This window comes from Stenella coeruleoalba (assembly GCF_951394435.1).
Source record: "Stenella coeruleoalba genome assembly, chromosome: 5".
In the NCBI taxonomy this organism is placed as follows: Eukaryota; Metazoa; Chordata; class Mammalia; order Artiodactyla; family Delphinidae; genus Stenella; species Stenella coeruleoalba.
Window position 1 is genome coordinate 98740862 of NC_137150.1, and position 72089 is coordinate 98812950.

Genomic DNA, 72089 nt, shown 5'->3' on the forward strand with positions numbered 1-72089 from the left:
TTCAAATTCCACTTGTTCATTACTGTTATACAGAAAAGCAATACCTTAAAATATACTTTTGTGTAACCTTTGTACTAACCTTGTATCCTGCAACTTGGCTATAATTGCTTATTAGTTCCAAGAGTTTTTTGTTGATTCTTTCAGATTTTCTACATAGCCAGTCATGTCATCTGTGAACAAAGACAGTTTTATTTCTTTCTTCTCAACAAGTATCCTTTTATTTCCTTTTCCTGTTTCATTGCATTAGTTAGCACTTCCAGCACAATGTTGAAAAGCTGTGGTGCTTTTGCTTGCTTTGTTTCTGATCTTAGTGGGAAAGCTTCAAGTTTCTTACCATTAAGTTTGATATTAACTGTAGGTTTTATGTAGATATTATTTATCCAGTTGAGGAAGTTTTTCCCCATTTCTAGCTTACTGAGAGCTTCTATCATGAGTGAATGTTGAATTTTGTTGGATGTTGAATTTTGTCACATGCTCTTTATGTATCTGTTAAGGTGATCATGTAATTTTTCTTCTTTAGCCAGTTGATGTAAAAGATTACATTAATTCTTTTTTGAATATTGAACCAGGCTTGCATACCTGGGATAAATTCCACTTGGTCATGGTGCACAGGCTTTTTATACATTGTTAGATTCACTTTGCTAATATTTTGTTGAGAATTTTTGCATCTATGTTTATGAGAGATATTTATCTGTAGTTTTCTTGTATTGTCTTTGTCTGGTTTGGTTTTAGAGTAATGCTGGCTTTATAGAATGAGTTAGAAAGTATTCCCTTTGCCCCTATCTTCAGAAAAACATTGTAGGGAATTGGTATAATTTCTTCCTTAAATGTTTTGTAGAATTTATCAATTGAACTTATCTGGGCCTGGTACTTTTTGTTTTGGAAGGTTATTAATCATTGATTCAATTTCTTTAATAGGTATAATCTTTTTAGCTTGTCTATTTCTTTTTGTATGAGTTTTGGCAGATTGTGTTTTTCAAGGAATTGGTCCATTTCATCCAGATTATCAAATTTATGGGCATAGAGTTGTTCATAACATTCCCTTATTATCCTTTTAATGTCCAAAATATGTTTGATTTTTAAGAGTTTGTATAGTTAACCACTAAATATTTCCTTAAGAAATATTTTAAAACATATTGTCTGTGTCATTATAGAGTCATAAAGAAAACTGTTACATATATTTTTTAAAATTTCTTTAATTTTTAAAAATTTTATTTTATATTGGAGTATAGTTGATTATGCTATATTTTAAAAAATTATCTTTAAAATTCAGTTTTCTGAAGTTTTGAAAATTGTTTATCCATTAACTATAAGATCCATGGAATATTAGTAAATTTTTGCTGAAACAAGTACAGTGTAAATATTTGTAGCAAAATGTAACCTTTTCTACTTGTGACTTGTGAGCTATAGAAGATGGAACTAAGTTATGACTGTATCTATTAAGTATTTATACATGAAATATTTTGTTATTATTATTTTTTATTTATTGATTTTTGGCGGTACGCGGGCCTCTCACTGCCGTGGCCTCTCCCGTTGCGGAGCACAGGCTCTGGATGAGCAGGCTCAGCGGCCATGCCTCACGGGCCCAGCCGCTCCGCGGCATGTGGGATCTTCCCGGACCGGAGCACGAACCCGTGTCCCCTGCATCGGCAGGCGGACTCTCAACCACTGCGCCACCAGGGAAGCCCCATGAAATATTTTGAATAAATATAGTCACTATGCTATGTTATATTGTATATTTATGTTGTTTTGTATAACAGCATTCTTCCTCTCCTACTTCATATATCCAGTGTTGATGCTACAGACATCTTAATAAACATTTTTTCAAGTAACGAATGAACCCAATCCCATTAACAAGTTTACCGTCTTTGAAAAAAATCATATCTATATTTAGTCAAAAATTTATTTTAGTAAAAAATTAATGAAAACTTCAAATTAATAGAAATAATTTATGATACCAATTTTAAATTTCTGAAAGGCATACAAGACTCAGGCATGTCCAAGGTTACCATGAAACTATTAGTTTCAAGTTTATACACTCAAACATCTCTCCAATTCTCCCACACCCCTGCCCCTAGTAACCACGATTTTACCCTACTTTTATGAGTTTGGCTTTTTTATTTTATTATTTTTTTTGTGGTACGTGGGCCTCTCACTGTTGTGGCCTCTCCCGTTGCGGAGCACAGGTTCCGGACGCGCAGGCTCAGCAGCCATGGCTCATGGGCCCAGCCGCTCCGCGGCTTGTGGGATCTTCCCGGACCGGGGCACGAACACGTGTCCCCTGCATTGGCAGGCGGCCTCTCAACTACTGCGCCACCAGGGAAGCCCTACATTCCATCTTTAATTATGCAACTCCATAGGAAATTAAACTTAGAAATGTAATATTCACTTTTATTTCACACCTTTGTTTCCTAACTGCCTCTATTCTAACTACAATGTCCCTCAAAATGCTATTAAAAGTAATTCCTCAAAATTCACTTGCCTCAGCTTTGTCACTCATGGTTGTAAGTGATTTCATTGGTTGAAGGTTCATATACCCTTAAACCCTTTTAGCATAACTGGAGTGCTCATGCTCCAAACTATTAATGTGGGCTGGCTATTAATGCTTAATTAGGATTTTCCTTTATATTTGAAATTGCTAATTTTGTTGGTTTGCTTCCTTTTCTTTTCCTCAGTCTGACAATTTAAAAACTTTTTTCAGTTTTATTGAGATATAATTGTTTTTCTTTTGGGTGCTGATATCCCCCGATGCTGACACAATCCATGACCTTGGCAGCATACTGTATTTTTCTTGAATTATTTCAAAATTTGTTTTTGATTTTTTTTAATTTGAATTAAGATTTAGTATAATTTTCTCCTTCTTGTATATTTTCTCCCTTATATACTGCTACTTAAATTGAATGCATTATGATATGTTTTAATATTTTACATACAATTTGTGCATTTTCTCTGTGTAATTTCCCTTATATACTGCTACTTAAATTGAATGCATTATGATATGTTTTAATATTTTACATACAATTTGTGCATTTTCTCTGTGTAATTTCACTTTTAATATTTTACATACAATTTGTGCATTTTCTCTGTGTAATGATTAAGGTACATTAAGGTACAGTAGACCCCACTTGTTTCAAATTTTTTTCTTCAGAATTTTCCTCAAAACAGTTATTACTTCCTTATTTCTTAGGCTACAAATAAAAGGGTTTAGTAAAGGAACTACTTCTGTAAACACAATAGCAGCTGGTATATCTTTATCCCATTCTTCAAGCAAATTTGGACTAATGTACATGAAAAAAGAGATCCATAAAATAATGAAACTGACAAAAAGTGGGATGCACAGCTAGAAAAGGCTTTGACCCTTCCCTCTTTGGATTTCATTTTGAAAATAGTAAAGAGAATGTAGAGATAAGATATTAAGACACTACCTATTGTGAAGACTTGAATTGAGCCTGAAAAGATAAACAGTACCAGTTCATTGACATAAGGGTCAACACAGGAGAGCCTATATAAAGGAAGAATATCACAATAAAAGTGTTTGATGTGATTTGATCCACAGAAAACTAACCTGAATAGAAGCCCTATATGAGTCATAGAATGCAGGTTTCCAGCTATGTAGGCCCCTGTGGTCATCTGAATGCAGAGTTCCTTTGACATCCTGGTATGGTACTGCAGAGGGCTGCATATGGCCACATAGTGATCATAGGCCATTACCACCAGAAGAAAGCAGTCTGCAGTTTCAACAGTGCAAAGAAAATAAAACTGTGCCATGCATTCATAGAGGGAAACCGTTCTGTTTTCAGAAAAGAAGTTCCTTAACATCTTAGGAGTAATGGCACAGGCACAGCAAGAATCCACGAGAGTGGGGTTGCCCAGAAAGATGTACATTGGTGTGCAAAGATGATGCTCTTTTGAAATCAGTATAACCAGGCCAAGAATCCCCACCATGGTGATCAGATACATGGCAAAGAACACCACAAACAGAAGGGTCTTCAGCTCTGGGTAATCTGTAAATCCTGTGAGGATAAACTCATGTTTTACAGTATGATTTTCTTTAGCCATTCCTGACTCTGCTGTTGAGAAAAAATTGTGGAGAAATGAGTACTAATTTATAATATGCCCAATTCAACTCTTGAGCTCTCTCTGGCCCAGAAGAACGAGGAACATCTTCCATAATGCCTTCACAAGTCACGTGGATTTTGGTGTATGCCCATTTCTCTGGGCGTATCAATCTCCAGGAGCTCTTAACTTTTAAGCTAGTTATTTAACATTTTCCCAGCATATTTTCAAGAGAAAACATCAGATTAGATGCACAAAGATGGCTTTTGAGGTCTTGAGAGGAATATTCAGTGCAAAAAACTTCTCTATATGGATTAGCTAAAGCTGATTCATAATTTAGGTGTCAGCAGTTGGTATCAATGTTCCCAAACAATTTCAGTGACAGTATCTGTGCAGATTAACAGTGTTGTTTGAAAGACTATTTTTGTACACCCATGTTCATAGAAACATTATTCAGGATAGTCATAGGTAGAAACAACCCAACTCTCCACTGCTGGATGAATGAATGAACAAAATGTGGTATAGACAAAAAGTGGAATATTATTCAGCCTTAGAAAGGAATGACATTCTGACACATGTTAAAACACGGATGAAATTTGATGACTTTATGCTAAGTGAAATAAGCTAGGCATAAAAGGACAAATATTGTGTGATTCCACTTACATGAATTAAAGGTTGTCTGGGGAGGGAAGGAATGGGGAATATTGTTTAATGGGTACAGAGTTTCAGTTTGGGAAGATGAAAAATTTCTGTAGTTGGATGGTGATGATAGTTGCACAACAATATAAACGTAACACCACTGAACTGTAAATACTTAAATATAGTTAAAATGATAAATTTTATGTTATATATTTTTTCTACTATAAAACATTTAAAAAAACTATTTTCATGGTCTTTATGGTATTTATGATGTCATTTAGGCACGCAATATAAAATTGCTCCTGTGTGCATGTGCATATTAAAATCTAAAGAAATTTAAATGCTATCAAAAGAAATTGAAGCATCCTTAAGGGTTAAAAATTGATAAATTCAGGGCTTCCCTGGTGGCGCAGTGGTTGAGAGTCTGCTTGCATTTTGGAGAGAAGATCTCTTTCCTTTGGCTTCCTGCAACTGTTTACTAACTTTTAAACTCAGACTATTTGTGACTGATACATTTAGAAACAATATTAGAAATGAACATTTGAAAGCTATATAATTTGAATTATTATTTTTTCATTAAATTCCTTACTCTTGATAACCTGAAGTCTAAAAAAAATGAACATTTTAAATCTAGGTAATTTGAATAAGTTTTTTCATTAAATGCCTTACACTTGCTGACTTGAAGTCACATAACATAGTTTTCCTTCATTTTCTCTAGTTGATGCTAATTAATCAGACAGAAATAAGTTTTACATTGATATTTTATTTTTCTAAAAATCAAAAGATAAACTAAAAATCTCCTTAAAATTACATCAGGGGTTTAAAAGAATGGTTTAAAAATATATTCCTTCCTCATATAATTTATTTAATACATAGGGAATGTCTGACACAAAAATTTTAAACATTTCATTGTAGAGGCTGTTAAGCTGTAAGTTATATGGCAAACCACATTTTTAAAAGAAGTTCACAAAACTTTGATAAGGTTTTCTGTAATTACTATAAACGTATGCTTTTACTTATCTATTTTTGGGTAAATTTAGGCTTCTCTTAAATTCAGAAGTGATGCAAATAAATGATAGTCATTTGTCCAGTTCTTACACAATGGACCTTAGGGTAGAGGAAAGACTTTAAGGAACTTAAAAAATTTAAAAATAAGAATTGCAAGGCAAAAACCTTAAAGAACTTAAATAAATGTTTCTGGAGGTTAATATTTCTACCAAAAAATTTTTAAAATTCTTTCCCACCTGGATTTCTCCAATAAGAGTTTAATAAAGGCTAGATGGTTGCCTGATGATGGTTATTAAAGTAGATCCAGAAATAAAACTCTATCATCTTGATTGTTTAGAAGAATATTTCTACCAACAAGTCAATGATAATATTTATATCATTGCTAGAGAATGGTTCAAATATTTTAAATAATTCTAAAGAGATTTAATTGGCATTGACATCAGAGTACTTCCTGAGAGACCTAATCTCCTAAACATTACAAAGCTACTAAGTTGGAATAATTAAATGTATCATTTGAAACCTAAAGAGTAAGGCAAATGCCCATTTCTAAGCCAATTTTAAGGGACATGTTTTGATTTTAATTTATATAAGTTTATACTATTTATCTTTATTACCACTCTGAATATAAAATTCTAGGTGGGAAAAAAAATTCCCACTGGATTGGTCAGCAAAAGCCTCATAGAGGAAGTGGGAACTGAACTAGGACTTACTGACTCAGAGGAGAGGTTGTGTGAGCAGAGGTCTTAAAGTAGCACCTTTCTCACCTCTTTTTAAAGTCAATATATAATTTCTAGAATATTCCTTTGAACTTACATTCATAATATCTTTAATCTTATACCTTAGTTACTAGAAGTAACCTTTACATTTTTTAATAATAATAATTTAAAAAATAACCATTAAAATTGCCTTGAAAATCCAGAAGCACCTTCTGGAGATATTTCTTTCCTCAAAATATTCCCTTATTAGGACTTTCTCATCATTTATAGTGCAATGAATCCCTATTGCCCATCAATCAGTAGTCACAATTTGTTTGGTTAATTACATATCTTGATTTTCCTAATCTACATCATTTGAATTCACTTTATCTTCTTATACTTTGCACTACCCTTTACCATCCCTAAGCCAAGCCCGTCTCTTCATGGCTTTCTGAATAAGTCACTGTCATTCTTCATGTGGTGCATTTTACCTTATCTATATTATCCTCACCATTTTCCTCCATCTATCCAAATCCTACCCCTTCCTTAATGGTCAATCCAAGGTCTACCCCGGACAAGCTCATCTGTCCTCTTCCCTCCTCCCAGGCTCTTATTACCCATGTAACACCTTCTCAAGTCTCAATATTTGCCTTGTGTGGTCCTCTGGCATTTATGGGTGTAAGTCTTATTCCCCCAGTTCGATTACAACCTCACTTATATCAGGATTATGCATATTTCTGAGATGTACCCTGAAGATACACCAAAAAACAAAGCAGAAATAAATCCCTTCCCTCAGAATTCAATTCTAGAGCAATATGATTATTTCAGGTGAGGGCTACATCACTATGACGATGCAGGACCAAGTCTGTGCTGAAGTACACTGTAGGGAAACTTTCTCCTATAATGAGAGTTTGTTAAGATTTCCTGGGACGAGGCTCTACCAAAGCAACTGTGGAAGAATGATGAACGTTGCTTCTAGTTCACCTCCTACCCATGAAACAATGTGAGCTCAGCCAGATATTCATGGAGTCAGTGAAAAGGATCATGTAGCTCATTTCTTGTTATTTTAATTTTCTTACAAATATATAACAATTTTTAGGCTTACTTAAACATTTCGAAAAGTCCTCATGTTCAGTACCACAAAACAGCTGCCGTTTCTTGCATCATTTCTTTGCACATTCATGCGATAAGTACTTTATAGTGCCTACTATTGTCAGAGGAGTCAGCCAGAGGACGTGACCACTGGTTGACCTGAAACCTGGACCTGGACAGTTGGGTAATTGCCCCCTCCCCGTCCTTAGAATGTACTTCTTGCCCACTGTTCCCACTGTGGAAGCTGTTCCGAGGATGCAGCCTTGAGAAAGCAAGGTGCTGTTGAGACCATCCAGATGGTATGAGATCTACTTGTCTTGCAACCAACTGCCCAAGACAAACCTCATATATAAGTTCTCTTGCTTATTAAAACTACCACCTACTAATCTAGAGTTGTTTGCCTCTTTCTTTGGTCTCTCCTTGCCCTCTGTGTATAGGGGCCAGTTTGCAAACCAACAACTCTGTATCATCACAGTTATAGATTCTGTTCTCATGGAGCTTACATTCTAATAGAGGAGACTGGGGAAGCAAACATAAATAAATACATAAATAAGAAAAATAGCAAAAATTAGTAAGTGCTGTGCTGTGGGTAAAATGGAGTGGTGTGATAAAGAATAACTGGGAGTTACTTTAGATCAGATGATTGGAAAAGGTCTATAGGAAAGGTGAACAGTCAAGCTGAGACATGAGTAGCAGGAAACCAGCTGTGGCAGTTTAGGGATGAGCATGTTAGGTACAGAGGCTATCGTGAAAATTCCTTAAGGCAGCTATAAGTTTTGCATGTTTGAGGAACCCATAAAAGGCAGAGGAAAGTGGATGATGATGGGATTGAAGAGTTGATCTTGCCGAGTTTGTAATGCAGAGTATGGAGTTTGCGTTTTATTTTCAGCTCAATGAGAATCCTTGGGAAGGTGTATTGAGTTCCTATTGTTGCTCTAACAAATTGCCACAAACTCAGTAGCTTGAAACAACACATATTTTTATTCTTTCACAATTCTGGAGGTTAGAAATCAGAAATGATTCTCAATGGGCTAAAATTAAGGTGTCGACATCCTTCCTGGAAGCTGTAGGGGAGAATCCGTTTCCTTGCGTTTTTCAGCTTCTAGGGTCTGTCTGCATTCCTTCGCTCATGGCTCCCTTCAATCTTCAAAGCCTGAAAGGGCCGGTTTAATCTTTCTCACATTGTACTACTCTGATTCTAACTCCTCTGCTTCTGTTCCCACCATTTAAAAAATTATACTGGGCCCACCTGGATGATCCAGGAGTATGTAATTCACCCTTGTCGTGTAACATAACATACTGACAATTTCTGATTACTGTAGGTGGACAACTTTGGGGGGACCATCATTATGCCTACCAAACCAGAGTTTTTTAAAGCAGAGAAATGGCATTACCGTATTCACGTTTTCAGAAAACGGATCATTACGGGTAAGGATGAAAGTGGGGAGACCAGTTAAAAGGACACTGTAGTAGTTCAGAATTAGGCTGGTAGCAGTGGACATGGAGAAATGTAGATGGATTTGGGTTGTGTTTGGGAGGATGAGTCAGCAGGATTTGCTAATGATTTCTATTTGAGAGGGTGGTAAAAAGAGCAAGTGGGGAAAATGCCTGGATTTTTTGCCTTGAGCATCTGAGGAGAACATAGTAGCATTTATTGAGTTGAAGGAGACTTCAGGAGAAATATTCTAGGGGGGATAATGGAGCTAGACATACGAGTTTTATTTTATCCATGTTATGTTTGAAATGCTTATCAGTTATCTGATTGGAGATGTCAAACAGGTAATCGAATATAAAAGACAAGGCTGGAGATTAGGAGTCATCAGCATATATATTTAAAGCCTTGGTACTGAGTGAGATCATTTAGGGAGAGTGGGAAGACAGAATAGAGAAGGGTGACTGAGAGAGAACCCTCTGGTACTCTCTGGTTTAGATTAGACCAGATTATCTACCATACAAAATGCCTGGTGGGTATAGAATTCAGTGGTGTAGAAATTACAGGAGGTATCCTAAAAAAGATGAGGTCAGAATGCCAAATCAAGGAGCTTGAATTCTATTTAGTAGGACCTGAATAAATTTGTCAAGGGACTGACTCTGTCAAATCTGAGTTTCAGAAAAACAATTCTGTGTGTGACTCATTGCTTTATTCTCTATGCTATATTTTGCATGTTGACATGGGATAAATGATAAATTAATAAACAAGTGTTTGGGTGCCCCTCATGTATCATGTTAAGATTAAAGCTGTGGAATAAAGATGACTTTAAGATTGTTATTAAAAAATCCTAAGACAACAAAAAAGACCCCAAATTTAATGATGAATTTTTGGTTTGCTCTTCTGATAAGGTCTGACCCCTTGTTGAAGAGTTGACAGTGTGGGAATTCCCTGGTAGTCCAGTGGTTAAGACTCGGTGCTTTCACTACTGAGGACCTGGGTTCGGTCCCTGGTCGGGGAACAGGATCCGTGCGGCGAAGCTAAAAAGAAAAAAAAAAGAGTTGCCAGTGCTTATTACAATGCCAAGCACAGTGCTAATAAGCAACAGTAATTCAAAGCTGTGTAAGTCTCAATCCCTGTTTACAGTAACTTCCCAATGCGCTAGGGAGGCAGTCATGTAAACAAATAATTAGAGTGCAAGGTGATAGAATCTATAGTATAATCATACGTTTGGAACTATGGGAGAAGAGATGGGAATGACTTAATTTGTCTGGGGGTGTTAAAAATGCTTTCTGGAACAAAACTGTCTTTTTCATAATAAAATAACATTCTAGTTTGGCAGTAGAGCAAATCTCCATGTGGGAGGGGCAAAACACATCCTTGAAACCTTTTCCCAGATTCTCATATTCCCCCTGGGGAAGTAGTCACCACTACTGCCAAAACCATGGCATTGGCTGCCAAAAAGGCATTGCTCTCCCAATCACTCTGGCCCAAGTGATTTCCTGTAGCAAAGAGAAGATTAACAGGGCTCATTCGTACATGCCCTGACTAGACTTAGAGATAACCACCGGAAACAAAATGTAGTAATATGCAACTAGAGGAGTAGTACTCAGACCTTTCTCTCCACCGAGAAAGCAAGTTGGCAAATGATGTTGACTGCGTGATACATTCCTGTGGGCTTTGTCAGGTAATGAATAATTGCTCATTGGCTAGCTATGATACCCCTGCATTTCTCCCATTCAAGGTAGTATATTATAATGTAAAGGAATGAGGAAGGTATTATTGAGATAATATGGAATCCATCCTAGTTTATGTGTGTGTGTGTGTATATATATATATATATATATAAAATCATATTAAACTATGGTAGTTTATTATTAGAAATGGATTGTGATGCATCTCATAACTGATTGTGACACATCAAGGCGTTGAAATCGTCTGAATGCTGCTGATCTTGATAATCTGGTTTATATAAGTGGGTCAGTCATCCTGTCTTTAGGGTTCCCTATAGCAAGGCCTCCTTACCTATCCCTAAGTCTATCTCTGACAGGCAGATTTTGTCTTTTCCCAGTTGCCTGGAAATTTAGGCGTGGCTAAACCCCACCAGATCTATTGCTAAGAATGTGAGAGGCAGGAGCCCCCCTTCTGTTATTTTGTCTGAGGACTTAGTTCTTCCCCTTGAGATTGACATTAGGAATGCCCAACCCTTAAGGGAAGCTTCCAACCTTAACCACAAGAATAGAGCCACATCTTTAACAGAGAAATCATATTAAAATATCCTACGATTAGGCTCACTATCTCTATAAGAAATACACACACAAACACACAAAAAAAACAGTTGGGGGTATTTTATTATGGATTACTCAGGAGAGGACATTTGACCCTGGCCTTGAAAGATATGTAGACATTTTCTCAGCAGAGAAGGTTGGAAAGGGAATGCTAAGTTAAGTATCAGAGGCATGAAAGCTCATGAAGTGTTGGAGGAATGGAAAGCAGTCCCCAGACTGGCTGGAGTGTAGGGTGTATTAGCAAACTTCATTCTCATAATTATGTTATAGGTGGATGACTCAGTGCTTGATCTGGTTTTGACATCTTCTGCCTGAAATACATATTGAATGACTCAGCTATTCATAATCAAGTAATTACTCGGGAGAAGTTCTAAAGTCATTTAGTACATACCAGACAGCATTTCTGAATTTGTTCTTATAGTCAGAAGACTTCCTAAGACAAATGTAGAAATTAAGAGATAGAAAGTGGTATACTGAGCTGTACTCAATGGAATAATCCATAACTGGAGACATGGAACTTGCTTTCTTATTCTTTCCCCCTCCCTCCCTCCCTCCCTCATTCCCTCCCCTGTCTTCCTTCCTTTCTTCTTTCATATATACTTACAACTGTTTTTTATCATTTTATTCACATATATTGTGTGTCTACTCTATGTCAGCCACAATACTCAGCACTAAGGTTAAGCGATAAACAAAAGCAGATGTGGTATCTGCCTCCCCTCACCTTATAGAATTGGGAAGAAGAGACGGGAGACAGACATTAACCAAATAATCACCCAGATGAATTGAAAATTACAACTTTGCTATTATGAAGGCAAGGTTATTGGAGATATAAGACTTACAATAGAGAGGTTTATCTTAGTCTGAAAACGCAAATAATGTAGTAGCTAACCCTGTGGGTTTTGAAAACAGGACCTAATTTTGAATCTTGGCTATGCCACTTTATAGCTGATAGTGGGAAATTTACTTAACCTCTCTGTGCGTCAAGTTCCTCATTAGAATATGGATATTATAATAGATTATACTCTGAAAATTGAGACTAAAAAGTAGTTTAGAAGACTTAGTGAATTATGTGTAAAACACCAGAAGAGAGCCTGGTTATAGTAAGTGTTCAATAAATACTAAATGCTATCACTACCACCACCACCACTGTCGTTATCACTTGAGGTAGGGAGGAGGTGACAGAAAGATTTCCTAAAGAAGTGATGACTGAACTGAAATTTGGTAAACAGAATTTTCAGGGAAAGGTGGATGGGTGAGTTGTGAGGTTAACATATACAAAGGCCCTATTTCTGGAGGATACATGACAATTTCAAGGCACCGAAACAAAATCAGTGAGGCAGAGAGAGTTGGGGGAAAATGGTCTAAGGGAGGGTGGAGAGGTGGGCAGGATATAGATAATATGGGGGTATTGTAAACAATATTAAGAATTTGGGTCTTTATTCTAACAGCAATAAGAATCCATGGGAATTTCTTATAAAGAAGGTTGACATGATCAGATTTAGATTTTATAACTTAATTCTGGATGAAGCATGAAAAATAGATTGGAAGCTGGCAAAACTGGATATGGACAAACTATTGAAACTGTCCAGGAAAAAGATTATGGTAGCATGGATCAGGTGGTGGTGATGAGTGGAATGGAGAACTTAGAGAATTCTTTAGATTGTAGAGTGAGCAGGATTTAGTGATAGATTGAATGTAGGGTTTAAAGACAAAGGATCTCAAATTCTGGCTAATGCAACAGAATGATGATGACCCACTGAGAGAGGTAACCCTGGAAGAGGATCAGGTTTGGGGAAAGAGGAGAGCAGGAGATAAGTTTGATTTCACATTTACTTAGTAAGAGGTGCCTTTGAGACTTCTAGAAAAAGGTGTTTAATGGGCAATTGAGGGCTTTCCTGGTGGCGCAGTGGTTGAGAGTCCGCCTGCCGATGCAGGGGACATGGGTTCGTGCCGCGGTCCGGGAAGATCCCACATGCCGCGGAGCGGCTGGGCCCGTGAGCCATGGCCGCTGAGCCTGCGCGTCCGGAGCCTGTGCTCCGCAACGGGAGAGGCCACAACAGTGAGAGGCCTGCGTACCGCCAAAAAAAAAAAAAAAAACCCTCTAACTGGAGACTCAGGTACCCTTAAGGTTTTGGATCAAGGATTTGCTCTCTTAGCAGAGAATTATAAACCATTCAGAAACAAAACAAAACAAACAAAAAAAACCCCAAACCCAAAAACTCCCTGGTGTACTATGAAACATGCTAGAGGAAGTGCTCCTGCCTTTGGGACATTAAGTGACCAAAACCAGAATTGCCTTCATGAGCTGGAATTTGTCACACTAACAAGTATAAGGCTGAGCAGAACCAGGAGCAATTCATTAGAAGCTGAAGGTGGCAAATTCAAGGATCTGGCCTCAGCAGGGCAGAGAATACCATAAGCCTCACCAGCAGGTGACCCAGACCTTGTCATCTACCACCATTGCACTGACATCTTTCCCTCAGCTCACACATCTGGCCTCAGAAAGCCAAGTAGGTTCTTGGATGGTCATCTTGGTGTGTTGATGTCATAATGTACAGCTGCTGAACTATAGCTCCACCCAAGCTGACCGTGAAAGGCATCACTAAGGGGAAATTCTCCCTTAGAGCAGTGGAATCATCATCTATTTCCATTGTATAGAAAGAGAAGTGGTCCAAGCTAAGAATATATAGACTCAGGGTAGAGGTGTAAAGTTTGGATATTGGTCAGTGTCCTGTGGGGGGAAACATGAGAAGGTCAGAGACCAGGAAATCTGAGGAAGAGGCATATGAATGGTTTTACTAGAGTGGATACAGTGTTTGGTGATCCTCATATTCCATATAAATGTCCACCAGAGAGCATCTACCATGGAAGAGCTGTTAAACAACCAAATAGACAGAATTAGCCAGTTGAGGTCATCCTGCTTTGTTCATCTGCCATGCCAGTGCTGGCACAATGGGCACATGAAAAAAGTGCTGTATTGGCTGGGATGAAGGAATGCATATGCATAGGCTCCAACATTTCCATGCTGATCTAGGTAATGTTGCTTCCAAATGCCTAACTTACCAGAAACCATTGTGGCCCCCAATATAGCAACATCCTTCAAGAAGATCAGCCAGCCGCTGGTGTCAGGTTTGCTGCTATGAACCTCTTATACTCTGAAAGTGGCAGAAATGCATCTTGACTAATATCAGCGTAATTCAGGTATGAGTTATCTTTGCTATCTGCAAGACCTCGGGTAGCACCAGTATCTGAGGCTGATAGAGTGGTGTATAACATGGCATTGGGCCAGAAATCCACTTTTCAGTAAAAGAAGTGTCATATTGGGCAGTGACTGGTACACTGGTTCTCTCCCATTTCACATCAATGGGAAGCTACTAGCTTAATAAACAGATGAAACGGCCCGTTGAAAGTATAATTGAGGTGTCAGTACTATGACCTCCAGAGTGTACCTTCCACCAGAAATCAGTGACCATTATATGGGGCTGTGTCTTCAGTAGGCTCAATACCTGAATCCAGGACTTCCCTAAGTGACCCAGTTGGGGAATCTGTACTCTATGTCCCCACATATCTGCACTCTATGGGTTTAGAAGTCCTGTTTCTCAGAGGGGAAATGCTCTTACCAGGGAATGCAGCAAGAATTCTATTATACATAAAAGCCTCAGCAGCTACCCAGTCACTTTGGATCCCTTGTCCAAGAGACCACCAGGAAAGAAAAGGAGTCCATGAGAATTGAAGGGGGTAATTGACCCTGTTTTCAGGAAGAGACAGGGTTGCTATTATGCAATGGAAGCAGGAAAAATTCTGTTTGGCATTCAGGTGATCCATAGGTATTGGCTGGTACTCCCTTGCTCAAGTTTGATAGTAAATAGACAAATAACAGCAATGAGGACTGAAAAGGGCATGGTGATGTAAGGTTCACATTCCCCAGGGATATGACTTCTGGATTATCCTCCCATATTATCACCTAGACCAGCAGAGGTATGAGGCAAATGTGAAGGGAACCAAGAGGAGGAAGACGGATATTAGTGTGGCTTTGAGACTAGCTGTAGCCGTTGGAACTGCAGGTGTCCCATTAACCTTCATTTTTTAAGATTCTCCAGGAAAAGAGAAAAATCCAAATTCTGGCGGGGCTTTCCCGAGAACTTATTATAAAAATAAGTAGTTCTGAGCAGTGTAAGAGGTAGCCAGTAACGGATCTACTGTTCACAGCCCAGATCCCACCTATTTCCCTAGCAGTAAGAGTGCTCGTAGCTGACGGCTCTCAACTAAGTCCCTCTCTAGGAAATATCCTTATCTGAAGATAAGTGTCTTATGAAGGTCATATTACTGCCTTGGGGTCAGCCTGTATCCAATGAATATTCTTGTATAAATTCCAGGCCCCTGACTTAGGGCTTGGGAACTTTGAAGAGACATCACAAACCCCACTTCCCCACAGGATTGGCTAAGGTCTTTGTTTTGTAACTACATTCAAATTATCTTTCTTTCTGATCTTACTTCCTTCATTCAGTTAATAAGCACTGTGCCTGAGGGCATTCCCCAACAGACTTCTTTCATGCACATCTCCATCTCAGAGTCTGTTTCTTTACCTTTAAATAAGCATTTGAAGATAATGGAAAAACATCTTTTATCAAAAATTCCGAAGCCAAATTAGAGATGGAGAAAACAAAATACATAAGATGAAAACCGACTAAAGGTGGAAATGATTTGGAGAAAATTACATAATCATTCTGGAAATTAAGATTAAATTACAAGATCCTCAAAGGTAAGAGATACTATTATCTTTAAAAGGGTAATTGAAGAGAGGAAAGGAAATGACTAAGAGAATGAATGTGTAAAAAGAATCAGAGGATGATGGTATGGAAAATAAGCAAGGGTTATACACAAACAAAACTGGAATCCCTGAAAAAGAAAAAAAATAATGGAACAGAAATAGTATTTAAGATAATTCAAGAAAAATCCATGTAGAAAGACAGCCTCACTTACAAAGAAAGGAAATCATATAGGCATCTCAACAGCACGTATTAACAGTGGATTGATCTCTTCTGAGTTGGGGATGGGATTATACAGGAGGAGCTTCAAGATGGCGGAAGAGTAAGACGCGGAGATCACCTTCCTTCCCACAGATACACCAGAAATACATCTATACGTGGAACAACTCCTACAGAACACCTACTGAACGCTGGCAGAAGACCTCAGACCTCCCAAAAGGCAAGAAACTCCCCACGTACCTGGGTAGGGCAAAAGAAAAAACCGAGACAAGGAATAGGGACAGGACCTGCACCAGTGGGAGGGAGCTGTGAAAGAGGAACGGTTTCCACATACTAGCAGCCCCTTCGCGGGCGGAGACTGCGGGTGGCGGAGGGAGCCACGGAGAGTGCAGCACAGGGGTGCGGAGGGCAAAGCGGAGAGATTCCCGCACAGAGGATCAGGGCCTAGTGGCACTCACCAGCCCGAGAGGCTTGTCTGCTCACCCGCCCGGGGCGGGTGGGGGCTGGGAGCTGAGGCTTGGGCTTCGGAGGTCGGATCGCAGGGAGAGGACTGGGGTTGGCGGCGTGAACACAGCCTGAAGGGGTTAGTGCGCCACAGCTAGCCGGGAGGGAGTCTGGGAAAAGGTCTGGAGCTGCCAAAGAGACAAGAGACTTTCTTGCCTCTTTGTTTCCTGGTACCTGAGGAGAGGGGATTAAGAGCGCTGCTTAAAGGAGCTCCAGAAATGGGCGTGAGCTGCGGCTATCAGCGCGGACCCCAGAGACAGGCATGGGACGCTAAGGCTGCTGCTGCAGCCACCAAGAAGCCTGTGTGCGAGCACAGGTCACTATTCACACCTCCCCTCCCGGGAGCCTGTGCAGCCCACCACTGCCAGGGTCCCGGGATCCAGGGACAACTTCCCCGAGAGAATGCACGGCGCGCCTCAGGCTGGTGCAACGTCACGCCGGCCTCTGCCGCCGCAGGCTCGCAGCACATCAGTACCCCTCCCTCCCCCCGGCCTGAGTGAGCCAGAGCCCCCGCATCAGCTGCTCCTGTAACCCCGTCGTGTCTGAGTGAAGAGCAGTCGCCCTCAGGCGACCTACACGCATTGGCAGGTCCAAATCCAAAGCTGAACCCCGGGAGCTGTGCGAACAAACAAGAGAAAAGAAAATCTCTCCCAGCAGCCTCAGGAGCAGCGGATTAAGTCTCCACAATCAACTTGATGTACCCCGCATCTGTGGAATACCTGAATAGACGACGACTCATCCCAAATTGAGGAGGTGGACTTTGGGAGCAATGATATATATATTTTTTCCCCTTTTTCTCTTTTTGTGAGTGTGTATGTTTCTGTGTGTGATTTTGTTTGTATAGCTTTGCTTTTACCATTTGTCCTAGGGTTCTGTGTGTCCTTTGTTTTTTTTTATTACTTAAAAAATTTTTTTTCTTAATTTTTTTTAAATCTAACATTCCTTTTCTTTTTTTTTGGATAACCACAACAAAAGCAACAATGGTTACAATTACCAAACATGAAAAAAACTCATACTATTTCATAATATTGACATTCAGTCCAGTAATCCTCCACTGTAACAGCTCCTTTACTTTGCCGTGAAAATTGATTTGTATATTTTTTGCCTTTGAGTCCTTGTGGTTTTTTTTTATTCAAACAGAAAGCCACAAAAATTATAACCATCCTCATCAGTTCACTCACTCCCATGTAATTAATTTTTTTTCATCTTGATCTTTTGTTAGCACTTTTATGAATTCATCAGTTTTCCATTAGAGTTCTGAAAATGCTTATTCATTCAGTTCAACAGCATAGTCAGTTACCGGAAACCTGTACTTGTCAGAGAGTTTTCCATGAATTTCTTGAAGATGAAACCCATTTATAGGAACATTTTTGCAAAAGCATCAAAGTACACCCAGAACTGTCTGTACATAACAAAAGACTTTAAAATGACCACGGTTAAAGATTTGATGAAAGTTCATAATAATGCAGTTGACAAGGAAATTTAATTATTTCTGAGATATACATTTTAAAGTAATAACTAGAGTTATGACTTATAACATTATACCAGAACATAAGATTTTTGGAAATTTCATGTAATGTCTGAAATATTTATATTAACATATTTCCATTCAAATAACCCAAAGAAAGTTTAGTATTAGTTGTGTTTCTTTGGTTTGTTAGTTTTTTTATACTGCAGGTTCTTATTAGTCATCAATTTTATACACATCAGTGTATATATGTCAATCCCAATCGCCCAATCCAGCACATAATAACTTTATTTTACTTTATTTTATCTTCTCTTCTTCATTCTTTCTTTTTATTCTCCCTTTTATTCTGAGCCGTGTGGAGGACAGGCTCTTGGTGCTCCAGCCAGGCGTCAGGGCTGTGCCACTGAGGTGGGAGAGCCAAGTTCAGGACACTGGTCCACAAGAGACCTCCCAGCTCCACGTAATATCAAACGGCGAAAGTATCCCAGAGATCTCCATCTCAATGCCAAGACCCAGCTCCACTCAACGATCAGCAAGCTACAGTGCAGGACACGCTATGCCAAATAACTACCAAGACAGGAGCACAATCCCATCCATTAGCACAGAGACTGCCTAAAATCATAACAAGGCCACAGAACCGCCAAACACACCATGAGACATGGACCTGCCCACCAGAAAGACAAGATCCAGCCTCATCCACCAGAACCAGGCACTAGTCCCCTCCACCAGGAAGCCTACACAACCCACTGAACCAACTTTAGCCACTGGGGACAGACACCAAAAACAACGGAAACTATGAACCTGCAGCCTGTGAAAAGTAGACCCCAAACACAGTAAGTTAAGCAAAATGAGAAGACAGAGAAACACACAGCAGAGGAAGGAGGAGGTAAAAACCCAACAGTCCTAACAAATGAAGAGGAAATAGGCAGTCTACCTGAAAAAGAATTCAGAATAATGATAGAAAAGGTGATACAAAATCTTGGAAATAGAATGAAGAAAATACAAGAAACATATCATACAAGAACTAAAGAGCAAACAAACAGAGATGAACAACACAATAAATGAAATTAAAAATTCTCTAGAAGGGATCAATAGCAGAATAACTGAGGCAGAAGAACGGGTAAGTGACCTGGAAGATAAAATAGTGGAAATAACTACTGCACAGCAGAATAAAGAATGAAAAGAATTGAGGACAGTCTCAGAGACCTCTGGGACAACATTAAATGCACCAACATTTGAATTATAGGGGTTCCAGAAGAAGAAGAGAAAAAGAAAGGGACTGAGGAAATATTTGAAGAGATTATAGTAGAAAACTTCCCTAATATGGGAAAGGAAATAGTTAATCAAGTCCAGGAAATGCAGAGAGTCCCATACAGGATAAATCCAAGGAGAAACACACAAAGACACATATTAATCAAACTATCAAAAATTAGATACAAAGAAAAAATATTAAAAGCAACAAAGGAAAAGCAACAAATAACATACAAGGGAATCCCCATAAGGTTAACAGCTGATCTTTCAGCAGAAACTCTGCAAGCCAGAAGGGAGTGGCAGGACATATTTAAAGTGATGAAAGAGAAAATCCTACAACCAAGATTACTCTATCCAGCCAGGATCTCATTCAGATTTGACGGAGAAAATAAAAGCTTTACAGACAAGCAAAAGCTAAGAGAATTCAGCACCACCAAGCCAGCTTTACAACAAATGCTAAAGGAACTTCTCTAGGCAGGAAACACAAGAGAAGGAAAAGACCTACAATAATAAACCCAAAACAATTAAGAAAATGGGAATAAGAACATACATATCGATAATTACCTTAAATGTAAATGGATTAAATGCTCCAACCAAAAGACATAGACTGGCTGAATGGATACAAAAACAAGACCCATATATATGCTATCTACAAGACACCCACTTCAGACCTAGGGACACATACAGACTGAAAGTGAGGGGATGGAAAAAGATATTCCATGCAAACGGAAATCAAAAGAAAGCTGGAGTAGCAATTCTCATATCAGACAACAGAGACTTTAAAACAAAGACTATTACAAGAGACAAAGAACACTATATAATGATCAAGGGATCAATCCAAGAAGAAAATATAACAATAGTAAATATTTATGCACCCAAAATAGCACACCAATCCATAAGGCAAATACTAACAGCCATAAAGGGGGAAATCAACAGTAACACAATCATAGTAGGGGACTTTAACACTCCACTTTCACCAACGGACATTTCATCCAAAATGAAAATAAATAAGGAAACACAAGCTTTAAATGATACATTAAACAAGATGGACTTAATTGATATTTACAGGACATTCCATCCAAAAACAACAGAATACACTTTCTTCTCAAGTGCTCATGGAACATGCTCCAGGATAGATCATATCTTGGGTCACAAATCAAGCCTTGGTAAATTTAAGTAAATTGAAATTGTATCAAGTATCTTTTCTGACCACAATGCTATGAGACTAGATATAAATGACAGGAAAAAATATGTAAGACATACAAACACTTGGAGGCTAAAGAACACACTACTTAATAACCAAGAGATCACTGAAGAAATCAAAGAGGAAATCAAAAAATACCTAGAAACAAATGACAATGAAAACACAATGACTGAAAAACTATGGGATGCAGCAAAAGCAGTTCTAAGAGGGAAGTTTATAGCTATACAATCCTAACGTAAGAAACAAGAAACATCTCAAACAACTTAAGCTGACACCTAAAGCAATTAGAGAAAGAAGAACAAAAAACCCTGAAAGTTAGCAGAAGGAAAGAAATCATAAATATCAGATCAGAAATAAATGAAAAAGAAATGAAGGAAATGAGAGCAAAGATCAATAAAACTAGAAGCTGGTTCTTTGAGAAGATAAACAAAATTGATAAACCATTAGCCAGACTCATCAAGAAAAAAAGGGAGAAGACTCAAATCAATAGAATTAGAAATGAAAAAGGAGAAGTAACAACTGACACTGCCGAAATACAAAAGATCATGAGAGATAACTAAAAGTAACTATATGCCAATAAAAAGGACAACCTGGAAGAAATGGACACATTCTTAGAAATGCACAACGTTCTGAGACTGAACCAGGAAGAAATAGAAAATGTGAACAGACCAATCACAATCACTGAAATTGAAACTGTGATGAAAAATCTTCCGACAAGCAAAAGCCCAGGACCAGATGGCTTCACAGGCAAATTCTATCAAACATTTAGAGAAGAGCTAACACCTATCCTTCTCAAACTCTTCCAAACTATAACAGAGGGTGGAACACTCCCAAACTCATTCTACAAGGCCACCATCACTCTGATACCAAAACCAGACAAGGATGTCACAAAGAAAGAAAACTACAGGCCAATATCACTGATGAACATAGATGCAAAAATTCTCAACAAAATATTAGCAAACAGCATCCAACAGCACATTAAAACGATCATACTTTATGAGCAAGTGGGGTTTATCCCAGGAATGCAAGGATTCTTCAATATACACAAATCAATCAATGTGATACACCATATTAACAAGTTGAAGGAGAAAAACCATATGATTATCTCAATACATGCAGAGAAATCTTTCAACAAAATTCAACACCCATTTATGATAAAAACCCTGCAGAAAGTAGGCATAGAGGGAACTTTCCTCAACATAATAAAGGCCATATATGACAAACCCACAGCAAACATCATCCTCAATGGTGAAAAACTGAAACCATCTCCACTAAGATCAGTAACAATACAGGATGTCCACTCTCACCATTATTATTTAACATAGTTTTGGAAGTCCTAGCCACAGCAATCAGAGAAGAAAAATTAATAAAAGGAATACAAATTGGAAAAGAAGAAGTAAAACTGTCACTGTTTGCAGATGACATGATACTATACATAGAGAATCCTAAAGATTCCATCAGAAAACTACTAGAGCTAATCAATGAATTTGGTAAAGTAGCTGGATACAAAATTAATGCACCGAAAACTCTTGCATTCCTATACACTAATGATGAAAAATCTGAAAGTGAAATTAAGAAAACACTCCCATTTACCATTGCAACAAAAAGAATAAAATATCTAGGAATGAACCTACCTAAGGAAACAAAAGACCTGTATGCAGAAAATTATAAGACACTGATGAAAGAAATTAAAGATGATACAAATAGATGGAGAGATATACCATGTTCTTGGATTGGAAGAATCAACATTGTGAAAATGACTCTACTACCCAAAGCAACCTGCAAGTTCAATGCAATCCCTATCAAACTACCACTGGCATGTTTTGCAGAACTATAACAAAGAATTTCACAATTTGTGTGGAAACACAAAAGACCCAGAATTGCCAAAGCAATCTTGAGAAAGAAAACCCGAGCTGCATGAATCAGGCTCCCTGACTTCAGACTATACTACAAAGGTACAGTAATCAAGACAGTATGGTACTGCCACAGAAACAGAAATATAGATCAATGGAACAGGATAGAAAGCCCAGAGATAGACCCACACACATATGGTCATCTTATGTTTTATAAAGGAGTCAAGAATATACAATGGAGAAAACACAGCCTCTTCAATAAGTGGTGCTGGGAAAACTGTACAGCTACATGTAAAAGAATGAAATTAGAACACACTCTCTAACACCATACACAGAAATAAACTCAAAATGGATTAACGATCTAAACATAAGGCCAGACACCATGAAACTCTTAGAGGAAAACATAGGCAGAACCCTCTATGACATAAATCGCAGCAAGATCCTTTTTGACCCACCTTCTAGTGAAATGGAAATAAAAACAAAAATAAATGGGACCTAATGAAACTTCAAAGCTTTTGCACAGCAAAGGAAACCATAAAGAAGATGAAGACAACCCTCAGAATGGGAGGAAATATTTGCAAATGATGCAACTGACAAAGGATTAATCTCGAAAACATACAAGCAACTCATGTGGCTCAATATCAAAAAAAAAAACAACCCAATCGAACAATGGACAGAAGACCTAAATAGACATTTCTCCAAAGAAGATATACAGATTGTCAACAAACACATGAAAGAATGCTCAACATCATTAATCATTAGAGAAATGCAAATCAAAACTACAATGAGGGCTTCCCTGGTGGCGCAGTGGTTGAGAGTCTGCCTGCTGATGCAGGGGACACGGGTTCCTGCCCTGGTACGGGAAGATCCCACATGCCACAGAGTGGCTGGACCCATGAGCCATGGCCGCTGTGCCTGCGCGTCTGGAGCCTGTGTTCTGCAACAGGAGAGGCCACAACAGTGAAGGGCCCCCGTACCCCAAAGAAAAAAAAAAAACTACAATGAGATATCATCTCACACCAGTCAGAATGGCCATCATCAAAAAATCTACAAACAATAAGTGTTGAAGAGGGTGGAGAAAAGGGAACCTTGTTGCACTGTTGGTGGGAATGTAAATTGATACAGCCACTTGGCAAACAGTATGGAGTTTCCTTAAAAAACTAAAAATAGAACTACCATGCGACCCAGCCATCCCACTACTGGGCATATACCCTGAGAAAACCATAATTCAAAAAGAGTCATGTACCAAACTGTTCATTGCAGCTTTATTTACAGTAGCCAGGGCATAGAATCAACCTAAGTGTCCATCAACAGATGAATGGATAAAGAAGATGTGGCACATATATACAATGGAATATTACTCAATCATAAAAAGTAACTTAACTGAGTTTTTGTAGTGAGGTGGATGGAGCTAGAGACTATCATACAGAGTGAAGTAAGTCAGAAAGAGAAAAACAAATACCGTATGCTAACACATATATATGGAATCTAAAAAAAAAAAAAAAAATGAAAGAAAATGGTCAGAAGAACCTAGGGGCAAGATGGGAATAAAGATGCAGACCTGCTAGAGAATGGACTTGAGGATATGGGGAGGGGGAAGGTTAAGCTGGGACAAAGTGAGAGAGTGGCATGGACATATATATACTACCAAACGTAAAATAGATAGCTAGTGGGAAGCAGCCGCATAGCACAGGGAAATCAGCTCGGTGCTTTGTGACCACCTAGAGGGGTGGGATAGGGAGGGTGGGTGGGAGGGAGATGTAAGAGGAAGGGAGATGCAAGAGGGAAGAGATACAGGGACATATGTATATATATAACTGATTCACTTTGTTCTATAGCAGAAACTGACACACCATTGTAAAGCAATTATACTCTAATAAAGATGTTAAAAAAATAGATAATAGTGGATCACTATTGTCAATAATTTATTGTCAATAAATTCAAGGAAAAGAGTGTAAGCCAAGGGTTTTATATCTATTTATAAGTTATATTTTCCAGTTAATACATGTAGAAAACATCAGGGAAATAGAAAATTGCTATGAAAGTAAGAAGTAATAATTGCTACAGGCAAGATCCAGTGATGCAAAACTTAAAGGAGAAACAAGATAGTTTATAGTCTCAAAATATCTCTACCAACTATCTATTAATTGCTAATGTGGTGTTAACATATTTTCATAGATTTTTTGATTCTCCTCCCTCGAGGCAATAGAGCATAGTATCTCTTGTTCCTGATCTTAGTGGAGATGCTTTTAGCTTTTCACCATTGAGTATGATGTAAGCTGTGGGCTTAGCATTTATGGCTTTTATTATATTGAGGTATGTAACCTCTATACCCACTTTCTGGAGAGTATTTTTCATAAATTGATGTTAAATTTTTTTCAGAAGGTTTTTTCTGAATGTATTGAGATGATCATATGATTTTTATTCTTCAATTTTTTTGCTGTGGTGTATCACATTGATTGAGTTGCAGAATTTGAACCATCCTTGCATACTTGGGATAAATCCCACTTGATCATGGTGTATGACTCTTTTAATGTATTGTTGAATTTGGTTTGCTAATATTTATTTGAAAATTTTTCTGCCTCTATGTTCATCATTGATATTGAACTGTAATTTTTTTTTGTGTGATATATTTTTCTGGTTTTGATATCAGGGTAATCCTGGCAATGTAAAATGAGTTTGGAAGCTTTCCTTCCTCTGTAATTTTTTAGAATAATTTGAGAAGAATGGGTGTTAACTCTTCTCTAAATGTTTGATAGAATTCACCTGTGAAGCTCTCTGGTCCTGGACTTTTGTTTGTTGGGATTTTCTTTTTTTTTTTTTTTAACTGATTCAATTTCTGTACTGGCAATTGGTCTGTTCATATTTTCTGTTTCTTCCTGGTTCTGTCTTGGGAGATTGTACATTTCTAGGCATTTATCATATTCTTCTAGGTTGTCCATTTTATTGGCATATAGTTGTTCATAATAATCTCTTATGATCTTTTGTAATTCTGTGGTGTTGATTTTCACTTCTTCTTTTTCATTTCTGGTTCATTGATTCAGGCCCTCTCTCTTTTTCTCTTGATGAGTCTAGCTAAAGGTTTAACAGTTTTGTTTATCTTTTCAAAGAACCAGTTTTTAGTTTCGTTGATCTTTTCTATTTTTTTCTTTTAGTCTCTGTTTCATTTATTTCTGCTCTGATCTGTATGATTTCATTCCTTCTAGTAACTTTGGTTTTTGTTTGTTCCTTTTTTCTAGTTCCTTTAGGTGTAAGGATGGGTTGTTTATCTGAGATTTTTCTTACTTCCTGAGGTAAGCTTCTTTCGCCATAAACTTTCCTCTAATAACTGCTTTTGATGCGTCCCGTAGATTTTGGATCACTGTGTTTTCATTTTCATTTTTTCCTGTTTTTTAAAATTTCTTCTTTGATTTCATCATTGATCCATTGATTGTTTAGTAGCATGTTGTTTAGCTTCCACATGTTTGTGTTTTCTGGGGGATTTTTTTCTCATTATTGATTTCTAGTCTCATAGCATTGTGGTCAGAATGCTTCATATGATTTCAACTTTCTTAAATTTCCTGAGGCTTGTTTTGTGCCCTACCATGTGTGATGTATCCTGCAGAATGTTCTAAGTGTACTTGAAACAATGTGTTTTCTTCTGTTATGGGATGGAATGTTCTATATACATATCTATTAAGTTCATTCAGTCTAATGTGTCCTTTAAGGCCAGTGTTTCCTTACTGATTTTCTGTCTGGATGATCCATCCATTGATGTAAGTGGAGTGTCAATGTCCCCTACTATTATTGTGTTATTATCAATATCTCCCTTTATGTTCACCAATATTTGCTTTATGTATTGAGGTGCTCCTATGTTGGGTGCATACATATTTACAATTGTTGTATCTTCTTGGATTGATCCCTTGATCATTATGTTATGTACTTCTTTGTCTCCTATTACAGTCCTTGTTTTAAAGTCTATTTTGTCTGATATAAGTATTGCTACCCTAACTTTATTTTGATTTCCATTTGCATGGAGTAACTTTTTTATACTTTTTCAGTCACTGTGTGTCTTTAGATCTGATGGGAGTGTCTTGTAGGCAGGATAAATATGGGTGTTGTTTTTGTATCCCTTCAGCCATTCTACATCTTTGGATTAGAGCATTTGGTCCTTTTACATTTAAAGTAATTCTTGATAGTATGTACTTACTGCTATTTTGTTAATTGTTTCAGGGTTGTTTTTGTTCCTTTCTTTGTTCCTTTCTTCTTTTGTTTTCTTCTCTTATGATTTGAATACTGTTTTTAGTGTTATGTTTGGATTCCTTTCTATTTCTGTGTGTTGTATCTATTATGATTCTTGGTTTGTGGTTACCATGAGGTTTATATATAGCAATCTATATAGGGGTATAGGTCTTGATTATACCACAACTCTGCCCCTGTTACCTATCTCTATGTGGTTCCTTCTTTATATCTTTAGTTGTAGATATTTTCTGGTAGATTCTGGTCTTTCTTATCATGTTCTGTAAATAGATGTAATTTTGATGTGTCTGTAAGAAGAGGTGAGCTCAGGGTTTTTGTACTCTGCCATGTTGGCCCAGGTAACCTATTGTCTCTGTTTGAAGTTTAAATGTAGTTTAAGAAATTATGTGTGGTAGCCAAGTTGACAACAGGTGGACTTGTGATGGTTAATTTTTTGTGTCAAGTTGACATGGCCTAGGGATGCCCAGATATCTAGTTAACATTATTTTTTTGTGTGTCTGTGAGGGTGTTTCTAGAACAGATTAGTACTGAACTAGTGGACTAAGTAAAGTTGATTGCAGCACCCTTTGTGGGTGGGTGTCATCTCATCCATTATGGGCTTGAATGGAACAGAAAGGCAGAGGAAGGCTGATTGATCAGGAACATGAATCTTATTTTGCCCTCCATGCTCTTGTTTCTCAGGGTTTCATACATGTAGTGGAATATATACCATTGGCTCTCCAATTTCAAGCCTAAAACTACCGTCAGCTTTCCTGGATCTCTACCTTGCAGATAGCAAATCATGGGTCTCCTAAGCCTCCATAATAAGGTGAGTCACATCTAATAGTACAAGTCTTTAGATATAGGTGTAGATATGGATATGGAAGTACATGAAGATGTAGATTTATATAGAGAGTGATATAGGTTGATCTCTATATCTGTCTACATGTATGTGTATGTATGTGTGTATATGTATTGTGGAGATAGATATAGATATAGATTTCCTATTGGTACTATCCTGGACAATACTGACTAATACAAACACTGAATATTTAGTGAACCACATTCTTTATATTGAAAAATAAATGGAAATATCATGATGCAGTTGTTAACTGTAACCCCCAAATGAAGCTGACTTAGAAGGTACCTTCTCAAACAAGGTATCATCATATTTTTATAGCATAAGGAATAACTTGTATATGAAACTTCTTTGAGAATGGTGGTCCAAAATTTGATCCAGCCTGACAACTAATTTTTTTCTAGTGAAATCAATGTATCTCTCCTGGAAGTTGACCTGGTCTAATCTGTACCCACCTCCTGAAATATGTAATAATGACATTGTTAGAAATACTTTAATCCAAAGATCTAACTAAAGGGCTTCTCCTGATATATCCCAGGAGCTAATCCTCATGATAAAAAGAATAAGATTAATTCACTTTATGTGTATGATACTTGTGATTATCTTAAAAGAAACAGGGTGGTGAACGGACATGCAGTAGCCATCCCAGGCAAAGTGATCTCCCTGAACTCATTACAAGATTGAAAATAAGGGATGCACTCTTACTTCATCTGAAGTATTTTTGAAGTCATATTTATTTCAATTGTTTGTATATTTCATAAATACTTATTTAGGACCTCATGTGTGTAAACAGCTGTGCTAAGTACCACAAAAGATTGAAGAATAATCAGACTTGTAAGTCTGTAGGCCAAAAATAAGTATTACACAAGGTCATTTGTGGTCTAAAAGAACAAATAAACTACTCAGTGTTTCTAACGAGGAAGCATTCCTATTCTCTCTGAGGTAATCTGGAAATGCATCATGGAAACTGTAGCATTTAAGGTAGACTTTGAAGAAAGGACCATTTCAATTGTAAACAAAGACAGATGTACCTGTAGAGAGCATTCTCAGTGGACAGACCTGTATGAACAAAACCATGTACCTGAGAGGAAAGTTTGTGCAGAGGCTGTCAGTAATTCATTTTGGGTATAACATATGGTCCATTAGGAAAATTGTGGAGGCAGAGATTTCAGAATTAAATCAAATCTGGGGGGAAAGTCCTCAAATAATGCCAGCATAAGCAAATGCAAGGTAATATGTTTAGATGTAGGTGTGTTTATATATCATGTTATCTATACATAGATCTGAAAATTAAACATGTCTATTCATATATGAAGTTCTGCATACATGTACCATATATACACACAATCTGGTAGCAATGGCAATCCACTAAAATTTATTGAAGAGGAATATTATTTAATCAGAGTTTTGTTTATGAAGAATAATCTGACACTAATGTTTGGGAAGTAAGAGAATATCAACATAGTATAAAGGAAGTAACAAGACTATTGCAAATGACAAATATGAGTAATTTTAGGGTGAGGGCCTCAGTCGTGTCGGTAGGAATGTGTATGGAATCAGTGGTGAGACTGGAAGGTCAGGGATGGACCTGAAGATGAATCACTTATTATTCATAGAGTATGGAGTGAGACAAAAGCTAACATTTAAGGACTTTGGGGGGCACAAATCATGCCCCCATGATTTGGGGGACTTTGGGGGAACAACTCTTGTTCATTTTTATGTCTTTTCTAGCTACTCACTGGACTCACCAATATCATATCATCTTAAAACTATTTGAACTTTGGTAATACGCATATGAAGCCTCTTTTACTCAACAATATATTCTAATAACCTTTACATGTTACTTCTTTTTTTTCTTATCAGTTTCTTTATTTTTAAATTGTAGGAAGGATTAATCCATTTCCTTCCTATTCTATCATTTCTCTTTTCTTCTCTATGCCCATCCCAATTAAATCTGAAATCTCATCTCTTAGCTTTCTGAATTAGTAAAGCTTTTCAGATTACCATACAACATACAAGAAAACCGGACAGTGCCTTTCAAGGCATCATAGACAGTGAGAGGCAGCTTCCCTTTTCTCATTATTTATAGACACACACTTAGCTAAAAGCATCCTCTTACAATTTGTTCTTTCACTTATTTAATTCCTTTCTCATTTTTTCTTATTGCCTTCTCATTTCTGCTGATTTCTCTGTGTAATATGAGAATTAAGTCCCCACAAGAAATAAATTTCACCATGTCCCAAATAGAATGTAATGAAAGTCCTTTTGGTGGCTAGCAAAATTCCTGTAATTGGCCTCTGTTTCCTTAAACACAAACCTGCCTCCACTGTGGAGGTAAACATGATATGAGCTTCCAGGCTGCACAGCTGTTTTACTATCAAAAAATCATATTCAGTTTTTTTTCAGAGCAATTGTGCTGTTATAGTGCATCATGCATTTATGGAGCCACATTGAGAACATATGTGTAAAATATATTAATTTGTTTTCCTCTTTAATTAATTTGACTTGAACACTTGATTAAATTTTTCTATGGTTTTTATACTTTTGACTAATATATGCACATATTTTAATATATTTATTAGTACTCCTACCTTAAGTTGTAAAATCTCTAGGGCAATTGTAAGTGCAAAAACTTTGAACACTAATCAACACATGTCTAATCTGCACACTTATGTGACTTTTAATGAATGGAGAACAGATATTAGTATGAGATCTAAGCATTTTCTTTAGCATTTTTGCCAGAGAACCTATGATTTTCTTATTTCCCAGACTATAGATCACTGGATTTAACAAAGGAATTATGACAGTTCAAAATAGAGAATCCACTGTATCTTGGGCATCTGCTTCTGCAGATCCAGGGAGCACATACATGGAGAATAGAGGGTCATAGTATAAAGAGATAGTTAAGAGATGGGCTCCACTTGTGTAGAAGGCTTTCCTTATGCCTTGTACAGACTTCTTTTTTAATATTGTAAAGAGAGCAACTTTATAAGGGACAAGAACAGTCAGAATTATGCACAACTGTATTGACCCAGAGAAAATAAATACAATCAGAAAATTAATGGAAGGGTCAGTACAGGAAATTTTAAACAATGGTACAATGTCACAGTATATGTCCTGTATTATGATAGAATTATAGAACGTTAATCTGAATTTAAAAACATTATGAAGTATGGCATGAACAAGGCCACCTAAAAATGACAAAACCAACAGCTGGATGCTTAGTCTATTGGTTAGAATTACTAGATAATGTGACGGTTTGCATATGGTCACACAGCGATCATATGCCATTGTTACCAACAAAACCCATTTTGTGGTTACACTGATTACAAAGGGAAAAAATTGTATCTTCCATTCAGTGAGAGATATCATTTTGCTCTTGGCAAAGAAATTCACCAACATCTGGCTGGGGCCAGGAGGAGGTCACTGTGGATGATATCCAGGCATCCACAAAAGCCAAATTCCCAAGGAATAAGTATATGGGGATGTGAAGATGAAGGTCATTACATAAAAGAGCAATCAGACCAAGGTGCCCCATGACAGTGATGAGATATATCACCAAGAATACCAGTAACAAGGGGATTTGCCATTTTTGTTGATATGTAAGTCCTATGAAAATAAACTCTATCAGTAACATTGCATTTTCTTTTTCCATATCCTCACTGGGCAGTGTCTGAAATACATGGAGTAAATGAAAGGAATAGTCAGTAAGAAATTATAAAGTGAAACTATGGAGGAAGAGAGTTGAAATGAAACATGCACTTCAGAATTTCCTCTTAATTTTGTTTATTATACCTCCTTAATAGATGGGATCTTTTCTTTGCGGGGGGGATGGAAATAAATGCAATCATTTAAATTCAAAAAATGTGAATCAATGGACAGACTTAGAAAAATGAAAGACATTCTAAATATGTGCTAAATTTATGGACTTTATTATGTTGAGATATGTTCCCTTTATACCCACTTTGAGGAGAGTTTTTATCATGAATAGATGTTGAATCTTGGCAAGTGCTTTTTCTGCATCTATTGAGATGATCATATGATTTTTATCATTCCTTTTATTAATATGGTGTATCACATTATTTGTGAATACTGAACCATCTTTTCATCCCTGGAATAAACCCAACTTGATCATGGTATATGATCCTTTTTATATTTGTTGGATATGGTTTGCTAATATTTTGTTGAGGATTTTTGCATCTATCTTCATCAAAGATATTGGCTTATTATTTTCTTTCTTTAGTGTCTTTGTCTGGTTTTGGTATCAGGATAGTGGTGGCCTCATAGGATGAATTTGGGAGTGTTCCCTCCACTTCAGTTTTTGAAATGGGTTGAGAAGTTTAGGTATTACCTCTTCTTTATATGTTTAGTACAATTCCCCAGTGAAGCTGTCTGGTCCTGTACTATTTTTTTTTTAATAGATCTTTATTGGAGTATAATTGCTTCACAATACTGTTAGTTTCTGTTGTACGCCATAGTGAATAAGCCATATGCATACATATGTCCCCATATCCCCTCCCTCTTGAGCTTCCCTCCCATCCTCCCTATCCCACCCCTCTAGGTGGTCACAAAGCACTAAGCTGATCTCCCTGTGCTATGCTGCTGCTTCCCACTAGCTATTTTACATTCGGTAGTGTATATATATCAATGCTACCCTCCCTTCACCCCAGCTTCCCCCTCCCACCCCGTGTCCTCAAGTCCATTCTCTATGTCTACATCTTTAAATTGCCTGTTTCTACTTGATTCAGTTTTGGCAGGGGGGCAAATTTCTTGAAATATACACCCTGCCAAAACTGAATCAAGAAGATGCAGGACCATTGGTCCTGTATTTTGTTTGAAGGGACTTTTAAAAATTACAGATTCTATTTCACTACTGGTGACCAGTCTGTTCAAATTGCTTGTTTCTTCTTGATTCAGTTTTGGCAGGGTGTATATTTCAAGAAATTTGCCCATTTTTTCTAGGTTGTCCAATGTGTTGGCACATGACCATTTGTAGTATTCTCTTAAGATTTTTTGGATCTCTGTGTTATCAGCTGTTATTTCTCCGCTTTCATTTCTTATTTTATTTATTTGGGTCCTTTCTTTTCTTATTGGTTAGCCTGGTTAATGGTTTATCAATTTTTTATCATATCAAAGAACCAGTTCTAGATTTCTTTGATCTTTTCTATTGTCATTTTGATCTCTGTTTTGTTTATTTCCTCTCTGACCTTTATTATTTCCTTCCTTCTGCTAACTTTGGGCTTTGTTCTTCTTTTTCTAAATCTTTTAGTTGGTAGGTTAGGTTGTTTATTTGCTTTTTGTTTGTTTGTTTGTTATTGAGAATGGCCTGAATGGCTATAAAGCCTCCTCTTAGAAATGCTTTCGCTGAATCATACAGATTTTGGAGTGTTGTGCTTCCATTCTCATTTGTCTCAAGGTACTTTCTGATTTCTGCTTTGATTTCATCATTGACCCATTGGTTTTTTAGTAGCATGTTCTGTCATCCCCACTTGTTTGTTCTTTTCTCATTTTTCTTCTTGTAATTGACTTCTAGTTTCATAATGTTGTGGTTGGAAAAAATGCTTTATATAATTTCTATTCTCTTAATTTTGTTGAGACTTGTTTTGTGGCCTAGCCTGTAGTCTTGTCCTGGGGAACATTCCATATGCACTTGAAAAGAAAGTATATTCTGCTATTTTTAGCTGTAGTGTCCTGTATATATCTATTAAGTTCTACTTGGCTTACATGTCATTTAAGACCACTGTTGCCTTATTGCTTTTCTGTCTGGATGATCTGTCCATTGATGTAAGTGGGCTGTTAAAGTACCCTACCATTATTGTATTATTTTCAATTTCTCCCTTTATGTCTGCTAGTATTTGTTTGATATATTTAGGTGCTCTTGTATTGGGTGCATATATGTTAATGAGTATAATATCTTCTTGTATTAATACTTTGATCATAATATAATGCCCTTCTCTGTCTTTCATTATAGCCTTTGTTTTAAAGTCTATTTTGTCTGATGTGAATATTGCTAACCCCCACTTACTGGTCATTTCTGTTTATATGAAATATCTTTTTCCAACTCTTCCTTTTCAGTCTGTTTGTCTTTATCCCTGAAAGCAGTCTCTTGAAAGCAGCCTATTGAAGGGTCCAATGAGCCATTCTTTGTCTTTTGATTGGAGCATTTGGTCCATTGTCACTTACAGTAATTATTGACATTTTATTACTTGTTTTCTGGTTGTTTTTGTAGTTCTTCTCTGTTCATTCTTTCTTCTTTTTTCTTCCTTTGTGGTTTTATTATTTTCTTTAAGATTATGCTTGCATTCTTTGTGTGTGTGTGTGTGTGTATGTGTGTGTGTGTGTGTGAATCTATTGTACATTTTTGATTTGTGGCTACCATGGGATTCCTAAATGTTGACCTGTATGTCTACTTGCGTTAAACTGGTAGTTGTTTACACTCAAACACAGTCTAAAAGATCTACATTTTTACTCCTCTACCTAACATTTTGTGTATTTGATGTCATATTTTATATCTTCATGCTTATCCCTTGACTATTTACTGTAGTTAAAGTTGCTTTTACAATTTTTTGTCTTTTAATCTGCACACTGGCTTATTTAATTGATTGGTCCTCCCTCCTTACTATATATTTGCCTTTCCTAGTGAGATTTTTTCCCTTTCTTACAGATTCTTATTTCTTTTCCATTCGGAGAAGACCCTTCACCATTTGAGTATTGATGAATTTCTTTAGTTTTTGCTTCTTTGAGAATTTCTTTATCTCTCATTCTATTCTAAATCATAATCTTGAGGGATAGAGTATCCTAGGTTTCAAGCTTTTCCCTTTCAGGACTTTGAATACATTATGCTACTCTCTTCTGGCCTGCAAAGTTTCTGCAAAGAAATCAGCTGATAGTCTTATGGGGATTCATTTGAATATGGCTCTCCTTTTTGTTGCTGCCTTAGAGTTCTCTCTTTAACTTTTGTTAGGACATGTCTTGGTATGGGTCTATTTGGGTTCATCTTCTTTGGGACCCACTGTGCTTCATGTACCTGGATATCTATTCCTTCTTCAGGTTTGGGAAATTTTCAACTACAGTTTCCTCAAATACATTTTTTCCACCATTTTCTCTATTTTCTCCTTCTGGAACCCCTATAATGTGAATGTAGAAACACTTCATGGTATTCCAGAGTGCTTTTATTTTTTAAACTTGTTTTTCTTCCTATTGTTCTGTTTGGTTGATTTTCATTATTCTGTCTTCCAAATCACTTATGCATTCTTCTGTATCAGTTGGTCTGCTATTCATTTCTTCTAGTGTGTTTTTTATTTCAGCTATTAAATTATTCATTTTTGACTGGGTCATTTTTGCATTCTAGTCCCTTGTCAAATTGTTCAGTGTTTAGATCAATTATTTTCCCCAATTCAGTTCACATTTTTCCTACCAATGTTTGAATTTTTTATCTGGTAAATTGTTTATTTATGTTTTATTATTTATTTTTTTAGAAGCCATGAGGATTGGGCTTTGAGGGGGCCCTGTTCCCTTTAAGTGTGTCTTTTTCCCTCTCCCTGTGTTAGAACCTTTGCCCCAGCAGAGGGGAGTGTTAAAATGAGTGGGTCACATGCACAGAGGTTCAGTGTGCTGCCTGTGCAGGTGTCCATGGCTCTGCTAAGAGATCTGGGTGGCTTCTGAGGTGCCACTTTAGTAAGTGCCATCAATGGCCACCACTGTCCCACCCAGGCTCTACCCTGGGCCCGGATGGCCTCTAAGTCCCATGATCAAGATTCTTCCCCAGTTGTGGCCACCCCCAATCTAATCTATTTTGTTTACTGTCCTCATAAAGACTATCAATCTTAGCAGTACAACTGCTCCATTATATTCCCACAAATTGGCTATCATTATCCTTTTAAATGTTTTCCAAACTGGTAGCTCTTCTTTCCCCTCACCCCATAGAAGTAAAATAAATAAAACAAAAATTTTAAATTTCATTTATTTAAATTGAAATAAGTTAAATATATTTCTTAAACTTATTGGATATTTTTAATTCTTCAGTTGAATGTTCAGTGGCCCTTCCTTCCATTCAGATGTTTGCATGTTTTAATGAATTGTAAGAGTTCCTTATATATTAAAGGTATTAAACTTTTTCTTTCCCTCATAAATGTCTTAAATATCTTTTCTTGTATTTTTATGTGGCTGTTAACTCTTCTATTTTATTATTATATAAAAGTTTTTAAATTTTATGTAGTCATTGTAAGAGGAACAATTCATGAAAACAAAGACCTTACCCACTAGTTAAGAAGAGGAAATTTAATTTAGCAAATGGTTTGAAAGTGTTGTAAAATCAAAAAGTCAAACAGGGAATAGTAAGGCAGCCCAGAGATTACTAATGGTAGGAAGCTCCCATGAGGATGAGTGGTTAGTTAACAGAACCCATGATTTGACCCGCATGAGCAGTTTCCCTGCAGGAGGTGGACTCAGTGATAAGATGCAGCTTGTGCTGGAGACACTCCCTACAGCAGTGGAACAGGGCAGAAATATTGTGGGTTTCCCCCCACTCTTTAGTTACAGTGCTCATCATTGTCCAAATCTAGCCAGAAGACATTTGAAAGGGAGGGAGTCTGGGAAATAGAGTTTACAGTGGTCCCTAATTATAAAACAAAACACAGGAGAGGAAGTTGGAAAATGGATTGAGGCCAAAAGGCAAATAATCAGAGAATCACATACATCAGTTAATCTGCTTATTATTTCTAGATTTGGTCTTTTGGTAATAAATCCTTTCCTTGATATTTCAAAGTATGAAATTTTTTACTGAGGAAAATCGTGAAAAATCATGTCTAACTCTTTAGTAGGTAATATATATGAGTTCTAGCTTAGTGCCTAGCAGATAGTAGGTTCTCAGTAAATTATTTTTTTCTTTCATAATTGTAAGGATCAATAAGTGTTTTTGTTTATAAATGTAGAATTTTTAACATTTTATATCTCAATATGCTTGATCAGCATCTCCAGGTTTTTGTTAATGCTATGCATATATCAGTACTCATAATTGGAATCAGTCCAGGTTAGTGGTATTCCTAATCTGAAGGGACTCATCTACAATTTTTCTGATTCTAAGAAAATTGTGTAAAATTTTCTGAAGTATATCAGAGTAGACTAAAAGCTTGCTTTTATACTTTAGTTTTTCTAACATTTAGAAGAGAAAACCCTTTAAATCTTAATATAATTTTTGAGGACAAATTTTGTTTGGGCCTTTGCTTTTTGTTTGTTTGGAGGCCCAACCTCCAGCCTGGGAACCAAGATCCCACAAGCCACGTGGCTCAGTGGAAAAAAAAAAAAAAAAGAAAAAAAGGAGCAGTACAATAACAAAGAATAAAAAATAAAATTAGAAAGGTAAAAAATATATTATGAAAAATAAAAATATAATTGAAACAACTGCAACAAGGTAAAACAAAACCACAACAGAAAAAAGAAAAAAAAAAGGGGGGGAACAAGCCAAAAGGAGCAGAACAATAACAAAGTATAAAGAATAAAATAAATTTTGAAAAATAAAAGATTTATTAGAAAAAATAAAAATATAAATGTGTCAACAACAACAAGGTAAAACAGAACCCCAACCTAAAAGAAGAAGAAGAAAAAAAAAGTCCTTGGCTATAGGGGGCGTGGAGTTTAGGCGGGGGTGGAACTTAGGCAGGGGTGGGGCCTAGGCAGGACTTAGGCTCAGGACGCACACAGCCAGAAAAGGCCTTTGGGGCGGGGCCTAGGCAGGGCGATGTTAAAGCGAGGTGCAGGGCCTCTGCTTAGGACCTGCGTGGAAGGGGAAAGGCAGCATGAGTGGAGTGTGGGGTTCTGGAGTTTGGAGGTAGGGCCCTGGGTGAGGGTGTGTGGGTGGGGTTTAGGCCCAGCACATTGGAGGGGGTCTCTGAGTATAGAGGTAGGGCCCTGGGTGGGGGTGTAGGGACAGGGCTTGGGCTCTCTGCGGTAAGAGGGAAGCTCCGAGGGCAGAGGATTAGGCCTGAGAGCCCAACAGGCTCCCCAGTGCCTAAGTGGACAGGGAAAGTGCTGGCCACGTTCCTTTCCATTCCTCCGTTACCCTCTCAGGGTCTCCCACAGGGTCTCCCCCATCCCCTCTGGACCCCTAACCATGGATGGATCCTGCTGGGTGTAGAAACTCCTCCCCTCCCCCAGCCGCCCCTCAGAGGTGCCGGCCTGTAGGTCCATCCTTTACTCTTGCTGCCTCTTCCCTCCCCCCACTCCTTCAGGACCTGCGTGGCTGGAGGGGGCCTCGGTGGGCAGAGGATCAGGCCCAGGATCTCAGCAGGTTCCTGGGGCCCCAGGTGGGCAGGGGAAACCTGGCTATGCTCCCTTTTGATCCTCTGTCCTCCCAATGGTCCCGCAATTTCCCCCTTCGGGCGTGGGAATCCCTTCTCCTCCCCCAGCTACCCCTCAGGAGTGCCAGTCCCGTCCCGCCTCCACTTCTCCTCCCCCTTTACTCCCTCCATGCTCCATGTCCTACCCAGTCGCTGGGGGTTCCTCCCGTACCCTAGGTGTCCATGGTACCCTACCAGTGCCTGGTAGGTGCCCTAGTCGACAGGGAATGTGGACGCAAATTCCGCGTCCTCCTAGTCCGCCATCTTGCCTGCACCCCCTCCTTACATATTTTTGAATAAGATATGCAAATACTTTAAGGAATTTGTTAGGCACTAACATCTTAAGTCATTAAAATAGTAGGACAATTATAAATGCAAAAAACTTTGAACACTAGTCAACACGTAGCAACATCTAACCTGTACAATTATGTGTTCTTTTAATGAAAAAAGAACACCTATTAGCATTTCTCTTTAACATTTTTGTCAGTGAATCTATGACTTTCTTATTTCTCAGGCTGTAGATAATTGGATTTAACAAAGGAATTATGACAGTGTAAAATAAAGAGTCCATCATATCTTGATCATCTGCTTGTGTGGATGCAGGGCACACATACATGAAGAGAAGAGGCCCATAGTATAAAGAGACACATAGGAGTTGGGCTCCACAGGTGGAGAAGGCCTTCCTTATGCCTTCTGCAGACTTCTTGTTTAAGACTGTAAAGAGAATAAGTGTGTAAGACACAAGAACAATGAAAATAGTGAACAACTGTATTGATCAGAGAAAATAAAAATCATCAGAAAGTTAATGGAAGGATCAGTACAGGAAATCTTAAATAATGGTATAATGTCACAGTAAAAGTGATGTACTATGATGGAATTGCAAAAAGTTAATCTGAATATGGCATGGAAAAGGCCACCTATAAATGACAAAACTAATAGCCAGATGCATAGCCTAGTCGTCATAATCACTGGATAGTGTAATGGTTTGCATGTGGCCACATAGCGATCATACGCCATTGTGGTCAGCAAAAAACATTCCATGGTTACAGATTGCAAGGGAAAAAAATTGTATCTTGCAATCAAAGAGAGAGATCATTTTGCTCTTGGCAAAGAAGTTGACCAGCATCTTGGGGGCCACTGTGGGTGATAACCAAGTATCTACAAAAGCCAAGCTCCCAAGGAATAAGTACATGGGAATGTGAAGGTGAGGGTCATTACAGATGAGAGCAATCAGACCACGGTTTCCCACATGGTGATGAGGTGTAGCATTAAGAACAGCAGGGACAAGAGGATTTGCCACTCTGGTTGGTATGTAAGTCCTGTGAGAGCAAACTCTTGTCAGCTCTGTTGCATTTTCCGTTTCCATATCCTTAGATGGCCTCTAAAATACAATGCAGTAAATGTAAAGTAACATTTATCAGAAGTTTAAAAAGAAGATTTGGTTAAGCTAATATAAATAGAACCATACACTAGACTCAATGCCATTTATTTTATTTACTCTTTAATACATGAAAAGTATTTCAGGAAATTGCTATATTGGAAAAATGTGATTATTTCAGTTCAAAATATGTATAGGAATAAACAGATTTAGAAGAAAAGAAAGAAATTCTGAACATGAGCAAATTTATGGGGAAGCTATTGAATGAGGTAGGGAAATTCTGTGTGTTTGACATGGATGCACATCAAAAAAATCTTAGAAAGGCCTGGATTATCAAACGAATTGAATGCCATGTGAATGATCTTCAATTTTATTCTTCAAGGAATAGGCAAGCACTGAAAACTTTTAAGATGTGGAGTGTCATCATCAGTTAGTTTTGAAATTAAATATTTGGTTGTAGAAATAGTCTGCAGGAAGCAGAATCTTGTGTCATGAATACTCTTCAGGAAGTTATAACACTTGTCCTGTAATTCCCGAACCAGATTACACATCCGAATTGTTTGGGGTAGTTTTCCATGCAAAACATTGGGTCTGAGGTACTACTGTAGAAATTGATTTAGTAGATCATGAATGTGGTCAAGTAATATGCATTTTTAAATGCTCCCAGTTGATTAAAATGTATGTGAGGTTCTTGGTTCATGTGTGATATGATTAGAATGATGAGGGAGACAAAGAGATCAAAATAAATTAGAATGTAGAGTCACTAAGACTTGGTGACAGATTAAATGTGAAGGAGTAATTAGTAAAGGAGAGAGAGTCACTCTCTTTAATGACTGGATAGGTAGTCATTAAAAATTGAGATTGAAGATGCAGTAGCTAGTTTTTGCAAGGAGCATCCTCTGAACATCCAGGTGAGATAAACTTAGCAGTATGATTCTACAAGTGCTTAATAGAAATAATGACTTGGGTATCATTGAGGTGGCTGAAAACATACTTATATATGGCTTATACATTGGACAGTGTGCATAAGGTAAAAAAAAAAAGAGGAAGGAATGAAAATAAACTTGAAGAAGTTACATTAAAGAGATTAAAAATGGATGTACATCATTTATTAGATGGTTCACATCTGATCCTCTTTTCTACCAAATGAGTCTTGGTGGCAGACTAAAGCTCTCAACCTCTCTAGAAGCCAAAGTTTCTGGAAACTATCTTTCCCATCCCCCTGGTACCTAGAATGAGGGGGCTTGATATAGGGTTAGCCCCAAAAAACTCATTTACACTCTATTTGGGATATGGAGAGGGGAGAAAGAGGTCAAATGTGGACAAAGAGAATTTTGGTTATAAAGTCAACCAAGGAAACAATATCATGACCCCAGAAAATCCTGTACCCATAGCAGTGGCATTGAGAGTGTGAATTGTGGCATTCAAGTTCAGCAGCAATGACAACAGGTCTTATTGAGCTAGAGATGGGACATGATTTTGGCTGTTGACTGTCTGACTTCTTTCTTTGTGTCCTGCCAATTTCTCTAGTGGATTTCCCCAACTTCCCTAACATTTCTATGTCCAAGCCAATTTTCATTCAATTAACTCATTTCATCTTGCAGCCAAGAGCTCTGGCTCACACAAAAGGAGAAAAGGAAAGACCAGAAAAAGCTACAGAGCAGAGTGTCAGAGAATCAGGAGGGAACTGGAAAGCTGAGTGTTGGGAACTTAAAGAGAGGAAAATACTCAAGAAGGACAAAGGAAAATACAGTGCCTAAAATGAAATAATTGCTCTGGTAGGATAAGGAGTGAATAGAGATCATTGTGTGTAGGAATTAAGAGAGTTTTTAGTGAGAGCAATTTCCATTTTGGGATAGAGTTGAGGTCGGAGAATAATGAGAAATGAAAAGGAAGCAAATGGCACAGCAGTGAGGAGAATGAAATAAAGTATATAAGTTGTGGACAACAGTTGACATTTGTTTACCACCGCCCATAGACAGATGCGATATTTTTCCTTATAGAACGATGTCATGAAAGTTTTCAAAAGAGAGAGAAGAGGTCATTGAGATGAGAGTGCATAGAGAAGTGGAATGGAAAATTTGTGTGGGTGACAAGGAACAACAAAAAACTGGAAGAGACAAACGAACATAGATGAATAAGTGTAGGAAAGACAAGCAAATAGAGAGAGGAAGTATCAGAGAAAGGCTGAAGATGAAATAAGGGGAAAGTCTCAGCGTTTGGAGGATAAATATCTGTCAACTCTGGCTTCAACAAAAGTTGTCAACACAGGGTCACCTTTCTTTTTCTTTTATTAAAAACTCCAAGTTTATTTTCCTATGGAATTTGTGTATTAATTAGAAACTTTCATTTTTTTTAGGTTTTTTAATTAAGAATTTTTTTAAACATCTTTATTGGAGTATAATTGCTTTACAATGGTGTGTTAAAAACTTTCATTTTAATTTTATTTTTTGCTCATAAATATACTAGCATGGCCTCAAAGTTCTTTTCATATATAAAAGATGCTTTATCTTTGTTATTACTATGATTAGAGCTGACTTTCTTTAGAAATCCTCCTGGTTTGCGATTAAAGCATTTGCTTCTCCACAAGTTTTATTAGTGGAATAAAATTGATTCAAAGACTGGGACTTAATACAGGCAATGTAAATAACCAGTGCCAATAACTGCAGTTGTTAAATGTATATTTATTTTGAGTGAACATCCTTCCATGCAATTTCAAATCACTAAACATTTTAAAAATTCTCAATTTGATGTGTGGGTACTTATTAAGTCATAAACCTGAGAAAAGCACTGGAGAAACATTTTCTTCATTTTTCTGTATATATATAGGTATATGTACATGTATGTATAACGAAATTATTGTCAGAAGTAGGTGAAAGAATAGAGAGGTTATTATTTAAGTGATTTAACTTAAAATTTAATCAGAGAATATGGTTAATTAAATCAAATAAATATTTTGAATGCAATTATCAGAAAGATTTCTTATGTAGAAAACATTGACCTAAATCCTTAAACTACTGTTCATTTGTTTAAAGTTCTAATTCACCAAAACTTATCCTATAGAGTCATTGTAAGTATGCTAACCAGATGGTTAAATATTTAAAGAGTACAATGTGTTCTTAGAGCTATTTTGCTCATCCAGATTTTACTCACAATAATAAAGCATGCAGATTATTCACTATTTGTTTTCCATTTTCAACTGGCTATTTTGGTATCTTGTAAATCAAATCAAAATTATTACAAATTTAACAGTATTTTAACTTTCTATGAAAAAATAATGAATATTACAAAAAGCATTCTCTCTTACCTATATCTGTTAGAAATTGTTGAGCTCCTTTCAGTGTTTGGCTTTCTGAAGTAGAAACTAATATAAGAGCACTGCAATGACAATAACACAGGTGACAATTCTTTGCACACTGATTCACTTTGGAGGCTTCATTATCCAAGCTCAGGAAAATGTTGTTTACATAAGTTTATATAAATTTGTGTTGAACACAAGAGTTAACCAATTGTATAACTGTGTGCTTTTGCCGGAAGAGGAAGGAGTGAAGAACTTAAATTCCCCTGATAGCACCCATGGATTACCTTTTGGACAAAGCTAAGCTGTTCTTCTGGGCATTGTGGGTTTGGACAGGTACAAGAAATCCAGGTTGCTGCATGGGACACCACAGTCTCTGAAATCATAAACGTCAGTCATTGCGGACAGTTCTGGTTTTAACAATAGAAATTACACTTTATGGCACTATTTTCAACCACAGAGGACACTTCTGACATGTTTTTGCAAACTCCAGTTTATCAATAAGTGTTGATGCTCTGAGTGCTTTGATCAGTATGGTCTTATCTGAGCTAATCACACATGATTTTAATGAGGCCTAATTTCTAGATTCCTGTCAAGACCCAACCCCAAGTCAATTTGTCCTACTCATGCAAACTGTAGCTCACGTTCCAGACCCATACCTAACTCCCAACTTTAAGCTGAAATCTGGTGAGAAATCTTACCAAGCAAACGTCTGGGGAAGGAGTAAAGGAAAAACAAAACAAAAGACCACAGTGGGAGACAACCTATAGCAGTGCTTCTCAAACTTTAATGCCTGTGAGTCTCCTGGAGATCTTGTTAAAAAGCGAATCCTGTTTCAGTAGATCAGTGGTGGGGCCTGAGCGTCTTCATTTCCAAGAGGTGATGCCTGTGAACAGGTGCCATCCACAGGGTCTTTATCATGGAGAGCCTAGATTATCAGAGAGCCTAGATAATTGGAGAAGCACAGCATGGTAAATGTAGCTGGCTTGCAAAGAGGGATGCAGAGAGGAGCCAGATGGGTCAGGGAGGCCAGCATATGGGGGTAACACAGGGCCTTGGAGGCCAGATCAGGGACTTTGTTCTATACCTTAATTTAAAGGAAAGCTATTGAGGGGTTTAGAAATGGTGGTACCATGATGATCAGATTTGCCTTTTTTGCATTAACAGAGAAAGTTATCAGTGTACATTTATTCAGAAAAATAAAACTTAACTTACTTATTTGTGGTATTTTGGTATGATATCTGAGTAACAAAAGAAAATGCTTAGCCTCCATTTGGGACTTGGATGACTAGATGGGGGAAAGCAAACAGCATCATTTTAGTAGATTGATTGATCAATTAATCTGCTTCCTTACAATTTTGCTGATGAAAGCCAAAGTAGAGGAGAAAATAACATAGAAGAGAAGAGTCCTGTGAAAAGTGCACAGAAGAGTGGAGTGGGGAGTATGATGTGCAGAGGTAGCTTCAACATAACCAACACTTGACTAAAATTTACTGCCCTCTTCAATTTTGTATAATTATCTCCTAACTTATTTGGTTGCCTCTCTCTGAGCGCAAAGGCCTGTATTACTGCTTCCACTCTGGGTAGTCTTTTCAATTTTGGTCATTTTAATAGGTAATATCTCATAGCACTTTCATTTGCATTTCCCTAGTAACTAATTTTATAAAGCATTTTTTTGCATCCTTCTTTGACATCTGTATATCTCTTTTGGTAAAGTGTTCAAGTATTTTACCCATTTTTAATTGGTTTAGTTGTTTTTTATTATGAATTTTGAGAGTGCTTCATATATCCTGGAAACAAGCCTTTTATCACACATATGATTTGTAAATATTATATCACACTAGTCTGTTACATGGATGACATTGTGCTGATTGGTCTTAGTGAGCAAGCAATAATATTTATTAGTTAGCCATTTGTAGGACAGAGGTGGAAAACAAATCTGACAAAATTTCAGGGGCCTTCTACTTCAGTGAAATTTCAAGGTGTCCAGTGATATAGGGCATGTCAAGAAAACCCTTCTAAGGTGAAGGATAAGTTGTTACACCTGACCCTTCCTGAAACCAAAAGAGAGGCACAACACATAATGTGCCCGTGTGGATTTTGGAGCAGTATTAGCATTATTTGGGTGTGTTACTCCAGCCCATTTACCAGCGGCTAGTTTTGAGTGGGTCTCAGAGCAAAAGAAGGTTTTGCAACATGTCTTGGCTTCTGTGCAAGCTGTTCTGCTCCTTGAACCATATCCAGCAGATCCAGTGGAGCCTGAAATGGCAGTGACAGATGCTTGGAGCCTTTAATAAGCCTCTAGAGGTTGATCACAGTGCAGGCCTTTAGAATTCTGAGCAAAGCACTGCCATCCTCTGTGGATAATGACTGTACTTTAGAGAAACAGCTGTTGGACTGCTAGTGAGCCTTGGTAAAACATGAACGTTTAACAATGGGCCACCAATTTGCCATGATACCAGAGCTGCCCTTGACACACTGGATGTTATTTGACCCACTAACCATAAAGTTCAGTGTGCACAGCAGCATTCCTTCATCGAATAGAAGTAGTAGACACTTGATCAAGGCAGGAACAGGTCCTGAAGGCACAAGTAAGTTACATGAAGAAGTGGTTCAAATGCTATTGGCCTCTACTCCTGCTGCAATGGCTTCTGTCTCCCAGCCTGGACCTGTGGTCCTATAGGGAATTCGCTATGATGAGTTGACAGAGAAGAGAAGACTGGGGCCTGATTTACAGATGGTTCTGCGTGGTGTGCAGGCACCATCATAAAGTGGACAGCTGTTGCATGACAACTCCTCTCTGTGACATTTAGGAAGGACAGTAGTGAAGGGAAAACCTTACAGCGGGCAGTCCTGCTTCCACCAGGACACACAACAATGCTTCCGTTGAGCTGAAAGTAGACTGCCCCTTGGTCCCTTTGGCTTTATGTTCCTTTGACTCATGAGACAAAGAAGTGAGTTACTGTGCTGGCTGAGGTGATTGATGGCAACTACCAAGAGGAAACTGGACTATTCCACAAAGAGGGTAAGGAAGAGTATGTCTGGAATACAGAAGATACCTCAGGCTATCTCTTAGCATTATCATTCCCATGGTTAAGGTCAATGGAAAACTTTAACAGGCCAAACCACATAGTAGTTCTAATGGCCCAGACTCTTCAGGAGTGAACCTTTGGCTTATTCCACAAGGTGAAGAACAATGACCACCTGAGTGAGGTGTTTGCTGGAGGCGAAGAGAATGCAGAATGGGTAGTGAAAGAAGTTAGTTAAAATACCAGCACCAATCACATGTCCAGTTACAGATATGAGGTGTAATTTGCCAAGAGATTTCCTTCTTAGTTTGATATGAAAACATTTGTGGGTGTGTATAGCAAACAGCTTTGTTTTCTTTCCACTCTTATTCCCTTATCATGAGACATAAGATGAGCTGACTTTATAGTATAATAATTGAGTGTTGTTCATTTGACATCTTAGTATTTGTATTACCAGATATCAAGGAGGATCAATAGTAAACATCACTCAAAGATTTTACCTCCTCTCCGGGGAAGAAGTAATACATTTTTGGTTGTACATAGCATAGTTGTATCATGTTAGGTGACCTTGCTATTATCATTATTTAGAAATAGAATAGTTTTAAGATATGTGTATGGGTGCTAAGTTGACAAAAGGTGAACCTGTAATGGTTAATTTTATGTGTCAACTGGTCCGTGAACTGTCTAGATATCTAATTAAACATTATTTGGGGGTGTTTCTGTGAGGAAGTTCCAAATTAGTGTGGAATTGGTGGACTCAGTAAAGCTGATGACTCTCTGCAGCGTAGCTGGGCATTAGCCAGTCTGGTGTGGGCTTGGATGGAACAAAGAGGCAGAGGAAGGTGGAATTCACTTTCTGTTTGACTGGTTAGCATTGATATTCTCCTGCCCTTGATGATCTGATTCTCAGGACTTCATACTCAGAAAGGAATCTATACAATTGGCCCTACTGCCTGAGACCTTTGAAAGTAGGACACTACTGTCCTCACTCTCCAGCTTGCAGAGGGAAAATCATGGAACCTCTCAGACTCCATATCATGTCAGCCAATATCTTATAATAAATGTCTTGGTATAAATATAGATAGATAGATAGATAAATAGATGATAGATAGATATATAGGGAGGTAGTGAGATAGAGAGATAGATTCTCCTGGTTCTGTTACTCTGGACAACCATGACTATAACCAAAACTCACTGTATGTTTAGTGAACATCTTGTTTTATCTTGCAAAGTGAGGGAAATATCATTATGTAACTGTTAGCTATGGCTCTAAATAAGTCTCACTATGAAGGTACCTTTTCAGAAGAGGTAAACGTCACGTACTACAGCATAAGGAATATTGTGTATATGAAGTTGTACTTGAAAGGGGTGATCTAAATGCTGATCTGGCTTGGTAATTAATTTTTCAAAAGGGACAGAGAACCCTCCCATTAACCATACTGAAATTAGACAATGTGGTTTTTATTGGCTATCATCACTATCAATCATGGTTCCTGAGAAAAAATTATTTAAAAATCCACAATAATTCATCCTTTGAAATAGATGCCCTATTTGCATCTTTCTGTCCAAAACTGAAAGGAAAGTATAAATAGAGGGTGCAAACTGTCAAAATATTTTCAGAGTGCTGTTTAAGTAGGGAATAGAGTATATGGAAACTCTGTTTCATCTGATATCAAAATATCCTAATACTATAACAATTTTGCTTCACTGATTACTTTAAAGCAGTGATTATCTTAGCTCAGGCTACTGTAACAGAATATCATAGACTGTGTTGCTTATACCACCAACATTTATTTCTTACATTCTGGAAGATGGGACGTTCAAGAACAAGGGGCCAGCAGATATTTATTGTACATGGTGAGAGATTGCTTCCTGGCCTAGTAGGCAGCAGCCTTCTCACTTGGCATTTGCAGGTTGAGTATTCCTGGGGGTGGTGGGGAGGAGTTAGTTCTCTTGCCTCTTTCTCTTCTTATAAGGGCACTAATACCATCATGAAAACCTGACCCTTATGATCTATTCCTACCCTAATTACCTCCTAAAGTCCTCATTCCAAATACCACCACATTAGGGGATTAGTGCTTCAATGTATGAATTTGGAGGGAAATCAACATTCAGTTCACAACAGTAGTTTGCTATGTATAGTCCCAAAACAACAGCATTAGCATGACTGAATTAGAAACTCTAATGATAATGCCCATCAGTCTGTGTTTTCATAAGCTCTCCAGGTGATTTTGATGCCCACTAAATTTTTCAAACCTTAGTTTTAAAAGACCAACAAAAAGAGCTAAAATGAAAGCCTATACCAGAGAGGTTTTGACACTTTCCTAATACTACATGTGCTAAGACTACATGCCAAGATTAGTCAACAAAACAGACTTTAGTTATACAGTTCTAATTTTGATTTATATTTGTTTGTTTTTGCCCAATCCTAGTTATGTTATTTCTTTGAACACAGTCTAGGATAAAATTATCAACAATCTCCTGAACAGTAGAAGTCTTACTTAGTAGAAGGTATTGGAAGGCAAAGAGAAAAAAACATATGCACATATACATAAAGAGAGATAATTTATTATATATTCTTTTCAATCTCCAGGTTAAGAAAATGAATGCAACTTCATAATAAAGAATATCTCAAGTATATTATTTGTATTTCCAACAAATGATCTAATCTAGCATCAGCAGTGTCCAGACAACTGGATGAACTTAGCAAAATTATATCATCCTTTAAATCTAAATGACCATTAAACAATACAGATTTAATTTCATAGTTTCTTTTTAAAGGAATCAGCAGAATATCTTGTCCAAAAATGTGGATTTTTCACAGGTGTATCTTTTACCTCTTTACCAACATACCATTGAAATGACAAAAAAATGTACAAATGAATAAATCTATAACAGAAGTGAATGGGATCCATCATTCGAGTAGGGATTTTGGTAATTTCTGGAAGGCATAAAGTAGTTGAGATTGTACTGAAGATCAATACAGAGCAGAGGAATCTGTAGACTAGACGTCTACAAGAGAAGGCTTCAAGGAAGTCTGCACTTCTGAGAGGCCTCCAACTGTCTATTCTGTACTCAGCAACCTAAATTAAGATGTGATGGGTTATACACCCTCTCATATACTCATAGCTTGACACCAGACTTCTCATTCAAAGAAAAATTCTGTAGGAAACAGTGCTAATGATGGCAGAAGAAATACATACCGCTGCCTATACTTTCAGTTAGTCTTTGGGTCATTACAATGTATGAAGAAGCAAAACGCTAAATAATTGAAGGAATCCATCTAAACAATGGAAACCTTATACAGTAATAAAAATCATTGAACTATGTACATATGCAATAACAATGATTCTTTTTTATTATTTTTAATTTTTTTAAATTGAAGCATAGGTGATTTACAATGTCATGTTAGTTTCAGATGTACAGTAAAGTGATTCAGTTATACATATATATGTATCTATTCTTTTTCAGATTCTTTTCCCCTATATGTTATTACAAAATATTGAGTAAAGTTCTCTGTGCTATACAGTAGGCCCCTGTTGGTTATCTATGTTATACATAATAGTGTGTATATGTTGATCCCAAACTCCTAACTTATCCCTCCACCACCTTCCCCTTTGGTAACCATAAGTTTATTCTCTATGTCTTTGGGCCTTTTGTATATAAGTTCATTTGTATCATTTTTTAAAAGATTCCATATATAAGCGATATCATACGATATTTGTGTTTCTCTGTCTGGCTTACTTCACTTAGTATGGTAATCTCTAGGTTCATGCACGTTCTGCAGATGGCATTATTTCATTCTTTTGTACGGCTGAGTAATATTCCACTGCATATATTATACCACATCTTCTTTATCCATTCATCCATTGATGGACATTTAAGTTGCTTCCATGTCTTGGCTATTGCTGCAATGAACATTGGGGTGCATGTATCATTTTAAGTCATGGTTTTCTCCAGATATATGCCCAGGAGTGGGATTGCAGGATCGTATGGTAGCTCTATTTTAATGAAACAGGATAAAAAGCCCAGAAATAAATCCACACACCTATGGTCAATTAATCTATGACAAAGGAAGCAATAATATACGATGGAGAAAAGACAGTCTCTTCAATAAGTGGCGCAGGGAAAACTGGTCAACTACATGTAAAACAATTAAATTAGAATATTCTCTAACACCATACACAAAAATAAACTCAAAATAGATTAAAGACCTAAATGTAAAACCAGTTACTATAAAACTCCTAAAGGAAAACATAGGCAGAACACTATTTGACATAAATCACAGCAATATTTTTTTGGATCCACCTCCTAGAGGAATTGAAATAACAAATAAACATATGGGACCTAATTAAACTTAAAAGCTTTTGCACAGCAAAGGAAACTATAAACAAACCAAAAAGACAACCTACAGTATGGGAGAAAATGTTTGCAAACAATGAGACTGACAAGGGTTTAATCTCCAAAATATACAAACAGCTCATATAGCAAAATATCAAACAAACAAACAACACAATCAAAAAATGGGCAGCAGACCTAAATAGACATTTCTCCAAAGAAATGGCCAAAAGGCACATGAAAATATGCTCAGCATCGCCAATTATTAGAGAAATGCAAATCAAAACTACAATGAGGTATCACCTCATACCAGTCAGAATGGCCGTCATCAAAATGTCTACAAATAATAAATGCTGGAGAGGGTGCAGAAAAAAAGGAACCCTCCTGCAATGTTGGTGGGAATGTAAATTGATACAGCCACTATGGAGAGCAGTATGGAGTTTCCTTAAAAAAAAAAAAAAGACTCTTTAGGGAGAAACAGTAAAAGCAACTGGAATGTGATGAATGCATTCCCTTTTTGGGACATAGGGGGATGTCTCAGAGGAGTAAAAAGAAGGCAGATGACCTGGTCTAATCTTGTGACTCGCACTTCCAGGAATATAGAGTAATGATTTTTGTTTTAAATAATTATATGTCTTGCATCTTTAAACCAAACCTCTGATTAAGCTTCTCCCTGATATTTTGTCATACTCTATCCCAGGAACCAATCCTACTGATAATATTTTCAATTGTCATGAAAGAAATTTAAGAAGGTGAGCTGGCATGCAGCAGCCATGCCAGGTCCAGTAATTTCCCTGGGCTCATTGCCGGGTTGAAAAAGAGTGATGCACTCTTACTGTATTCTATGTATGTGAGCTGTCAGATCATTTTAAGTTTATAAATATTTTGTGAATACTTATTTAGGAGCTCATGTGAGTAAGCCACTGTGCTATCTACTACAAAAGACAGAAGGATTTCTAAATTGTAATTTAAAAGAGTTTGTAGGCCAAAAATATTATTATACGAGGCCAAGTGTGACCAAGAAGAATAAATAAACTGCTAAACATTTGAGATGAGTGAGCATTCCTATTATCTTTGAGGTACACTGGAAAAACATCGCAGAAGTTGTAAAATTTGAGAGAGTCGTTGAGAAAATGATACCTTTTCAATTTTAAATGAAGATAGAGAAGTTGGGTGGGGAGGCTTCTCTGTGGAGAGACCTGTGTGAGCAAAAGCGTGAACCTGAGAGAGAGAGGTTTGTCCAGAAAGCTTTCAGTAACTCAGTTTGGGTATAGTGTAGAGTCCACAGGAGGATTGTGGAGAAAGAGCCTTCAGAGTTAAAGCAAGGTTTTATTTGAATGCTGGGATGAACATATGCAGGGTGAAATATGAAGAAAAAAAGAGAGAAGAAAGAAAGAAAAGAAGAAAGAAAGAGAGAAAGAAAAGAAAGAAAGAAAGAAAGAGAAAGAGAAAAAGAAAGAAGGAAGGAAAGAAAGAAAGAACAGAAAAAAAAGAAAGAAGAAAGGAAGGAAGGAAGGAGGGAGGGAGGGAGGAAGAAAGGAAGAAGTCTGTATATATAGATATATATGCGTATATATTTACTTGTATTTATATACCATATAATCTTAACATAAATGAAGAAATAATCATAATGCATATGTATGTATACAGCTCTAGATACATTTCCCATATATGTGAAAAATCTGGTAGCAATGACAATCTATTAAAAGTTATTGAAGAAAGATATCATGTAATCAGAGTCCAGTTTATAAAGGTTAATCCTGCAGGTATGTTTGGAAAGGAAAAAATATCAGCAGGATGGAAGGGGTAAATAACAGAGGTCGGTAGTTTTGAGGGTTAGGACCTGAGTGATATGGAATGTGTATGGAATTTAAGTGTCAGGAGAGGAAAGGCAAAATGGCTCTGAAAATGGATTGCTTATTATACTTAAATAGTATGGCATGTGAAGAGAGCAACCTTTCAAGGACTTTTAGAGCATGAAACAGCCAAATTCTTGCTCATTTTCAAGTATTTCTCAGCTACCCACTGGGAACTATGGCATCATATCATCTTAACATTATTTGAGCTTTGATAATATGCATTTAAAGCCCCTTGTTGTCAACAACACATTTGAATAACTTTTACATACTACTGATCTCTTTATCTTACAAGCTTCTTTCTTTTTTTTTTTTTTTTTTTTTTTTTTTTTTGCTGTACGCGGGCCTCTCACTGTTGTGGCCTCTCCCGTTGCGGAGCACAGGCTCTGGACGCACAGGCTCAGTGGCCATGGCTCACAGGCCCAGCCGCTCCGCGGCGTGTGGGATCTTCCCGGACCGGGGCACGAACCCGTGTCCCCTGCATCGGCAGGTGGACTCTCACAGTAAAAGTTATATATCATGTTGTAATTACAGAAGGTTAATCTGAATAAAAATCCTATATGAATAAAGGCATGTAGGACACCACCTACAAATGATGAGACGAACAGTCGCATACATAGTCTATTGGTCATAATCACTGGATAAATAAAGGGTTGCATATGGCCACATAGCGATCATATGCCATACTTGCCAAGAGAAAACATTCCGTGGTCTCACTGACTGTAAAGGGAAAAAATTGTACCATGCATTCAGAGAGAAATATCATCTTACTCTTGGCGGAGAAGTTGACCAGCATCTTGGGGGTCACTATGGATGATACTGAAGTATCCACAAAAGCCAAACTCCCAAGGAATAAGTACATGCGGGTGTGAAGTTGAGAGTCATTCCAGATGAGAGCAGTAAGACCAAGGTTCCCCACAGTGGTGTTGAGGTATATCACCAGGAATACCAGGAACCAGGGGATTTGCCACTCCTGTTGATATGAAAATCCTGAGAGAACAAACTCTGTCAGCAATGTTGCATTTTCCTTTTCCATATCTTCACTGGATGTCCCCTGAAATAAAATGCAATAAATATAAAAATAACATTCACTATGGATTTATGAATTGAAAACTTGTAAAGTGGAGTCGAAATCATACTCCTATCAGAATGCCCTTTTAATTTCATAAAATATCACTATATAAACTGGGGGATTTAAAGAAATGCCACTCAATATGATAATTTCAGTTCAAATAATGTGCAGAAATTAATAGATTTATATAAAAGAGACATTCTAACCATTTGCTAAATTTGTGGGGACCTGATAGAGTGTGGTAGGGAAATTCTGAGTCTGGGACATGGATTATTAGTCAAGGGAATAGATGTTTAAGGGATCTGGATTATAAAATGAATTGAATGCTACGTGAAGGATCATGAACTCTTTGCCTCAGGTAATATGTATATACTGAAAATTTTCAAGACAGGGAGAGGCCTCAGAAAGTATTTTAAATTAATTTTTTGTCAGCACAGAAAATAGGTGTCATGGAGGGAAAGCTGGAGTCAGGGATACTATTCAGGAGATATTGCTATTTATTGTCCAATGGTTTTCTAACCAGATTACACATCAGAATTGATTGTGGAGCTTTTTATGCAGAATATACATTGTGAGACATTACTGTAGAAATTAATTCAGTGGGTCAAGATTCAGTTCTAGGGATCTGTACTTTAAAAAAATGCTCCACAAATGCATGTGTAGTGCCTAGTCCGTTGGTGATATAACTTTGGTTGTCATGAGGAAGACAGAGAGATAGATGCAAAAGAATTCAAAATGCAGAGACACTAGGACCTTGTGACATTAGATGTGAAAGGGATGGTCAGTGAAGGAGAGAAGAGTCACTTGGTGACTGGCTAGATGGACAGCAAAAGTTGAAATCAAGATCTCAGCTGCAGTGGCCAGTTTGTGGAGAGAGCATCCTCTGAACATCAAGATGAGATGTACTTAGTAATATGAGTCTACAAATAGCTTAATAGAAATAATGTCTTAGGAGTTTTGGGGGTAGCTGAAGGCATATTTATTGATAACCTATCCATTGAAGAGTATGCATAAGAAGAAGAAGGGCACAGAAAGAAACTTGAGGAACTTATATTAAAGAGGTTACACAGTGGATACACAGCATATATTAGATAGCCAACATCTGATCCCCTTTTCTCCCACGTAGTCGTGGTGGCTGGCAGAGGGTATCACCCATTCAAGAAGCCAAAAGATGATAGCCATAATGACCTATATGGGAATAGAATCTAAAAAGAGTGGATATATGTATATTTATAACTGATTCACTTTTCTGTACAGCAGAAACTAACACAACATTGTAAACCAACTATACTCCAATAAAAAATTAATTAAAAAAAAAAGAAGCCAAAAAACTAGAAACTGACTTTCCCATTCCCCTTGCACATAGAGTGAGGGAACTTGACCTAGATTTGTCAAATCAAATCCACAAAACCTACATTTGGAATAAGAAGAGAGAGAGAAAAAAAATGTACCGGGACAAAAGAGAATACTGGTTGCAAAGACAGCAATATCAAGACTCCAGCAAACTCATCCTGCATCCACAACCATGGCACTGTGAGTGTGAGCTGGCATTCCAACCTCAACATCAGTGGCAGCAGGTCTCATTGAGCTGGTGTTGGGTCATGATTTGGGCTGTTGATTAGCTCCTTTGCTTCCTTCTCTTCCTGATCATTTTTTCACCTGATTTCTCCATTGTCTCATGCATTTCTATGTTAGAGCTATTTCCATTCAATTAACTCGTTTCCTGTGGCAACCAAGAGGCCTGGTTCACAACAGAGAAAGACTAGGGTGAGACCAGAAAAGGATACTGAGCTGAGAAGCAGGAAGGAGACTAGAAAGCTTAGTGTTATGAACTTAGAGAAAAGATATTCAAAATGAACGAAGAGAATGATGTGTCAAATGCCAAAATAAATGGTCTAGTAGGACAAAGGGTGATCAGATTTCACTGAGTGTGGAAATTAAGGGATTTTTAGTGGCTTTAGTGAGAGCAGTTTGCATTTTGTGATTGAGTTAAGGCCAGAGACTAATGAGAAGTGAAAGGGAAACAAGTGGGTGGAAGGATTTGGAGTACTCCACGAAAGGTGGAGAACCATTGACATTTTCCTACTTCTCCTAGACACATATGGGGTTTTTTTTTCCTCTAGAATATTTTAATGAAAGTTTTCAAAAGAGAGGAGAGTAAGGAGTTGAGAGGAGAAAGGGAACAGGAAAAGTGGGAAGATAATGTGTGTTGGTGAAAAGAAAACAGCGGGGAGATAACAGATGGAAAATATCAAGAGACATAGATGGATAAGTATAGGAAAGACAAGCCAAAGTAGAGCTGAGAAGGAAGTATCTGAGAGAGCAAGTGTCCAAGAAAAGCTGAAGAGGAAATATAGGTATGCCCCGCTTTTCAAAAGTTTGCTTTACCACCACTTCTCTTTTATGAAAGAACTATATTAATAATTGTTTTCACTAACCAAAAGAGATCCGAAAAGGATTTTTGCTATTACCAATAAAAGACAAAAACAGTGTTCAGCATTTCTTTTGCAGCAAGCAGCTATAGAGACGACACACACCCCCCAGCAGCCAGAATGGCCCCACCAAGCTCCTTCCCTGGGAACTACATTTATCATTATCAGCATCAAGCCATCATATCTTTGAACTGTGTCTGTATCTGTGCTTTATCTTGATTTATTTTGTCCGTCTGTTAGGAAGATGTGTCTTAAGGTAATAGCTTCTTCTCTTTATGCCATTTCAGCTTTTAAAAGGTTTCATAGGAATGTTCTACTTTCAGATAGCAGGGGAAACCTGTAAAGGGAAAGGCTCAGAGACTTGGGGGTGAGTGTTTGTTTTAACTCTGGTGTTCCCCAAGGTTGTCTGTCCTGAATTTTTTTTTATGCAAAGTTTGTTTTCCTCTAGAATTTGTGTATGAAAAAGAGACTTCTATTTTAAATTGTATCTTACAAATTGTGTGTTGTTAATAAATATATTGGCACTGACAGAAAGTTCTTTCCATATTTAAAATTACTTTCTCTCTGTTATTAGAGTAATTAGAACTTACCTTATCTAGAAATCCTGCTCATTTAACTTGAGAGCACTTTACTCTCCACCAATTGTGGGCTTTTTAGTTTTGCGGGGAGAATCAAAAACTGATCCCAAACCGGATCTTGAATATAGGTGATATAAATAACGAACATCAAGAATTTCAGTTGTTAAGTAGATTTTTATATGAAATTTCCTTCCTTCTCTTCAATCCCAATCACTAAGTAATTGAAAGTTCTCAAATTTATTTTGTGTGTGGGTACTTATTAATTCATAAATGCTGGAAAACATAGTGGAGAAACATTGTCTATATATTTCCTAACATATATATATATGATTTATATACTTTTTTCATTTATATTCCAATGCATGTATATATTTCTATGCTATATATACAAAATATTCAATAAAATTTTTCTCATAAGTATGTGAAGGAATATAGGAATTAATATTTAAGTGATTTACCTTAAAAGTTTTAATCAGTTAACTAATCAGAGTGGGTCTTTTTGTCAGAAAGCTCTAAATGATTTCTCATATAAGAATCATATGACCTGAAACATTAAACCCAATTTAAAATTATTTAACTTTCTGGTTCACCAGAATTTACCTTATAAATCTTTATAGTTAGGTTAACAAAATAATAAAACATCATTAAATTAAAGGGAACAATTCTGTCTTACAGCTATTTTACATGTCTAAATTTTAATCACAAAAGTAAAATACACAATTAATTCACTTTTTTTCATTTCTATGCGGCTATTTTGACATCTTATGAACCCAATCTAAAATTATTATAAACAGTATTTTAATTTTTATATAAAGAATAATGAATATTATACAAATCATTTCTCTCTTACCCATATCTTATGAGAAATTGTGGATATCCTGTCAATACATTAGGCTTTCTTTACAACAGCACAGAAATGACAATAACGTAGGTAGCAATTCTTTGCACACTGATTCATTTTGGAGACTTCCCAAGCTCAGGAAATTATAGTTTATATTAATTTGCTTTGAACAGAAGGGTCAAACAATTATACAACTGTGTACTTTTGCCAGAAGAAGGAGGACTGAAGAACTAAAATTCCCTTGATACCCCCTGCAAGGATTCCCTTTAGGGCAAAGCTAAGCATTTACTGGGCACTGTGGACTTGGACATGTATGAGAAAGGCAGGTTGTCCCATGGGGCATCATAGGCTCTGAAATTATAAACATCAATCATTGTAGATAGTTCCAGTTTTAACAGTAGAAACCACACTTTATGCCATTACTTTTCACCACAGATGACACATCTGATATGTTTATGAAAACCTCAATTTATCTATAAATTTTGATGCTCTGCTTAGTATCATATTGTCTGAGCTAGTCATACATGATTTTAATGAGGTCAAAGTTCTAGACTCCCTTCAGGAGTGAACCCCAAGTAAAGTTGTCCTCCTCGTGCAAACTGTAGCTCACCTTCCAGACTCACACCTAACTCCCAACTTTAAGCTGAAATCTGATGAGAAATCTTACTAAGCAAAGATCTAGGGAGGAGCAAAGGAAAAAAAAGATCACAGTGAGAGGTGATCTAGATCAGTGCTCCTCAAACTTTATTGCCTGTGAACCTCCTGGAAATCTTGTTAAAAGGCAGATTTTGTTTCAGTAGGTCTGTGTGGGGCCCAGGGGTCTTCAACTCTAACAAAGTGATTGTTGCCTGTGGACAGGTCCCATCCACAGGGCCTTCATCATTGGAGGGACTATCAGATTATCAGAGAACCTAGGTAACTGGAGAAGCACAGCATGGTAAATGTGGCTTGCAAAAAGAGAAGCAGGGAGGAGCCCTATGGGGTCGGAGAGGCCAGCATATTTAGATAACACAGGACTTTGGAGGCCAGGTCAGGGACTTTGTTCTTTACCCCAACTTAAAGAAAAATTATTAACATGATTTTGAACATGGTGGTAATGTGTTCAGATTTGCTTTTTGTGCATTAACAGAGAAAATTATCCATGAACATTCATAAAATAAACCTTAATTTACTTACTTGTGACATTTTGATTTTATATCTAAAAAGTTTTAAAAAAATAACTTCCAATTGAAATGTGTCTGGCAACATACCAGGGAAAAAGGGCATATTGTTTGATAGATGCATTAATCCTTTTCCTGCTTCCTTAGAATTTTGCTAATGAAAGGCAAAAAAGTGGAGAAAAAATAACATAGATTAAAGAGGATTCACTGCGAAAACTCTGCAGAAGGGCTGAGTAAGCAGTAGGATGTGCAGAGGTAACTAGAATGTGCCGAGGGAACTTTTAACATAAAGAAAATTTGATGTAAATTTACTGCCCCCTTCAATTTTGTGTAATTATCTTCTAATTTATTGTGTTGCCTATCTATGATACAAAGGTCTGTATTGCTGCTTCTGGAGTGGATTGTCCTTTCAATTTCAGTTATTTTAACAGGTGGGTTGTGGTATCTCATTGAGGTTTTAATTTGCATTTCCCTGATGGCTAATGATGATTAAGAATCTTTCTGCCCTTATTTGACATCTGTAGGCCATCTTTAGTGAAGTGTCTCTTCAAATTTTTTAGCCCATTTTTAACTGTTTCAGTAGTTAAAATTTGTTTTCTAATATTTGAGCTTTGAGAGTTCTTCACATATCCTACATATGAGTGTTTTATCAGATATATGATTTAAACATGTTTCCTGAAATTCTATGGTTTGTCATTTCATTTTAGCAATTTTTAACAGCAATATATTTAATTTAATTCTTTATTTAATGAAGTTAATTTATCAATATTTTTTCTTTTATAGGTTGTGCTTTTGATGTCATATTTCTTGGTTGTTTATTTAGGTTTATGATCCATCTTGAGTTAATTTTTGTATAGGATTTGGATTATAGTTCATTTTTCTTCATATAGGTATCCAGATGTTCCAGCATCATTTGTTGAAAAGACTGTCCTTTCTTCACTGAATTACCTTCTCAGCTTTGTTCAAAATCAGCTATCCATATATTTATGAGTTTATTTCTGGACTGTATTCTAGTCTACTCATCTGCTTGTCTATCTTTACAACAATTCCACACTATCTTGATAATAAAGTTCTATGTTAAATCTTAGAATCAGATAGTGTTAGATCTCTAACTTTGCTCCTTTTTCAAACTTGTCTTGGCTATTCTATATTCTTTGCATTCCCATGTGAGTATTAGAATCAGCTTGTCAATATCTACAAGAAATCCTGCTGGTATTTTGATTGGAATTTTATTAAATGTATAAATGCATTTGGGGAGAATTGACATTTTTTCAATATTGAATCCTCTAACCCATCTTTCCATTTATTTAGGTATTCTTTAATTTTCCTCAGAAAAGCTTTTGCTCTTTTTCCATTTATAGATCTTGCACATTTTTTGCCAGATTTAAAACTGAGTTTTCATATGCTTATTATAATTGTACACAGTATTTTAAACTTCAATTTCTGAGTGTTTATTACCACTATACAGAAGTGCAGTTGATTTTTGAATATTGATCTTGTATTCTGGAAACTTGCTAAACTCATCTGTTAGTTGTAGTAGCTTTTTGTGGATTCCATTTGATTTTTCTGCATAGATTATTATATTATCTGTTTAAAATACATTTATTTCTTTTCATCCAATCTGGATGCTATTAAGGAAAAAATCATTCAGTGACACTTGTTGAAGATGGTAAGGAAGACTTTATTCAAGCGTAGGCTATTTTACTAGGTGTAGGGACCACTTCAGTGGGGGAGAGATGTTGAGCTCAACTCTGAATATAACATAAGCAAGTGGGTATTTATAGCCAAGGAGCAGGGAGGGGGGCAGTGGATGGAAAATTACCAAGAAGAAACAACAGAAGTAAGGGGATTCTGGCTAAACCCACCTCATAGTATTGCTGAAGGCAGTCTAGGGTGATCAGACATCACCTGGGGTATGGTGGAGGATAAGGAACCTAATTATGTATCAAGGATGATCAGATATCAAGGGTAGGGGTACTGGTCAGACTTAGCAGGAATTTTGATAAAACTGGACAATTCAGAGACGAATATGGAAGTACAAAAATCAGGCCTGGTTGAAAGAGAGCTCAAAGGAACCTGAGTAGAGTTTGATCAATGACAGAATCTTTGTCAATATCTTCCATTCACTCAAATTATTTTATTTCACAAATAAAACTGTCCATTACAGAAATATTTGAAAATACTGCTAAGTAATAAAAATATTTTATAATCATCTAGAAATATATACTACTAATATTTTAGTATGAATCTTTTAAATTTTTCTATCATCTATTATACAAACATGCATGTTTTCTGATAAATTATGCAAATACATACAGTTTTGCAACCTGCTATTCCTGATTACTATATTTGGAGTGATAAGAGTGAGAAAGGAGTTCAAGTTCCTACTCTGATCCCTTTTGCACTTCCCTTTTTCCTTCTCCCAACGTAAGGAGATATTAATGTGTTGTGTGAAGTAACAAGATTCTGGTGGGACCACATGGGTGGGCTTAAGGGGCATCTAAAAGTCAGACTGTGGCTTTGATTTACCATAGCTTGTCTCTTCTTTTAACAGAATGCTAAATAGTTCCCAGGCATGCTTCCTTGAAACAGGCCAGTCACCTCTTCTTTTTTCTTTTTTATTTCACTTTTCTTTTTCTTCCAGTTTTATTGAGATATAATTGACATAGAGCACTGTATAAGTTTAAGGTGTACAGCATAACGATTTGACTTAATACATCATGAAATGATTACTACAATAAGTTTAGTGAACATCCCACCATCTCATGTAGATAAAAGTTAAATAGAAAAAACTTGTTCCTTATGATTGGAACTCTTAGATTTACTCTCTTAACAACTTTCATATATAACATATAACAGTGTTCTTTATATTTATCATGTTGTACATTACATCCCTAGTAACATCTCACTTTATTTTTTAAATTTTTATTTTATATTGGAGCATAGTTGATTAACAATGTTGTGTTAGTTTCAGGTGTACAGCAAAGTGATTCCATTATGTATGTACAAAAAATAGTTATGTACATGTACATGTATCTCTTCTTTTTTGAATTCTTTTCCCATTTAGATTATTACAGAATATTAAGCAGAGTTCCCTGTACTATACAGTAGGTTCTTGTTGGTTATCTATTTTAAAAATAGTAGTGTGTACATGTCAATCTCAAACTCCCAATCTATCCCTCCTCCCACCCTTCCCCACTGTAACCATGAGTTCGCTCTCTAAGTCTGCAAGTCTGTTTCTGTTTTGTAAATAAGTTCATTTGCATCGTTTTTTTTTAGATTCCACATATAAGTGATATTATATGATATTTGTCTTTCTCAGTCTGACTTACTTCACTTAGTATGATAATCTCCATGTCCATCCACGTTGCTGCAAATGGCAGAATTTCATTCTTTTTCATGGCAGAGTAAAATTCCATTGTATATATGTACCACATCTTCTTTATCCATTCCTCAGTCGATGGACATTTTGGTTGCTTCCATGTCTTGGCTATTGTAAACAGTGCTACAATGAACATTGGGTTGCATATATCTTTTCGAATTATGGTTTTCTCCATATATATGCCCAGGAGCAGGATTGCTGGGTCGTATGGTAGCTCTATTTTTAGTTTTTTAAGGAACCTCCACACTGTTCTCCATAGTGGCTGTACCAATTTACATTTCCACCAACACTGTAGGAGGGTTCCCTTTTCTCCATTATCTCTTCTTCCTGACTGGAGAAGTAAGCTCACCCTGGACTTTTCTTCCCAAACACAGCCAGCTCCACTTCACTCTTTCTTTTCCAAACTGGCCACCAGGCTTTGGTCTGGCCAGTGCAGGCCAGATTTGTGCACCAAGGCTTAACTTGTACACCTTTGGCTCCATCTCTTTCAGAGCTAGAAATCAAGGTTCAGATTAGGCTTAACAGTGAAAAATTCCTTGGACCTCTAGTCTAGGCCACAATATTCTGTCTTATTTTGACCAAGACTCAGGTAGCAATACATTTTACTTTGCTTTCTTTTCCTTGCACTTATATCTTTCTCTAGAACATCAAAAAGAATGTTTAGGTACTTTTCCCCAAAACTCCTAGAAGATAATTTAGCTATTTCTGCTTATCTGTTTTATATAAAATATATGGACTTGGACTTTTTTTGGTTTGAAAACTTTTAACTAAAAATCCAAATTTTAAAAAAGCATATGAGTATTCAGATTACCTAGTTATTCTTAAATAAGCTTTGATATCTTATGTTTTTTCTAGGGAATTTGCTCACTTCATCTAGATTGACAAATTTTCAGATATAAAACTGTTCAAGATATTTCTTTGCTGTCCTTTAAACATTATAGCCTCTGTAATAATGTTCCTCTTTCTCTTCTGATGTTTGCATTTTCTGTCATTTAGTAATTTAAGTTTTTTCCCTTTTTTTCTCGGCCTGTTTGGCTAGAAGCTTATCAATTTTATTGATCTTTTCAAATAACCAGCTTTTCATTTTATTGATTTTCTCTATTACTTTTGTTTCAATATAATTGATTTCTGCTCTTATATTTATTATTTATTTCTGCTTGCTTTGGGTTTAATTTGCTCTTCTTTTATAGTATGTTAATGTGGAAGCTTAAAACATTGATTCAGTCCTTTCTTCTTTTCTAATGTACATAGTTAATGCTATAGATTTCTCTTTAACCGTTCTCTTAGCTATACTCCACATATTTAAATATTTGTATTTTCATTATCATTGAATTTAAAATATATTCTTATTTTCCCTGTGACTATTTCTTTGATCCATGGATATTTAGAAAGATGGTTTTTAATTGCCAAATACATGGAGATTTTAGAGATATCTTTCTCTTATTGATATCTAATTTAATTATGTTATGGGTTTATAGTTTGTATTAATTCAATTATTTCATTCTAATTCTTTAATCTTTAAAATTTTATTTAAAGCCCATTATTGAAGTTTAAATGGAAAAATTATCAAAGTATGTTTTGCTATTATATTCAAAGACTTGGTATCTATACAAAATACCTTATATATTTTTTTGTTTTCTTTTTTTTTTCCTTTTTTAAAAATTGAGTTACAGTTGATATACAGTATTATGTTTCAGGTGTATAACCTAGTGATTCACAACTTTTAAAGCTTATACTCCATTTATAGTTATTACAAAATATTGGCTAATATTCCTTGTGCTGTACAATATATCATTGTACTTTATTTATTTTATTCATAGTAGTTTGTACCTCTTAATCGTCTACCCCTATATTGTCCCTCTCCCCTTCCTTCTCGCCATCAGTAACCACCAGTTTGTTCTCTATATCTGGGAGCCTGTTTCTGTTTTGTTAAATTCACTAGTTTGTTTAATTTTTTTAGAATCCAAATGTAAGTGATATCATACAGTATTTGTCTTTCTCTGCCTGATTTATTTCACTTAGCATAATGCCCTCCAAGTCCATGCATGTTTGTACAAATGGCAAAGTTTTATTCTTTCTTATGGCCAAGTAGTATTCCATTGTATATATAAACCATATCTTCTTTGTTGATGGACATTTGGGTTGCTTCCATATCTTGGCAATTGTAAATAATGTTGCTATAAACCTTGGGGTGCATACACCTTTTCAAATCAATGTTTTCACTTTCTTCAGATATATACCCAAAAGTGAAATTCCTGGATTGCACGGTAGTTCTATTTTAAGTTTTTTGAGGAACCTCCATACTGTGTTCCACAGTGGTTGCACCAATTTACATTCCCACCAACAGTGTATGAGGGTTCTCTTTTCTCCACATCCTTGCCAACATTTGTTATATGTGTTCTTTTTGATGACAGCCATACTGGCAAGTATGAGGTGATATTTTATTGTGGTTTTGATTTGCACTTCTCTGATGATTAATGATGTTGAACATCTTTCCATGTGCCTGTTAGCCATCTGTATGTCTTCTTTGGAAAATTGTCTATTCAGGCTTTGGGCTCAGAGGGTCTTAAGGCAGTCTGTCTGCTAATGGGTGGGGCTGTGTCCCTGCCCTTTTAATTGCTTGGCCTGAGATGTCCCAGTACTAGTGCCTATGGGCTGGTGGGCATGGGTGGGGCTGGGTCCTGAGGCTCATAAGCTAGAAGGAAGATTCCTAAATGGTGAATGCCAGCACCAGTGTCCACATGGTAGAACAAGCTCTCCAAAATGGCTTCTGCCAGTGTCTATGTCCCCAAGGTGAGTTGAAGTTGCCTTCTGCCTCTCCAGGAGATTCTCCAGATCAGTAGGTGGGTCTGACCCAGACTCCTTTCAAATTACTGCTTCTGCCCTGGGTCCCAGTGCATGTGAGATTTTGTGGTGTCCTTTAAAAGTTGAGTCTCTATTTCCCACAGCCCTCTGGAACTCCTAAAATAAGCCCCACTGACCTTCAAAGCCAAACTTTCTGGGGTCTCACCTTTCTAGGACGAACCCCTGGTCTAGGGAGCCCGATGTAGGGCTCAGACCCCTTACTCCTTTGGGAAAACCTCTGCAATTGTAATTATTCTCCCATTTGTGGGTCCGAGGGTATGAGAATTGACTATATCATGACTCCTACCCATCTTGTTGTCATTCCTTCTTTATATCTTTAGCTGTAGAAGATCTTTCAGGTAGGTTCCAGTCTTTTTTGTTGATGGTTGTTCTGTAAATAGTTGTAAATTTGGTGGGCCCGTAAGAAGAGGTGAGCTCAGGGTCTTTCTACTCCATGATCTTGGCCCTTCCCTAATTCAATTATTTTAAATATTACACAGAATAGAGTTTATTTTGGTGAATGTTCAGTGCACACATAAAAAAATAATGTGTATTCTACTGTTGTTTGATATAGTATTCTATAACTATCAAGTTGGTTGATAATGTTCTTTAGGTCTTCTCTACTTTCATTGATTTTCTCTCTACTTGTTCTATCAATTATTGAAAGAGGAGTATTGAAGTCTTAATCTGCAATTGTCTCTTTCTTCTTTGTCTCTTTCTCCTTCCCATTCTATCAGTTTTTTGTTTGTTTGTTTTTTTTTTTTTTTACGGTACGCGGGCCTCTCACTGTTGTGGTCTCTCCCGTTGCGGAGCACAGGCTCCGGACGCACAGGCTCAGCGGCCACGGCTTGCGGGCCCAGCCGCTTCGCGGCATGTGGGATCTTCCTGGACCAGGGCACGAACCCACGTCCCCTGCATCGGCAGGCGGACTCTCAACAACTGCGCCACCAGGGAAGCCCCATTCTATCAGTTTTTGCTTCAAGTATTTTAAAGCTCCATTGTTCAGTGCTTACAGACTTAGTATTATTTTGTCTTTTTGATAAATTGAATCCTTTATCATTTTGCAATGTCCCTCTTTATCTCTGGTAATATCCCTATTTTGTTTGCTAGCCACTCCAGCTTTCTTCTGATTAGTGTTGGCATAGTATGTCTGTTTTTCATACTTTTATTTCTAATTTATCTGTGTCTTTGTATTTGATGTGTGTTTCTTCTCAACAGTATATAATTATAGTATGTGGTTAGATCTTGCTTTTGAATCCAATCTGACAATCTGTCTTTTATTTGGTATATTATACCATTTATATTCAATGAATTATTGATGTGATTGGATTAAAATCTGTCATTTTGCTGGATATTTTTCTATCCATTCCATTGTTCTTTGTTCTTCTTTCCTCTTTTCCTGCCTGCTTTTGGAGTATAGAAACTTTTTTATGCTTCCATTTTATATCTACATTTGGCTTATTATTTATATATTGTCTATCTTTTGGTGATTCTCTTAGGGTATGCAATATATTATTTTAATTAATTACATCTACCTTCAAATAATATCATACCACTACATTTATAGGGCAATAATCTAACAAATTGTAATTTCTCCCTCCAATCTTTTCTGCTATATTATCATATATTTTACTTTTATCTGTAAAGGTATGATATATTGCTACTCTTTTAGCATTCAGTTACCTCTTAGATTAATTCATAAGAAGAAAGAAAGATCCTTTTTATATGAACCTTAATTTTTAACTATTTTCAGAGATGTTTGTTTGTGTAGCACCAAGTTTCTCTTTGATATCATATTCCTTCTTCCTGAAGAACTTCCTTTCATAATTTTTTTTCCTCTAGCACTTTGGGTAATGATTTTTTTTTTTTTTGGTTCTTGTCTTAAAAGTTTTTATTTTACACTTTTTTTCCCACTGTGTCCCAGGCTTCTTTATTTAAAAACAAAGTGATGACTGACATTGTGTTTAAAATCAAGAACATCAATGAATTTTACCTTGCTTCCGACTATTTCCCTCAAAACTCCCTGCCCCCGTTCTTCATATTCCCAATTAATTGAATGTTTCCTATTTATTGAATGAAAAACCTAACTCCAAAAGCCCTGGCACAAATCCCAGGGTCCTGTTTCCCCAGTTTCTCCTGCTTTCCTCATCCCCCACTCCTGCCCCCACCCCTCAGAGAAAAGCAGGCACCTCAGTTTGAATGCATGAGAAAGCCCAGAGTGGTGAGCTGGACAAAAGGGGACACTTCACCCTCAAAGGTCAAAGGGACCAAGGAGTACAGAATAGTGAAGTGAGAGCCCCCATAGTCTAGACTACTGAAATGGGCCCTGGTGCCAGAGAAAAGCACACTGGTGACCCCATGAAAGGAGACTCAGCAGCCTCAAAATACTCTCATTGGGAATAGTTCCTGCTTGATTGACTGCCCTTCTGGTACCAGGTGCAGAGCCACACTCAGACTATGTGCTTGTTGATGCCAAGCTACTTAGTTCTCAATGCTTATCTGCTCTCCCTTTTGAGCCTGCTGCAGGAGGGATTCCTCTTTGCCTTTTCCCTGAAGATTCTCCTTGTTGTCAGCTTCCTCCACCTATTTCTGCAGCTTACACACATTACTGACACTGAGCTGCAGAGTCTCAAAACAGCAGCTGCTCCTTTGGCTAAATACCTTCCCACAGGGTGATCCTCTTCTGCTTTGGAGCTCCTGTAAAGTTCTGATGTCCTGAGACCCTTCCAGGTTTTGCTGCAGCTTCACATTGTCCTGCTTCATGCCACCAGGAAGACAGCACAAGGCTTGGGGGAGACCCCTTCAGAGTTGCTCTCAATCCTGGCCCCAGACTAGACTTCAGGCTAGAAGTTTCCAGCAGCCTTGAGGATCCAGCCCCATTCCAACCTAAAGGACCCATTATGCCATCCCTCTGCAGAACTCACATAGCACTGAGTACCCCAAAAACTTCAGCTACTCTCCAACCCCTGCCCAATTCCTGGACCATATTGGAGGAGGCACAGAAGCAGGGTGCTGGAAGCCCAGCCAGGTGAGAAGGTCAACCCAGCCCAGCTCCAACCCTCCTGACCCATCACCTACACCTACCCCTACATCTGTGGAAGTAAAAAGGCAAAATTCAAAAGCAACTAGGTATCCTGCAGTGAGGAAGAAAGTCCCCCAAGCTGGGGACCTGGACCACATTAATTTTTGGAAGTTATTTTTTGTAAGGTAAAATTCTGAGTTGGCAGGTCTCTTTCCCCCACAGTTTGAAATATGTCACTCAGTTACTCAGTTATCTTCTGGCTGTGTAATTTTCCCTCCCCTCTCACTACCTTCAAACTTTTCTCTCTCTTTGGTTTTTAGCCACTTCAATATAACGAGTCCAGGTGTTTTTGTGTTTTTATTTTCTTATGATTTGGTTTCTGTTTGTTTTGTTTATTCTGCCTCAGGTTCTATGTTTCTTGATTCTTTTGTTTGATGACTTTCATTATCTTTGAAAAATTCTTGACCATTATGTTTTACAAATATTCCTTCTGCCCAACTCTCATTCTTTTCCTCTAAGTTTCCAGTTACACATAAGTTAGATAACTTGATAGTCCTTCACAGTACTTGAATATTCTGGGTTTTTTTTTTTTACTCTTTTCTTTCTTTGTGTTTAATTTTGATATCTATTGACCTATATTCAACATCACTGTTGTTTCCTCTACTGTGTCTAATTTACTGATGAGCTCACCAAAGGCATCCTTTATGTTTGTTCTCATGTTTTTAAAAAATTATTTCTACCATTTTCACTTGACTTTTAAAAAACACTTTCTATCCGTCTAGCTCTAAATTCTCTCTAAATCTGATCATGCATGGAAACTTTAACATATTACTCATGATCATTTTAAATTTCCTGACTGATAATCCCAACTTCTGAGTCATATCTGACACTTGTTCTTTTGATTGTTTTGCCTTTTGACATTGGGTTGTTTTTTTTTTGTTGTTGTTGTTTGTTTGTCTCACAAGTTTTATCTGAAGTCTGGTCTTCATGTGTAGGACAATAAAAATGGAAGTTAATCGTACTTAAAGGACAAATGAAATATCCGGAATTATAAAAACTTAAAATTCTTTTTATTAGCTGAAGTGTATATTTCAGATACCAAGTTAAAATGGACATTGACTATAAACTTTGGTAGAGTGTATTGTATATGTATGTGGTGGGGGTCAGACTCTTAAAGGTATGAGGTAAAAGGAAGAACCACTTTAAGATTCTGCTTAGATCTGAATAACATCTGGATAGATGGGGCATATCCAAAGTAGTGAGAGGACCACCAACCATTGAGATTTCTGTAAAGTAATAATCGCTTCATACGAAATAGTATAGTACATGTATGCCTGGTTTCTATATAAAACATTAAATTCTACCTTAGGGGAGAAGGGGTAGGTATCTTTGTTTGTGTTCTGCCACAGACTGAGACACTGTTTGAGTGCAGTAATTTATTTGTGAATAGTTGATGAGTGAGAAAGTGATGAAGTGAGACAGGAAAGGGAATGCAGCCAATAAAGGGTAATTTACCAAACAAGTTACAACTGTGGGTAATCAAGCTTAATCATTTTTGGAAACACCATGAGCCAGTATAGAGCATGAATGTCAAATTTATATAGACAAAGGGCAAAGGATCTGGGGTATTTATTCACCAACTCCTGCCAATCATTGGTTGATAAATGGTCTGGGGGAGAGTCTATGAACAGTAGTCATTTCCCAGTTCCTCCAATCTGCCTTAAATGCCTCTGGCCATCAGAGAAAGCCCTCAGATGAAGATGTATAGTTAGAAAAGACATGGGCAGGCACCAACAGTATCTGTAACAGGGAATATATCGGAATCAATGGACAGTGTGATCTGTGACTCACATTGAATGAGTCATTCAACACTAGCTATTATAGTGAGTCAGACTACCTCTCAAGCAACCCATTCTCAAAAACCTTAAATTTAGGTTTGTCCACATATAACAAAAGAAACGATGAAAATTGCTCTTACAGTATTAGAAAAGTGGAAAACAGTGTTTCACAGTGAGTCATGGCATACAATTTATACTATGTAACACTTAACATTAGGGCCTTTTAATTGGAATAAAGTTTCCTCTGATAGTTGCCAAAACTCCCTAAAGTAGTGATGGAATGTTATTTAATTTGTTTTGTAGTCTTTAAAAATCTAAGCAAATACTCTTCTCAGTCACATCATCATCATCCATTGGGTCATTGCTTATGGTGTCTAATACACAGGGCAGTCAGCAATACAATATTGTGTTGTGAATAGTGCCCCTGAGTTAAGCAGTGCACACAGTTTGCATGGCCATTCAAAATTCCTCTGTACACACTTTGTTATAACACTATTCATGGAACCCATTTTTCTCTCAGTAGTTTATAAATGTTGTTCCATTGTCTCTGTACTTTCAGTGCAACAAATGGGAAATCAAATATTACTGTACGTACCTTTACTTTGTTAGTAACCCAGTCTCTCTATCTAGAAGTTTAAAGATCCTCTCTTTACCCTGAAATCTGGGACTGTTTGCCAGGAGCATAGTCCTCTTGTGGTTGTTATAGTATCAGTGCTATCCATTGCAGATTATTTAGCTTAGGAATCCAAGATTTCCTTTGTTTCTAGGAAATGGCTTGATGAGCTATATTTTAGAATGAGTGAGCCTAACTTGCCAATTCTAGAATCACCAGTTTAGAGGGTGTAAATACACAATAGACTCCCTCCAGTGGTCATTTCTTTCCAAAAATACTCTCAAAAAAGAAATTCTTCTATATATGAGATTTTTCTGATGAGTTTGAATATTATATGGCTTTACAACACTTGTGCTTTGAAATAACAGTGTCCTTTTTCACAAATCTAAACCCTTTCTCCCTATCTGGTTGAAGAGAGGACAGGACACCTTGCAGAAGCATCGATGGATTAGATACTTTGATCTCTATCAGCACCAAAGATGCCCCTATTAAATTCTTCCACTTATACAACAAGGACAGTTTTCTCCCAGAACTAATTTGATTTGTAGAATTTTAAAATTCATTTGGCTTCAATGTGTTCATTCCTCTGGTTACTGCCTGTTTAGATGGCCGATTACATTTATATAATCATTTTAAGTTCACGTACTCTCTGTGCCCTGAAGAAAGTCTAAGACAGGGCAGTGGAGCTGCATTTCTGGCTTCAGTTCTCAGCCTTGCATCCTCCTACCTTGCATACCTGTTGTGTCTATACATCAGGTTTTCTGTATATGTAATTCTTCCTTTTAATTCTTCCTTACTGATCAGCAGTATCAGGTCGTCACCTAAGGATTTTGCAACAGCAATAGGTAGCCAATGATGATATAAATTCAAACTAATTTTACATTTTCTACCTTAGAATTCCTTTAAATTTAGGAGATGGCCAACAGAGAAAGTCACTACACGTTCCGTACAGAGCAGTCAATGAAAGAACAATAAATATTACATTGTAAGTTTTTACAGTCACTTCAGAAATGAGAACCATTCCATACTGGCACTTACCCGAATTAAGAAGTGTTGCATCATGTAATTGCAGAAATAAATTATTTTTACTTAAATAGTAAACATACAAGAGATTATAAGAAGCGTGAAAATTATGTAAATTTATGTTTCTGCCTTATTAAACATTGTAAAGATTAATACAGTAGACTGCTAATATCTGAGGAAATATATTCTGAAATCTTTTAATATCTGCAAAGTCTTGAATACCACTATTACCTATAATTTTCCTGATAAAATGCACTATGTACTTGCATATATTTGAGCCATGTTCAGTAGTTCACTTTTTATTTTATTCCAGCTTCCATTATTCTCCAGTAAAATTCACCAGTCTCTTATAATCTGTGCTTTTTAAACATTTTCTTTATTACAAAGAAATTTTCCTCTTTATGGACAATCTCCTCCAAGAAGTCACTTCATCTGAGTCTCTGAACAGTTGAGAAGCAGCAAGAGTTTTGATATGCAAGCTGTAGACAATTATCTTCACTCAGTCACACCAAACTCAAACAAAGAAACATGCAAATGTCTGCCACAGCAAAATTACAAACTACTGTATCAATTTAGAAGGAATTTACAGAGTCAAACATTGAAAATTCTAAATCCTTTGTTTTAAAAAGCCTGTTCTATTTTTCATTAAAAATTCAGTTTTCTGAAAGAATAAAATATCTAGGAATAAACTTACCTAAGGAGACAAAAGACCTGTATGCAGAAAATTATAAGACACTGATGAAAGAAATTAAAGATGATACAAATAGATGGAGAGATATACCATGTTCTTGGATTGGAAGAATCAACATTGTGAAAATGACTCTACTACCCAAAGCAATCTATAGATTCAATGTAATCCCTATCAAGCTACCACTGGCATTTTTCACAGAACTAGAACAAAAAATTTCACAATTTGTATGGAAACACAACAGACCCAGAATAGCCAAAGCAATCTTGAGAAAGAAAAAAGGAGCTGGAGGAATCGGCTCCCAGACCACAGACTATACTACAAAGCTACAGTAATCAAGACAGTATGGTACTGGCACAAAAGCAGAAATATAGATCAATTGAACAGGATAGAAAGCCCAGAGATAAACCCATGCACATATGGTCACCTTATCTTTGATAAATGAGGGAAGAATATACAGTGGAGAAAAGACTGACTCTTCAATAAGTGGTGCTGGAAAAACTGGACAGCTACATGTAAAAGAATGAAATTAGAATACTCCCTAACACCATACACAAAAATAAACTCAAAATGGATTAAAAACCTAAACGTAAGGCCAGACACTATAAACCTCTCAGAGGAAAACATAAGAAGAACACTCTTTGACATAAATCACAGCAAGATCCTTTTTGACCCACCTCTTAGAGAAATGGAAATAAAAACAAAAATAAACAAATGGGACGTAATGAAACTTCAAAGCTTTTGCACAACAAAGGAAACTATAAAGAAGACTAAAAGACAACACTCAGAATGGGAGAATATATTTGCA

At 37.0% G+C, this 72089-nt stretch overlaps 2 protein-coding genes and 1 pseudogene across 3 annotated transcripts; all 3 read right to left on the bottom strand.

The window, feature by feature from the left end:
• Window positions 1-3130: 3130 nt before the first annotated feature.
• On the bottom strand, window positions 3131-4386 carry LOC307186998 (olfactory receptor 5K1-like; the record flags this gene model as incomplete). Its single annotated transcript, XM_079922738.1, is given in 2 exon segments — window positions 3131-3297; window positions 3300-4386. Coding segments are annotated over 2 exon segments (927 nt in total). The 5' UTR covers window positions 4060-4386.
• Window positions 4387-30144: 25758 nt separating this feature from the next.
• Window positions 30145-31234, bottom strand: LOC307186390 (olfactory receptor 5H2-like; annotated as a pseudogene). Its single transcript has one exon. The product of its transcript is annotated as an olfactory receptor 5H2-like (transcript).
• A 7067-nt stretch (window positions 31235-38301) lies between these two features.
• LOC307186391 (olfactory receptor 5H19-like) lies at window positions 38302-53007 on the bottom strand (the record flags this gene model as incomplete). Its single annotated transcript, XM_079921442.1, is given in 4 exon segments — window positions 38302-38663; window positions 38666-38755; window positions 52291-52434; window positions 52437-53007. Coding segments are annotated over 4 exon segments (984 nt in total). The 5' UTR covers window positions 52825-53007.
• Window positions 53008-72089: the final 19082 nt, after the last annotated feature.